This window comes from Dermacentor andersoni, chromosome 6 (genome assembly GCF_023375885.2).
Source record: "Dermacentor andersoni chromosome 6, qqDerAnde1_hic_scaffold, whole genome shotgun sequence".
Taxonomy (NCBI): Eukaryota; Metazoa; Arthropoda; class Arachnida; order Ixodida; family Ixodidae; genus Dermacentor; species Dermacentor andersoni.
Genome location: NC_092819.1, coordinates 107,921,572 through 107,993,660, shown reverse-complemented (window position 1 = coordinate 107,993,660; position 72,089 = coordinate 107,921,572). Strand labels below are relative to the sequence as shown.

General features: G+C 46.5%; 1 protein-coding gene across 1 annotated transcript; it reads right to left on the bottom strand.

Moving 5' to 3' along the window:
* Nucleotides 1-31,618: 31,618 nt before the first annotated feature.
* On the bottom strand, nt 31,619-59,879 carry LOC126522239 (thiol S-methyltransferase TMT1B-like). Its single transcript, XM_050170966.3, has 3 exons — nt 59,407-59,879; nt 33,837-33,986; nt 31,619-31,966 (listed from the first exon to the last, which is right to left on the bottom strand). The coding sequence occupies exons 1-3, from the start codon at nt 59,779-59,781 to the stop codon at nt 31,733-31,735; spliced, it is 759 nt and encodes a 252-aa protein (XP_050026923.2). The 5' UTR covers nt 59,782-59,879; the 3' UTR covers nt 31,619-31,732.
* Nucleotides 59,880-72,089: the final 12,210 nt, after the last annotated feature.

The following is a 72,089-nucleotide window of genomic DNA, read 5'->3' as shown; positions in this document are numbered from 1 at the left end:
CAACAGTCACAGAGACAAAGATTAACCAAGAGTTTATAGGTACTACATCGGTCCATAAGGAAGTTGCCGCTCGCTGGGTGCAGCCTTGAATCCATGGTTGAAGAAGAGAAGAGATTACGGGTACGCTACACAATTTATTAGTCATCTTGCAGAATCAATTTCAGTGGTCAGAGACACGGAAACGCACTGTTAAAATCGGAGGTACTAAGAAAGTTAGCAGATTTCTGTGGGCTTGTTTCTGTGCTGATCATTTGGATCGAACATCAGTTCGATCCAAATTGGCACCAGGCTGATGGCAGGAACGCAGCATGGCTGTAAAGTTTGCAAGAAAAACGTGTCAGATGTATGTACAAAAATGACTATCCACCATGTGCACGTTAAAAACCTGCACATTGAACCGCCATCTGCAGGTTGTGACAGCAACTTTGCTTCCTTGTGGCTTTATAAAAACTTTTTGGGCTACAGTCACCAGAAGGGAAGTTGTAGTAATTTCAACTATATGCAAAGATGAAAGAAATTCCCGTAGTATCTACATCAGCATAGCTCTGTCAAATGAGATTGTAAAATGTCTCAGTCTAGCCCTAAAAGCAAAGCAGTGATTGCGACAGCAAATTACCAGACATCAATAATTAAGCAGCTTTGCGTGTCATCGCCAGTGTACATTAGAGTAAGCCTTCGGTTCTTGGTTAAATAAACAAACTTGGTGTCGTGCGTAAAGCCAAGCATGAACACATCTCACTGATGGTAAACTCGCTGTAGGAACGCTAGCGTGATGGAGCGAGACAGCAGTGACAAGCGACCGCTTCTTGTTGCTCCCTTCTCTCAATGCGTTTGCAGTGCCAAGTTTACGCGACGTTCGACATTACAGCTGCGCGGGAACTGCACTCACGAAGCCACAAGTCACCGCTGCGTACGTCCGTGTAAGCGAAATTTCGTCAGGAGTCTCCCACCAATTGCTATCGCAATAATAAACAAGATTGGGTGAATGTCGACTATATAGCTTCCCTAAAAATACACTGACAATATGGGAATGCACCAGTCTCGTAATCTTGTTCAGCGCGTCTTGCACGCATGTCAGCACATATGCAAGCCCAAATGATAGCAAATGCCAGAGGCAAGAAAGGTGAAGCAGCATGGTTGGTCAAATCAAGCTGTGTGAGAGGTGCTGCCATTGAAACACATACCTACCATAATTTCGTTATTCGGTTCTTCTACGGTTTGACGATTGCTATTGGAATCATGGTTACGCAAAGAAAACTCAAACAGTAGACGAAATTTAAGCGACACGGTAAATCACCTGGCAGAAATTTAACTACCAGCGAACGCTTTGCATAACTAACAAATAACATTATTGGGTTTTACGTGCCAAAACCACGATCTCGTTATGAGGCGCCACCTGGGGTTCTTAAGGTGCGCCTGAATCTAAGTACCCACGGGTGTTTTCGCATTTCACCGCCATTGTTACGCATAGGATACTCAAACAGCAGACGAAGATTAAGCGACACACTTACCTAGCGAAGTCGCATGACAGAAATCTAATAGTCAACAGAGACAAACGCTCCCCGTAGTTAAGATATAGATAGCGTGCGAACGAGGGCTAGTCGAATAAGTAGAGTAAACGTTTCGATTTTTACAGCAAACTGAGACCTGAGCTTGGTCTTATTACCATCATAATAGCACGCATCCGGCCTCGTGCAAATAGGCAGCAGCCTAAGAAATCGCTGCAAAGTTTCGTTATTAAAAAAAAATGTGCATGGCATTGTTTGGGACGAATATACCGGCCGTAAGGAGAGGAGTGGTAAATTTCAGCAGTGCTGAAGGGCAATCGTCACGTGCAGCAAGTGCTCCGAAGTTGTACAGATGCCTAGATCTGTATTCCACTTAAACGACACGGTAAATCACCTGACAGAAATTTAATTACCAACAAACGTTCTGTATATCTAAAGAATGAAATTATGGGGTTTTACGTTCCAAAGCCTCTTTCCGATTATGAGGCACGCCGTAGTGCTGGACTCCTGAAATTTTATCCACCTGGTGATCTTTAACATGCACCTAAATCTAAATACATGGGAGTTCTCGCATTTCGACCACATCGAATTGTGGCCGCCGTGGCCGGGATTCAATCGAGCGACTTCGTGCTCAGCAGCCTAACACCATAACCACTGAGCAACCAAACCACAGGCCACGGACATACGTCTCCTCCTCGAAGAGTACCTTGACATCTTTGATTTTAGCAACAACCCTTGAGGATAAACTTCTGTTGTTCACCACTGTATCAACACTGGAGACACGAACTCTATTCGGTGGCGTCCCTATCGTGTATAGCATGCTGAACGTCGAGTCATCCAATAAGAAGTGGATAAAATGCTCCACAAAGGGGTCATCGAACCAACAGCCAGCCCTTGGGCTTCGCCTGTCGTACTTGTGAAAAAAAAAAGATGGCACCTGGCGTTCTTGCGTCGATTATCGCCATTTAAACAAGATCAACCGAAAAGACATGTACCCATTACCCCGCATGAATAACGCCTTAGACTGCTTGCACGAAGCTAAATACTACTTGAAATCGACCGCGAGAAGACGGCCTTTATCACACCTGAAGGATAATATCGGTTCATAGTCATGCGCTTTTGCCTATGATATGCTCCTGCGAGATTTGAACGTATGATGGACTCTCTACTGCGAGGTTACAAATGGACCACCTGTCTTTGTTATCTTGACGATGATATTGTTTTTTCTCCCACGTTCGGCAGGCACCTTTCCGGACTCGCTGCAATTCTTGCGGTCTTCCGAAAAGCCGGCCTCCAACTGAACTCCACGAAATGTCCATTCGGCCGCCTTCAGATTACCGTGTTGGGACACCTCGTTGACGCATCCGTGGTATAAAGAGATCCGGAAAATGTTCGCGCCCTTCGCAGTTTCCCTGTGCCACGTTCTGCTTCTGACGTGCGCTGCTTCGTCGGCCTATGTTCTTGCTTTCGCCGTTTCTTCAAAAACTTCGCCGACGTTGCTCGGCCTTTGACAGATCTTAAAAAGAACACGCCGTTCCTAAGGGGGCCTGCGCAAGTTCACGCGCTCGCTGCCCTCATCGGGATGCTCACCACCCCTCCCGTACTTTCCCAGTTTGATCCATCTGCACCGACCTAAATCCACACTGGCGCAAGTGGCCACGGCATCGGCGCTGTTCTCGTCCAACAGAAGAATAGTACAGAGTGCGTGATAGCTTGCGCGAGCCATCTGCTGTCACCTGCTGAAAGAAATTACTCCATCACCGAGTGGGAGTGGCGGCGGTCAGACCTGCGACGCAGCACAGGGTGCTAAGAATCTCTGGCTCCGGACAGGCCGCCATTGGAATATGAACCTGGCAACGTTTAACGCTAGAACATTATCTGGTGAGGCGAGGCTAGCAGTGCTATTGGAGGAATTAGAGGGCAGTAAATGGGATATAATAGGGCTCAGTGTTGTTAAGAGGCCAAAATAAGCATGATCATCATCAGCCTGGTTATGCCCACTGCAGGACAAAGGCCTCTCCCATACTTCTCCAACTACCCCGGTCAAATCGCATATACAGCGCTAAAAAGCGGGCACGTCCTGTGCTACCGGGGCTTAGCGGAGAGACGAGAACAAGGAGTCGGATTCCTGATTAATAAGAATATAGCTGGTAACATACAGAAACTCTATAGCATTAACGAGAGGGTGGCAGGTCTTGTTGTGAAACATAAGAGGTTGTACAGATCTACGCCCCTACATCCAGTCGTGATGACCAGGAAGTCGAAAGCTTCTATGAAGACGTGGAATTGTTGATGGGTAGAGTGAAAACCAATTACACTATACTGATGGGCGACTTCAATACCAAGGTAGGCAAGAAGCAGGCTGGAGACAAGGCAGTGGGGGAAGATGGCGTAGGCACTAGGAATAGCAGGGGATAGTTATTACGAAGCTTGCGGAACAGAATAATATGGGGATAATGAGTACATTCTCCCGCAAGCGGGATAGCCGAAAGTGGACGTGGAGGAGCCCGAACGGCGAGACTAGAAATGAAATAGACTTCATACTCTGCGCTAACCCTGACATCATACAAGATGTGGACATGCTCGGTAAGGTGCGCTGCAGTGACCACAGGATGGTAAGAACTCGAATTAGCCTAGACTTGAGGAGGGAACGGAAGAAACTGGTACATAAGAAGCCGATCAATGAGTTAGCGGTAAGAGGGAAAATAGAGGAATTCCAGATCAAGCTACAGAACAGGTATTCGGCTTTAACTCAGGAAGAGGACCTTAGTGTTGAAGCAATGAACGACAATCTTGTGGGCATCATTAAGGAGTGTGCAATAGAAGTCGGCGGTAACTCTGTTAGACAGGATACGAGTAAGCTATCGCAGGAGACGAAAGATCTGATCAAGAAACGCCAATGTATGAAAGCCTCTAACCCTACAGCTACAATAGAACTGGCAGAACTTTCGAAGTTAATCAACAAGCGTAAGACAGCTGACATAAGGAAGTATAATATGGATAGAATTGAACAAGCTCTCAGGAACGGAGGAAGCTTAAAAGCAGAGAAGAAGAAACTAGGAATTGGCAAGAATCAGATGTATGCGTTAAGAGACAAAGCCGGCAATATTATTACTAATATGGATGAGATAGTTCAAGTGGCTGAGGAGTTCTATAGAGATTTATACAGTACGAGTGGAACCCACGATGATAATGGAAGAGAGAATAGTCTAGAGAAATTCGAAATCCCACAGGTAACGCCGGAAGAAGTAAAGAACGCCTTGGGAGCTATGCAAAGGGGGAAGGCAGCTGGCGAGGATCAGGTAACAGCAGATTTGTTGAAGGATGGTGGTCAGATTGTTCTAGAGAAACTGGCCACCCTGTATACGCAATGCCTCATAACCTCGAGCGTACCGGAATCTTGGAAGAACGCTAACATAATCCTAATCCATAAGAAAGGGGACGCCAGAGACTTGAAAAATTATAGACCAATCAGCTTACTGTCCGTTGCCTACAAAGTATTTACTAAGGTAATCGCAAATTGAATCGGGAATACCTTAGACTTCTGTCAAACAAAGGACCAGGCAGGATTCCGTAAAGGCTACTCAACAATAGACCATATTCACACTATCAATCAGGTGATAGAGAAATGAGCGGAATATAACGAACCCTTATATATAGCCTTCATTGATTACGAAAAAGCATTTGATTCAGTCGAAACCTCAGCAGTCATGAAGGCACTACGGAATCAGGGTGTAGATGAGCCATATGTAAAGATACTGGAAGATATCTATAGCGGTTCCACAGCCACCGTAATCCTCCACAAAGAAAGCAACAAAATCCCAATAAAGAAAGGCGTCAGACAGGGAGATACGATATCTCCAATGCTATTCACAGCGTGTTTACAGGAGGTATTCAGAGACCTGGAGTGGGAAGAATTGGGGATAAAAGTTGATGGAGAATACCTTAGCAACTTGCGATTCGCTGATGATATTGCCTTGCTTAGTAACTCAGGGAACCAATTGCAATGCATGCTCACTGACCTGAAGAGGCAAAGCAGAAGGGTGTGTCTAAAAATTAATCTGCGGAAAACTAAAGTAATGTTTAACAGTCTCGGAAGAGAACAGCAATTTACAATAGGTAGCGAGGCACAGGAAGTGGTAAGGGAATACATCTATTTGGGGCAGGTAGTGACGGCGGATCCGGATCATGAGAAAAATAATCAGAAGAATAAGAATGGGCTTGGGTGCGTTTGGCAGGCATTCTCAGATCATGAACAGCAGGTTGCCATTATCCCTCAAGAGAAAAGTGTATAATAGCTGTGTCTTACCAGTACTCACCTACGGAGAAGAAACCTGGAGGCTTACGACAAGGGTTCTACTAAATTGAGGACGACGCAACGAGCTATGGAAAGGAGAATGATGGATGTAACGTTAAGGGATAAGAAAACAACGGATTGGGTGAGGGAACAAACGCGAGTAAATGACGTCTTAGTTGAAATCAAGAAAAAGAAATGGGAATGGGCAGGACATGTAATGAGGAGGGAGGCTAACCGATGGACATTAAGGGTTACGGACTGGATTCCAAGGGAAGGGAAGCGTAGCACTGGGCGGCAGAAAGTTAGTTGGGCGGGTAAGATTAAGAAGTTTGCAGGGACGACATGGCCACAATTAGTACATGACCGGGGTTATTGGAGAAGTATGGGAGAGGCCTTTGCCCTGCAGTGGGCGTAACCAGGCTGATCATGATGATGATAATAGCTCACACCTACTCTGGTTTCCGGCTCATCAGGGTCACTCGGTCAGCCCCAATGGCTGCAATCCTAACGAGCAAGCTCACTCTGCTGTGCGAGATCTCACATGCCGCGCATCAGATCAGGAACTGCTCCAGGATGAATGTGGCTCCTACAATGACCCACTTACTACTTTTCGCGAGATCACACTATAGGGACAGCAGGAGTTTTTTTCCTCCCCCCTTCAGAAGCTTAACCGAGCTCAGGCTGTCACATTAAGAATGACACAAACTAAATCTTATCCCACACCTTTCGTGCTTAACAAAATTGACCAGGATTTTCCCGCGGAAAGTAAAAGTTGTGGACACCCTCCGTGTCTATTTGATCATATGTTCTGGCTGTGCCCCAACCAAAGGGCGTCGGATCTCAACAGTGAGGATGACTGGAGTCGGCGCATATCCATCGAAATCTTCCAAGATCAACTCCTGGCTATCTGGAGAGCTCACGACATCTTGAAAGCCTTTGGCCTACCGATGCCTACATGGGTGAAGCCACCGACTTTGCCTAGGGGCTTGTGCCCTCTGGCCCTAGTTTCTCTGGACCAAAATAAAGTTCTTCCCATGCCATGCCAGCTCGTAGTTACATTGGAAGCAATAATTTCAGCGGTAAGTGAGTGCGCGCAAATGGGGCACCCAACCGCAACTTCACGCTTTTACTGATGAGTTCAATACCGTCCATGCATCACGCTTCCGTGATGAAGCTCCTGAGTACTTAAACACCTTTTGCAAAGGTTCTGAAAATCTCTGATAAATCTAAAGGGATGGCCAGACGGGTACAGCAGGCAGGCGAAGAACTGCGAGCTAACTATGGATTCAGCCACGAAAGGTGCACAACGTGAACAGTCGGCGGACTTGAAGGTGGATGAAACTGTAACGGCGCGATCTCGTAATTGACGTCGTTAACGTGACGTAGGACTTCATAAGGCCCTGTTTAGTAAGAGAGAAGCTTCTGGGAGAGGCCGACCCGACGACATGGTGACCAAAGCAGCACACAAGGACCCGGGGCGAACTGAACATCGCATGCGGTACAGCTGAACTCTAAGCATTGCCGTCGTGTTTCAGGCTCGTAATACTGGCAAAATGATTTGTCCCCAGTGGCAATTGAAGACAAGAAGTCGTGACCCTCGTTCTGATACCGCATCGGATGAGTCAAGGTAGCGCTGAACCTCTCCGTCTTCTGGCAGTGGTTCCAAATCTTGGGCATCCATTGCGCACACAACAGGCGATAATCGAGATGTTCATGAATTATGGTATGAACTGAACCGTGACTGATGTTCACACGCTCTGCCTGTTCAGCGATGCATATTTTCTGTTCTTGTCTAATCAGCTCATCAACCTTTCCAATTGTGTTGGGGATGCTTGTACACCGGCTTTCGCCCAGTCTTAGATCGTCATTCAAAATTTCACGTTCGTCATTTAATTGTTTGTGCCAACGCTTCCCAGTGACCAATTACATGGAATGTTCAACGTAGGCGGAGGTGATGCGGCGAATAAATGTTTTTTTGGGAAACACCTTCAGCTGTGAAAAACCCCACGACACCAAGCTGTTCAACTTTTGGAGCGTCCTTTACGTAACGCAACCATGTTCAACCCTGTGTATGAGAGCATTAAAGAATACTTCTCCTCAGATTTGCGTTTCATTTTTCCAAATGAGAGACGCCTGTGTGCTACGCGCATGCCTCGCAGGTAATAAACCGAGCCATTATTGCGCGGTGTAGGTTGGCTCACTTTCATTTGACTCGCCCTCGTACATTAGAATTGCGAAGATACAATGGAATATACAAATGCGAAGATGCAGCTTGATAAAGGGCAAAAAAGTGTCGCTGGAAACGAAGTTCACCGCACGTATGCGCAAAACCTCGCAACAAATTATTTAAATATTCGTGTAAGTCTTCAATAAATCTACGTACCTAAGAAAAAGTCACTGTATATAATGCGTCTAACAAGGCAAAAAAGATGCTGGGCAATCACAGATTCACAGATCACAGAATGCTAAGGCCCGCCCCACCCCCTGCCCTCAACTCCCCCTGGCGTATCGCGCGCGACGGAAGGCGGCCCCCTTCGTCCCCACTTTTCTCCTTTACGCGCACAAGACTGATCCACCATCGTCGACTTACCCATATCACCCACCCCTCCTGCGCTTTCACTCGCACATGCAGCATGCGGCACGCGGTCACGATGTTATCGCCCATGGACTTTATACAGAACATGAGCGCGACGGCGACAGCAGGAATGTCTCTGGAGTATGCATATGATTGCTATCGCAATTATATTGTTACGGTGATGTTGGGAGTATAAGACAGTATTTACAATGTATATACAGGCAGAGTCAATACGGGTTAAGATGGCTGACTTGTAACAACACGCAGCAGCCAGCCGTGTCGTGATGTTCTTCTTCCTCTCTCTCTTTATCCTTGCGTAACAGGAACTCCGGGTGCCGAATCGCCGTCTCGGCGTATGGTAGGCGAAGAACCGCGAGCGAAGTATGGCTTAACCCGCGAAAGGTGCACGACGTCATCAGTCGGCGGACTTGAGGGTGGATGAAACTGTAACGGCGCAATCTCGTAATTGACGTCGTTAACTTGACGTAGGACTTCATAAGGCCCTGTGTAGCAAGAGAGAAGCTTTTGGAAGAGGCCGACCCGACGACATGGTGACCAAAGCAGCACACAAGGACCCGGGGCGAACTGAACATCGCGATAACACCGGTCCTAACGCTCTTTTTGCAGATGCTGCGAGGCACATAAACGAGATCGGGTGACTTGAGGCGCCATGTGAGCGCGATCGATGAATTCACGAGCGTACTCAGTGAAAACGCGTATCACAGAAGGTAGGAAGGTGTCAAAGGAAAAAGTGGGGTCGCGACCATAAAAAAGATGAGAGGGTGAATAGCCTGCGGTGTCATGTCGGGACGAGTTATACGCGAATGTCACGTAGGCCAGCGTGGCGCCCCAGTCACGGTGATCGTTGAAAACGTACATCGGCAGCATCTCTGTGTATGTTTGGTTGAGACGTTCTGTAAGACCGTTCATTTGTGGGTGGTAAGCGGTGGATAGTTTGTGCTCAGTGGCACAAGAGCGAAGGAGGTAGCCCACAACTTCAGAAAAGAACGAGCGGTCGCGGTCTGTAATTAACTGTCGAGGGGCACCGTGGTGGAGAATGACGTCGTGGAGGAGAAAATCGGTGACGTCTGTTGCGCAACCAGAAGGCAACGCCTTTGTTATCGCGTAGCGTCTCGCGTATTCAGTATCGACGGCGATCCACTTATTTCCTCTAGTCGTCTTCGGAAAAGGGACAAACAGGTCAAGAAAGTTTCAGGGGGAACTTCAATTGGACGGGGTCGTCCGAGAGGTGGCCGGGGAGGTTTCTTCCGGCGCTGCCACAATTCGCAAGTTGCGACATAACGACGCACACAGCGGTAGAGACCCGACCGGAAGAACTGGCGTCATTCGCGGTCGTATGTACGCAAAACTCCAAGGTGTTCTGCTGTCGGTGCATCCTAAATGACGAGGAAGAACAACGAGCAAATCAGGGCCGTCAGCGTTTATATTGCGGCGGTAGTGGATGCCATCATGCAGCACGAGCATGCGGCACGTGCCGTCGGTGCTGCCAGATTCCACTCCCGTGACGATGGGCCGTAAGGATGCATCGCGTTGTTGTTCAGCGCGCATGTCAGTCATGTGAGTCAAAGCCATCACGCAGGTCACCGGAGCATGCGCAACTGGATCGGCAGGATCCACGGGATGACCCGAGAGGCAGTGAGAGACCTTTTGCAGATGTCAAGACTTATAGTTGACAACAAACGAAAATTGGTGGAGGCGCAAGGACCAGCAACCAAGCCATCTTGTGGGGTCCCGGAAGGAAGACAGCCAGCACAGGGTGGGTTGGTCTGTAACGACCCCGAAAGCATGCGGCCGTACACATATGTCCGGAACTTGGCGACAGCCCAAACTAAAGCCAAGCATTCCCGCTCGGTGATGGAGTTTTTCTTTCAGCAGGTGACAGCAGACAGTTCGCGCAAGCTATCAGGCACTCTGTGCTATTGTTCTGTTGGACGAGAACAGCGCCGATGCCGTGGCCGCTTGCGCCAGTGTGGATTTCGGTCGGTGCAGAAGGATCAAAGTGGTCAGAATCCCGATGAGGGCAGCGAAAGCGTGAACTTGCTCAGGGCCCCATAATAACGGCGTGTTCTCTTTAAGATCTATCAAAGGCCGAGCAACGTCGGCGAAGTTTTTGAAGAAACGGCGAAAGCAAGAGCATAGGCCAACGAAGCAGCGCACGTCAGAAGCAAAAAGTGGCACAAGGAAACTGCGAACGGCTCGAACTGTTTCTGGATCACTTTATGCAACGGATGCGTCAACGAGGTGTCCCAACACGGTAATCTGAAGGCGGCCGAATGGACATTTCGTGGAGTTCAGTTGGAGGCCGGCTTTTCGGAAGACCGCGAGAATTGCAGCGAGTCCGGTAAGGTGCCTGCCGAAAGTGGGAGAAAAAAACAATATCATCGTCAAGATAACAGAGACAGGTGGTCCATTTGTAACCTCGCAGTAGAGAGTCCATCATACGTTCAAATGTCGCAGGAGCATATCATAGGCAAAAGCGCATGACTATGAACCGATATTACCTATCAGGTGTGATAAAGGCCGTCTTCTCGCGGTCGATTTCAAGAAGTGCTTAGCTTCGTCCAAGCAGCCTAAGGCGTTATCCATGCGGGGTAATGGGTACACATCTTTTCGGCTGATCTTGTTTAAATGGCAATAATTGACGCAAAAACGCCAGGTGCCATCTTTTTTTTTTCACAAGGACGACAGGCGAAGCCCAAGGGCTGGCTGTTGGTTCAATGACCCCTTTATGGAGCATTTTATCTACTTCTTATTGGATGACTTGACATTAAGCATGCGATACACGATAGGGACGCCGGGACGCCGCCGAATAGGATTCGTGTCTCCAGTGTTGATACGGCGGTGAACAACAGAAGTTTGTCCTCAAGGACTGTCGCCTAAATCAAAGATGTCAAGGTACTCTTCGAGGAGGAGACGTATGTCCGAGGCCTGTGGTTAGGCTGCTCAGTGGTTATGGTGTTAGACTGCTGAGCTCGAAGTCGCTGGATTGAATCCCGGCCACGGCGGCCACATTTCGATGTGGTCGAAATGCGAGAACACCCATGTATTTAGATTTAGGTGCAGGTTAAAGAACCCCAGGTGGTTGAATTTTCATGAGTCCTCCATTACGGCGTGCCTCATAATCGGAAAGTGGTTTTGGCACGTAAAACCCAACAATTTATTTCTTTAGTTAAACAGAACCTTTGTTGGTAATTAAATTTCTGTCAGGTGATTTACCGTGTCGCTTAATGGAATACAGATCTAGGCATCTGTACGCCTTCGGAGCACTTGCTGCACTTGACGATTGCCCTTCAGCACTGCTGAAATTTACCACTCCTCTCTTTACGGCCGGTATATTCGTCCCAAACAATGCCATGCACATTTTTTTTAATAACGAAACTTTTGGGCGATTTCTTAGGCTACTGCCAATTTGCACGTGCCCGGATGCGTGCTATTATGATGGTAATAAGATCAAGCCTAGGTCTCAGTTTGCTGTAACAATCGAAACGTGTACTCTACTTATTCGACTAGCCCTCGTTCGCACGCTATCTATATCTTAACTACGGGGAACGTTTGTCTCTGTCCACTATTAAATTTCTGTTATGCGATTTCGCTAGGTAAGTATGTCGCTTAATCTTCGTCTGCTGTTTGAGTATCCTTTGCGTAACAATGGCGGCAAAATGCGAAAACACCCGTGGGTACTTAGACTCAGGTGCACCTTAAGAACCCCAGGTGGTGCCTGAAAATCAGATCGTGGTTTTGGCACGTAAATGCCAATAATTTTATTTGTTAGTTATGCAGAACGTTTTTTGTTAATCAAATTTCTGTCAGGTGATTTACCGTGTCGGTTAAGTTTCGTCTACCGTTTGAGTTTTCTTTGCGTAACTATGATTGCAAGAGCAATCGTCAAACCGTTGAAGAACCGAATAACGGAACTAGCTTAGGAATGTGTTTCAATGGCAGCACCTCTCACACAGGTCGATTGACCAACCATGCTGCTTCACCTTTCTTGCCTCTCCCATTTGTTATCATTTGGGCTTGCGTATGTACTGACATGCGTGAGAGACGCGCTGAACAAGATTACGAGACTGATGCATCCCCATATTGTCAGTGTATATTTAGGGAAGCTATATAGTCGACACTCACTCGATCTTGTTTATTATTGCGATACCATTTGTAGGGAGACTCCTGACGAAATTTCACTTACGCGGACGTACGCAGCGGTGACTTGTGGCTTCGTGAGTGCAGTTACCGCGCAGCTGTAATGTCGAACGTTGCGTAAACTTGGCACTGGAAACACATTGTAGCTGGGAGCAGCAAGAAGCGGTCGCTTGTCGCTGCTGTCTCACTTCATCACGCCAGCGTTCCTACGGCAAGTTTACCGTCAGTGAGATGTGTTCATGCTTGGCTTTGCGCACGACACCAAGCTGGTTATTTAACGAGGAATTGAAGGTACACTGGCGATGACACGTACAGCTGCTTAATTATTGCTTTCTGCTAGTTTGCTGTCGCAATCGCTGCTTTGCTTTTAGGGCGAAACTGCGACATTCTACAAGCTCGCTTGACAGAGCTGTGCTGATGTAGATACTATGGGAATTTCTTTCATCTTTGCATATAGTTGAAATTACTACAACCTTCCTTTCTGATGACTGTAGCTCAAAAAGCTTTTATAATGCCAAAAGAAAGCAAAGTTCCTCTCACAACCAGCAGATGGCGGTTCGAAGTGCACGTTTTTAACATGCACATGGTGGATAGTCATTCTTGTACATACTTCTGACACGTTTTTCTTGCAAACTTTACAGCCATGCTGCGTTAGCGCCATCAGCCTGGTGACAATTTGGATCGAACATCATTCTTCGTTGATGATCAGCACAGAAACAAGCCCACGGAAATCTGCTAACTTTCTTAGTACCTCTGATTTTAATGGTGCGTTTCCGTGTCTCTGACCACTGGCATTGATTCTGCAAGGTTACTAATAAATTGTGTGGGGGTACCCGTGATATCTTCTCTTCTGCAACCATGGATTCAAGGCTGCACCCAGCGAGCGGCAACTTCCTTATGGACCGATGTACCTATAAACTCTTGGTTAATGTTTTGTCTCTGTGACTGTTGGAGCAAGTCAACTGAAAGCCCCACTAAATTTCTTAGTAAAAGTGAACTGCTATGTAACTGTCTGCGACCGCTGAAGCCATCCTGCAGCGAGCTTTAGTAAAATATTTAGTCACTAAGATACCTGTGATCTATTTAGAAGTATGTGTATCTCGTGCCATGGAAGAACAGCCACGGCATGCCTCTGGTAACTTTCATCGAGGCTGTGAACCTGTGAATCTTCTGGATGAACTTGAATTTGTGTGTGACCGCTGAAGCAAGCCAACGCAAGCCCTCTGTTAACTTTTGGTACGGGTAAACGCATACAATGCATTTTTGTGGCTATGACTGCTGAAGCAAGCATGTAAGCCTTTAGTAAATTGTGCAGTCACCAAGGTACTTGTGGTGGCTTCAGCAATATTTACTGCGACGCTGAAGTTGTCGCATTCAGCTTCTGTTTACTTGCTTAGAAGCCTTCGAGCCTGTGGACACTTACGGTGAATTTGTGTCTATGACCACTCAAGTACAGCACGTATCTTGTCACTTCTAGCACCTGTGAAATCCGATTGGTTTTGTTCTGAAGCAAGAGTTCTGTAACTGCTTTTGTACATATCAACCCTGCAGTAATTTTCCTGTATGCAGCTACCTAAATGATCTTTCAGTAAATTTATTTATGCCCAGTGCATCTATCAAGTTTTTACTACTTTTACTGTCTACAAGCACTGATGCAGGCCTGCAGAAAGTATGGTGTGGCATCCTTCATGGCTAAGACAACTGTGAACTTTCCAGCAAATATTGCAATTCTGTGCCTGAAACCGCTGAAGTGAGCCAACCCACAGTAGGCCTCCTACAAACTTCTAACCCGACACCCTTGCAACGGGCTTTTAAATTTATTTTACTGGCAGAGGTGCATCTCCAAATTATCTTAACTTGAATGGTCTCGTCACTACACGAAAGTGTGAATGTTTGCTCTGGTGAACTTTACCAGAATTTATTATGGATGCAGGGTGCACTTGGTCTATAAATTGATGATCATGCAGCAGCTTTTTTCGTCCATATATGACCACTGCACTAGTCTCCAGTAATTTCGATAACGTCTAATGTATTTGTGGCATCTTTAGCATAACTCGTGCGGTTGTGTGGAACTAATATGTGTAGCATAGAGAAAGGCTCTGGTAGCTTAAAGTGACTAACATATCTGACTTGTTCAGCAAGTTTTGCATTGATGTACCTGCAGCCCCAAATATGAACCCCCAGCAAGCCTCATGATAATTTCCGTATTGGCCCCACTGTGAATTCTTAAATTGAATTGCTATCCGCTTCGGTACGAAGCACGTGGTCGCGTGCGGCCGAGCAAGTGGCCATTGCCTTGGTCCTCCTGGACGACAAACATGCCAATATCTTAAGCGACTCCAGGGCAGCCATCCGTGGCTTCAGCGTTGACGCCGTGTGTAAGGAAGCCTGTCGCATCCTCGACGGCGAAAGCATCGTCACCGACACTCTCACGTGGCTCGCCGCTCACATGGGATCCATCATGGGAGGCCCCACAAACATCAACGAGCTGGCCCCCTCCAAGGCGCGAAGTCTCGCTTTCCGCCACCATGGAGAACTGCAACGCCGGCCCGCAGTGCATGGTGGAGAACATAGATCAACAGACCGCATACAATGAAATTACGCAGCACTTTTATCGCGGCAGGAGAGACTTTCCCCTTCCACACACGAAGTTATACAGAGCGCAGGCATTGACACTCACATTATTGCAAGCAGGCTCGTATCCCAGCCCGGCTTTATTCCACAAGCTTTATCCCGACACTTATGCCACCAGTTCTTGCAGGCACTGCAATGACTTCGCTAGCCTAGACCATATTCTCTGGAGTTTCCCCTCCTTACAAGGCAGAGAAGAAATCAATCAAGACAAGTGACTTTCCGCTATTAAGAGCCCCGATGCCGGCGCGCAACTATGTACAGTCCAGAGGGCCCAGGATGCTGTGTTCGGGTATGGCCTGACTGTCCCAACGTGGGCGCGGCCCGCAGTGGGCTGAGTCGCGTACCTCAGGGATTTCATTAAAGCTTTGCATCCATCCATCCATACCCAAAGTGCATCTATGAACAGTTTCATTAATGTTCACTTTTACTAACCATGGTGCGTCATAAATAATTCCTATTGGCTGAACTTGGATGAAATTTCTGAGCATTATTTCTGTGACATTGATGCGTTTTATTGAAAACTGTTGAGTGCATTTGAGTCTTTGAGTACGTAACAGCCTAACAAAAATGTCCTTAAGACGCACTCGGGAATATACAATAAGAGTAATTCATATTTAAACATCTCTTGGACATCCGAATATTCCATAATGAATATCGCAACGTTTCTATGAACGTCAATTCGCGTGCATGGAGCAATCCCATGGGCATCCAAGAATGATCCAATGGCTGGTTACATATGTCCTAGGGACGTTCAAATGTCCCATTCCGGATCTCTTTTGGACATATGTAGGACGTTGGTGGTCTCATGGGAAGTGGGCAAAAAGCAGGCTGGTGAACAAGCAATTGACAACTACGGCGGCGATTCTTAGTTTATAATCAATACGGACGTCTTGTGGATATCCTAAATCTACAACCAGACGTCCCACAAACGTCCTTTAGACGATTGGCAAAACAAAATATCGTAAAAGCGTCCTACAGCCTGACAATAATAGAGGAGAGATGCTGCTAGAATTCGAGGAAAGAAATAAGCTGCGAATAACGAACACCTTATTCAGAAAGCGTAGCAGCGTAGCGAGAGAAAGTGAACGTGGAAAAGCCCTAATAGTGAACTGAGAAATGAAGAAGATTTCATACTTTCTGCCCATCACAGCATAGTTCAGGATCTTGAAGTGTTAGTTAGGGTTAAGTACAGTGATCATAGTATAGTGGTGTCTATGATCCACCTCAATTTTAAGAAAGAGTAAACTTGGCTAAAAAGAAACAGGGCAGCCTAGGCGCAGTAAAGGGTAAAAACAGGCCGATTCAGGCTGGTACCTGAAACAAATATGAAGCCCTAGAATTGAGAGGTGAAGATGATATAGACATAATGAATGGAACCGTAACTGCTAATGACCCTACGTTTAGCTTGTAGCACCCACCGACGCCGCTACGCCTGGACGCTAATGGTTGGAGCTGTCTGTTGGTACAGCAAATTAGGACGAAAGTAAAGCTGGGCGACGCGTGCTAGCGGTACGCGCTAGTCCGTTCGAAGAGCGTGCTACGCTGGTCCTCCGTTTTTGGTGCTCCACTTCAACCCCTCTGTTCCGTCTCCTGGAAGTGCGTCCACTCCTCTATTACGCATGAAGGCCTTGAAAATAATGCCAACGGCAGGCAGCAAACAAGTGCGGTCGCCAAAGGTAATGGCCGTATATAGCTCATGCCTCTTTTGTGCAATGACGCCAGTAAAAATCTGAAATTTATTAAACTTTTTCAACGGGATACACAAGGGAGTGAAACAAAATGCTGAGGAGCTCATCAGCATACATATGCGATTTCATGAAAACAGAGCTTTTAAAGTTTTTCAAAAATCTTAAGGGCGCTCCTGTTCAGGTCCAATAAAATTATGACCTTTACTGATTAGCTAAGCAAACTTGCAGTTTCAAGGTTAACGAATTACTGTATGAATCTGTACAATGTTCCTGAGTAAAATCTCAAAAGCCTATGTGCAAATCATAATGAACTTTAACTTACTTTTGCGTATATTGTTTTGGTTGAATGCCTAAAATTTCTTTTAATGTTTAGTAGTAGGATACCTTAACCTTCATTTGGTCTTCGTTCTACTTTTACTGAATGGTTTCTGCGTTGCACTAACCAATGTGACTGTCAAGACAGCTGTGTCTCTTCCAGTGTTGTCGCAGAGTAGTCTGAAATCAAAGTGTTCTACATCTTTGTCCATTTTTGTTGTTCCGAGCATGTGACTTTTTTTTCATAGCGGTAGCCTTCACTTGGAGGTAGCATTTAAAATTCGGTGTAAAATATTACGCTTCCTTTGACATTTTGTGACAATGGTAGAGAGAACACAGGTGCTCTTTCTGACGGCAACAGGGAAGCCTCGGATGAAGCAATTCGTACCTGTCACTGAATGTGACATTGAAATAATGCAGGGTTAATTTGGCTGTCGCGAGAGAGTAATGACAACAAATTTGAAACGAGAAGCACGGTTAACATACGGTGTGTTTTGTATTTTGAATAGCAAGTTATGACATTTTCGCTGTTTTGGTGACATAAGCCAGGGCAGCTTAAGGCTGTTAATAACTAGTGTGCTATTAATTCGCTATTCTAATTTAAGCAGTCTTTAGTGCTACCTGCCTCAGCTGATAAATGTCTGAATTTTTGGAGCTGCAAGGTACGAGGCAACGTCAGCTAATAGGCTGCCACACTGTGTCAAAGGAGTGGCAGACCGTCTGACAGAACTGCTGCTTGAGCGTCATCTGTGACTCAAAGGTAGATGTGATGCATTTTACAAGCTTAATTACATTGGCTTCGTTAAGTTCTTTCTGGTATATACGAAACTGAGCTATACTTTGATTTATTGGTGTTGGTCGAAAATGCTTCATCGTTCTGTTCATAAATAAACGTCTGAACTCTAGCTACTCAATTGTTTTATTTAAGGGCTCTCTCCTTTAGGAAAGTGGTTTTGGTTTGTGCTAATTCTCAGTAAGGGAAATGACCACATTCAATGTGCATTTGACATCAAAACAATGATCATGAGGTTGTTTGTCGTTGTTTGTAAGGACGAGAGGCTACGATTTTTCTTTGGAGTACAGCACAAAATGTTTGTCTCATTTTCACACCAACAATGCACAGCTTTTAGCTCAGTAATTATGCAATGAAGTCTCAATGCGTTGTTTAGTAATAACGAAATTGAAAGTGAACAACAAGTTGCCGGTGTAGATGACGGCCTTTGCTTTCTTTTGGGGTAGCGAATTCGAATGTTTCCACTGTAAGCATTGTCGTCGTGTTTCAGGCTCGTAATAGTGGAACCGTGATTCGTCCCCGTTGACAATCGCAGAAAAGAAGACGTGAACCTCGTTCTGATACCGGATCAGATCAATCAATGGAGCCAGACGCCATTGGGCCAGACTCAAGCAGTGCCATCACAGGTCCCTTTAACTCGATTAGCGAGCTTCGTCTGCCCCCGGGGAAAGTGTCGCAGCAGTGAGCGGCTGAGGCAGAGAAAGAAGAAGTAGAGTGTGCGCGCGTGATCTCGCGGTACTCTGCGCCGGCTGGGCCTGGCCTGTAGCTGCCCTCTCGGACCTCGTTTCACCGTTTCAACCTGTAAATAAACATCATTCGTAACAATATTAAAACAAAGGCACAACGAGCCGTAGCAATGCTCCGCCGGCTCAGCCACCGACGCTCTGGACTACGCAGGGATATCTTACTGATGATCTATAAAATGTATGTTCGGCCCATATTAGAATTCGGCTGCGTAATATCTTCCGGTGGCACCGCCTACAAAATTAAACATCTCATATTTTTAGAAAGAGAAGCTCTACCGCCGTGCCTTGGGCTACCTAGATTTGTTGCCAACGCTATATTATATCAGGAAGCTCATATACCCACCCTAGATTGCAGCTTCCGCATACTTTCGGTTCAAACATTTTTAAAAATTTACGATTATCTAAAAAGACGTACGCAACATATATTTATCACTGAACCATCTGAGTTTTTTCAAGTACTGCGGTCGAGATTCCACAGTCCTCATATAATATTCGTACAAGCACAGTTACAAAAATTGGATGTGTTCCTACGCCATGTTTACCATTCAACTGATGCCTTAACCGACCTCAAAATTGAGTTCGAGGCCATATTTCCAAATCATGCTAAATTATTCCCAAGGTGAGGTTTAATTAATATCTTACACGGCCAGCTACACCAGCTAACCACTGACAATGTAATAGCTACTGATGCTTCTGTGTGCGATGAGAAGGCAGGGGTGGGGATCTTCTCTTAATCTCTTCAATGGTCTTACTCCCTTCGCCTTCCCAACTGCACACCTTTATTTCAAGCAGAATTATTAGCGATAGTACTGGCATTACAAAACTCCCCCAAAATGACCCATTAGCTGTTATTGTGACCGACTCGCTATCTGTATGCACAGCACTAACTTCATCTTCAAATTCAGCAATTCAAAGAACATTTCGTTCGATGGTACCTCCGTACTTACGAAAAGTATGTTTGCTTTGGGTACCGGGACATCATGGGTTGCACTTGAATGAAATGGCTGATTCACTCGCACGAGCATCCATGAACGGCCCTATCATATCTGTTTTGCCGACATCAGCTTATGCCACCGCGGCTAGGTACAGAAATTTCTCTATAACTCGAAACTCTGCAATATCCATGCTCACACCGTCTTCTGATTTCCACCATCTTGGTTTCCCATGGAATAATAATTGTCCATGGAATAATAATAATAATGTCCTTCAAGGCAATTGGAAGTTTATTTTACAAAATTGAGATGTCGGATACCTCTTCTAAATTTTCACTTACACAGGTCTGGTCTCGCAATGTCCCCTCGATGTTCTTTCTGCAGTGCACCTGAAACTATCGAATATTACTTTCTTTCGTGCCGCCGCTTTCTAAGACAAAGAAAACTATTAGAATACTCATTTAAAAAACTTGGCCTATCGCTACCCTCGCCAAACATTCTTCCTTTTGGGGCGACTTCACTGGGATCCATCCACAGGGATGCTTTTCAGGCAGTTTACAATTTTATTAGCGAGACAAAAAGAGTACCTTGCTGAATTTCTAAAATTATCCATAATCACTATTATTTCCTTTCTTTACGTTAACTTATTTTATCGAAATTCTTAACAATATTTTCATTACACTTCTAAATTACAGTTTTATCGTCCCATGCTCCGCTATTAAAATATAGTTTCGCTTTACTTCTAAGCATACGGATAACCACCTGCTTCTTGGCAGGGATACGTGCCACTGTTGTGGACACAAGACAAGACAAGAGCATCGGCGCATCTGTGCCCGAAAACAGTCTTTGGTGCCGGGCGATCAGGTAGATCCGTCGTTTCAGAGGCTGTAAATTCGTTAAACTCGGATAGTCATGTCTAGGTTGCTAGGTAGCCTAGTTTGACCCTGTCTATTTCCACGACTTCGCTACGTCCGCTGAGGTCTATGGTAATAGCTTTTTTCTGTGCGCTTGAGTACTTTGAAAGGGCCGTCACAGCGAGGCGTGGGAAAAGTTGGATACTTTCATGCCATACAAGAACGTGGTTCACTGTAGGCATGTCTTTGCTGAAAATATCATTACTTGAGCATGCAACTCTACTAGGCCAAGGACGCAAGCGTGTGGACAGGAGGCGGAGCGGCGGAACATAGCCGTCTGGATCTGGCGTGGGTGTAGTTGCTGTTCGAAAAATTCACCGGGCAACCGCAACGTTGTGCCATAGACCAGCTCCGCAGCTGTGCAGCCGGGGTCTTCCTACAAAGATCAGCGCACGCCTAGAAGGACGAAAGGCAGGCCTTCATACCAAGCATAGTGAGCCTGGCGGTCCACCAAGGTGGCTTTAAGTTGACAGTGAAGGCATTCAACCATTACGTTTGTCAATGAGCGACATGCGGTAGTATGGATATGGCGGACGCCAAGCAAGTACGTGAGTGCGCGGAAGAGATCACATTCGAACTGTTGACCACAGTCGGCCTTAAGAACGCTGACACATCCGAAGCGCGAGATTCAGCCTCTGAAGACGAGGAAGCCACTGTAAGTGCCGTAATTTCGTCCAGAGGAAAGGCTTCACGCCAGCGGGTGTAACGGTCTACACAATTGAGTATGCAGCGAGCACCTCGGAATGGTGGGAGCGGGCCAACGTTAAATGTGAATGTGATCGAAGCGGGCATTATGTGGACGAAAGAAGTGAATTAGTGATTTCGCGTGTCGTGTCATTTCGGCGCGTTTACAGTGAAGGCATTCGCGAGCCCAGCAGCGCAAGTTAGAGTTCACACTGGGCCGAACACACCGGGAAGAAATTAGACGCTAGTTGACACGAACTCCGGGATGACTTTAGCCGTGTAGATTGTGAACTACCTGATGGTGGAGACGAAATGGAACCTATGGGCTTGTTTGCCTCTTGACACTTCCCAAGTGATAGCGCCTCAAGCAAATGGAATGGGCACGTCGGAGAGCCATAATGACCCAGCAGAGGAACGTAGGTCCCGGAGCACGAGGTCTGAACACGGCGCCGTAGCAATTTCTTCAAAGTCCAGTGTGGCCGTGGATATTGCGTCGATACGAGAGAAGCCATCTGCGGCTACTTTGGCAGTGCCTTCAATATATCGTTTGGCCACGGTGAACTCGGACATGAAATTGAGGCACCGTATCTCGTGCGCAGCACGTGTTGTGGTTTTCGCGAAATGGCAACGTCAAAGGATTGTGATCCGTGTGTACTTGAAAGCTTGTTCCTTCTTGCAGGCGTCGGAAATGCCGAACGCCCAAGTACACCCCCAGCAGATCACCACCAAACGTGTTGTAGCGCGTTTCTGCAGGCTTCGGCTTGTGGGAGAAAAAGCTTGGAGGACGTTTGAGCCTCACCATTAAGAGTGGAACGCGATAGCGCTATCACGCTTCCCGGCAACTACTGATTATATAACCGTAAAGTTTACTGGAAAAGCTGGCGGCGAACGCTAGGCACGAAAGCGAGCCTTTTGGTAGAAATGCAGCCTCTTGCGTGGGCCGCGATGCGGTGGAGGCAAGCGCCATCTGGACGTGTTGCAATGAACCGGGGTCGCGGCGCCTTATGGCCTTTGAGATTCGCGAGCACCAATCTGGGAGGCCATCGCCGTTCTGTGAATGGTAGAAACGCTGGAAAAGGCGTTTGTAGTATTTTTCTTTATTTTCGCGTAACAGAATTAAGTCGCACTTCACAATTTTTCTACGTTTCTCAGCTTGAGAATTTCAATTAGTTCAGTAACTTCCTTGCGCCACAATGAGGGCCTGGGTATGCTTGGTTCGAACTCATTTTTTTTCCGTACCGATGACAGCCGCTGGACGCCGGAATCGGACGCGGGGCGCGGAAGTCGGATTTTCTGCCACACGGGTCCTTAACGCTGTCACTTTAAAACCTGGGTGGGCCTCAGGAGTTGCAATGAACCCTTCCAAAGGGCGCTGACAGCCGCACTAGATCAATCGGTGACAAGACCCATTGGGGCAGCATGTAGAGAATGCACAGCAGGGCGCCATCTGCCAATGGATTTTGGGCAACTTGGAAGGGCTCTTCGGCGCCGGACGTCCAGGACAGTGGAGCGGACGGAGCTCTAGTGGTCTAGAGAAGCTCGGTCAATGGTATAATTCGGGAAATGTGAGGAAGGTCACGGCGGTGGAAGTATAGCAGCACAAGGAACTCACGTAGCTTTCGCAATAACATTGTGGGAGGGAACTCACGCATGGCTTGAACTTTCTTTTGCAACGGTCTGATTCCTTCGGGAGTCACGCCGTGTCCGAGGAACTCAATGTGGAGGATATCAAAGACACACTTCACGGAGTTGATGAGAAGCCGAGAATATAGTAGGCGCAAATGGTTGCTATGCTGTTCGGGGGAAAACACTAGCCACCAGGAGGTCATCGATATATGCAAAGATGAAGGGGAGTCCACAGAGGACCTCGTTGATAAACCTGTGGACCATATGAGCAGTATTTCTCAGGCTGAACGGCATGCGGACACACTCAAAAGCCAGAGTGGTGTCCCAATTGCAGTCTTCGGGATGTCCGCTGGCTCGACAGGTATTTGATGGTAGGCCTTCACTAAATCTTTCTTCCTGAATATTACCGTTCCAGCTAGGTTGGCTGCGCAGTCATCGATGTGAGGGAGAGAGTAGCGATCAGGGACAGTGCGCGCAATCAGCGCGCAAAAGTCGCCATTTGCGCGCCAGTGCCCTGAGTTACGCTGTGGTACCATGTGGAGAGCTGAAGACCAACTGCTCGATGAAGAATGGACGATGCCCAGTTGCCGCATATGGTCGAACTTGCTCTTCGCGATGGCAATGCAGTCACCAGTGTGGCGTTTGGGTAGACAGAACACTGGTGGTGGTGGCGGTACAAACTTTATTTAGTGAAGGCCAAAAAATTAAAAGAAAAATTAAAATGCTGCCGTTCCGTGGGTGGCCTTCAAGCTGCCGGTCATGGCCTCCAGATCATGCCTAGCTGCGACTTCCGCTGCCCAGATCGTTAGCCGTAGCTGGACATCCGGCTACGAGCTGGCCAAAGGAGCCTCCCACAGCTTCAGACTAGATACATGCCAAGAGGCAGGGGGAGAGTGTTTGAGGCATGAATAGCGAATATGAGCATGGTCTGCTTGTGGGTGTCTGCAGAGCGTGCATTCGGGTGGGAAGGCACCGGGGTGAATAAGGGCAAGTTGGGCAGGAGCGAGGAAAGTGTGGCCTGTACATGGCGCTACGTGTTCTCTTGGAGCTTAGACAGGGATTTGTGAGGGGGAGGGAAGGATAGGCGAGAGTTACGACAATGAAGGGTGAGGTCATGGAATGTGAGGAGGGAGTCACGCATGTACATCCCGGAGTAGAGGGGGTCAGCTCAGTCTGTCATCTCGTGAGCGATGGAATTTGCCGCCTCATCGTCAGCGTGGCCCGCGTGAGCCGGAAGCCAGAGGAGTTATATACTATGAGAAGAGGGAGGGGAGTGCTCAAGGATGCTGAGCGTAGAGGAGGAGATGCTACCCTTCACAAGGTTGTTGACTGCAACTTTGGAGTCGCTGAATATGAAACGGGCCTGGGTAGTGGCAGTGGCGAGCGCTATAGCTACTTCCTCTGCAGCAGTGGAGGTGGGGGCAGCTATAGTGACAACGGAGAGAGGAGAAAGTGTATGGGAAATGGTGGCAAGCGCGTTGGAGGGGCGGGAATCGTATGGCGCCGCATCGCCATACACTGCGTTGGACTGCGTGTCGTACTGGCGCCAGAGCGTGGAAGCGCGGGCAGAGCGGCGGCCGGCGTGATGCTCAGGGTGCATGTTCTTGGGAAGAGGGTTGACAGTGACCGTGGAAGATATAGAGGAGGGTAAGGTGTGCGTTGTACAGGCAACGGACACAGGGACAGAACACTGGAGGACCTATGGTTACATAATACGCGACTTTGTGATGTACTGGCTGCTCAAGACTGGAAGGTTTCGTGATGGCTGGGAAGTCTGATAGAATTACGACGAACGCAGATTTTGGTATCTGTGGTACCGCTCTAGTGCTTGAAGTCATAGGCGTGAGGATGCCTTGTATAGACATTCTAGTCATCGTGTCCGCGAGGCGACAAGTGCAGAGGTCAACGCTAACGGCGATCGAAGGCAGAAAATCCGTACCCAGTATGGTCATGCGTGCGTCTGCAACCATGACTATCCATCGGAAGGAGTGTCGGAGAGCTAAGTCGATGGTGAGAGAGCGCTGTCAATATGTGTGGATAGAACAGCCGTTGGCTCCTTGAAGGGGCGCGGCTTGTTTGGCATGCTGTCAGTCTGGTCGCGCGGCAGCGACGATACTGACATCTGACCCTGTGTTCACGAGCAATCGTTATCCCGCAATCCTGTCAATGACGTAGAAAAGGTGACTTGTAGTACGGCAAGAGTCACCGGCCGCCACGTTCCTCTGCTAGCCGCAAGGGCAAGGGCGCTGACGTGCGGTGACACCAAATTTGCTTTGACACCAGCAATATTCGCCGCGCTGACAGCCAGAGTGGGAGCTGAACCGAGAAGGAAATTTGGAAAGGCAATTGTGGTTGCTCTCACGACAGTGAGGTAATGACCGCATTGCAATAATGGCTTCAGCAAGTTCGGGAATCACTTAACCGAAGCACGAAGAAGCCAGTGCCGTACGCGTAATCTCACCAACCCACTTTCTACAAGGGAGTCCCGGTTGTCAGTAGAAGGTTACAGCAAACTACTCCAGGATGAAAATATCGCCTTTCCGGTTGTCAGAAATGGTGGGCCTGCTTTCGAGACCCGACTCCAGGACTCGCAAGCAGCTCTTCATGGTAGGCTAGCCACAGTTCAGTTCTAATTCCACTTAGTGATTTTTGAAAGCACCAAAAATCAGTTTTGTGTGCGTGTGTGTCGTGTCAATAGTTCGTGCGATCATGATTTAGGCAAAATACGTCATATAAAACGTAAGTAACTAGAAAGCTATGTTCAAGAGAACATTGTGAATGCACATTTGTTGCCTTTTAAGCTTACAATTCCGTCCAAGTCTTAGCCTATTGCTTCTCTGCACTGTTTGCTTTATTTGAAAATCAGGTGTACTGCAATTAGTAGTGCTCTCAACAAAAGCTCATTGGTCCGTGTACGCGTTTAAGAAGCATTTTATTACCATTTCAACTAAGAAAGTTTTATTTTTTGTTGCATTCATAATTAAGATTTCTACGCTCTTCCTTAATTTCATTAAGAGCCTTTAATTAAGACTCTTGCGCTCTTCCTCCTTAGGCGCAATGCTCTCTAGGCATTGCTTCAGTTCATCGTCGTCTGCCCCGATCGCTTCCATCGCCCCAAGGATCTCCGGCTTTCTCTTCGATTCAGCAATTTGGAGGCCCAACTCTCTGTCCAAGTTAAACAATGCCGGCTTTTTTAGTGCCTTCAAGTTTATGGCTGCCCTTAGAGCTGCTAACTCTTCACTCTATAACAACCTCGACATACTCAAAACTTCTGTCAACAGTTAAAGGAAAATCACTGCTTTGTACTTCCACAAAAAATACGTAAAGCCAAGTGATACCTTGGTGAAGAAAAACTGTGCACTCAACATATGCAGTCATGAATCCTGACACCTTCCTTCCGCAGTTGTCACCAGGACAAGGACGAGACGATCTCTTAGATGTCATCCAAAGTTGGGGTGGGGTCTCCAGGGTAGTGTATACCATCGCTGCCAACCAGTTGTTGCGACGCCGGTTACTTGAACCTAGACCGGTGTTACTATTGGGTAGCGTGGCGTTGTCGGCAGGCTCTAGGCGTCCGGTAGACCATGGCGACCAGGCAGGGACGAGATGATTTCTAGTGCGAAACTTGCACTGTTTATTCAATGGTTGGTGAGAGATATAGAAGAGAATGAATGAATGAAAAATACATTGCTGGGCTGCTTCAATAAGGCCGCTAAAATCGTAGGCGTTACCTTGCTTACGTCAACGTCACGGGACATGCACTGAGTCTGGTCGGGGATGGGCGGCTGATCTTTTCTCCTAGGCGACGTTGCACGTGCTTGCCTCCTCTGGCGTCAACCTGCGGGTCCTGTTTGGTTCGCGGAAAGGGTCTCCCCTAAAGTCGGACAGTTCGCGGAAAGGGTGCTCCCCTATAGTTGCATAGTTTTTGAAAAGGGTTCGCGCCTAGAGTCGCACAGTTCGTGAAAAGGGTTCTCCCCTAAAGTCGCACACACAACACAACTGGGGCCTGTAATCACTGCGGGGCGCCAGCCAGACCGGCAACCACTAGAGACAACCATAGCAAATTACGGATCCATCCTCCGTTTCGATTAGGCATGGTCTTTGAGCATCTTTTTTGCCCGGGTGTTACAAGCCAGTCGTAACAATACATACTTAAGTTGCAAATATTGTGTTTATACAATGAAAAAGTCACATTATATATTAACCACAAGTTCCTTATGTAAATGCAGTTAACTAAAGCAGTTTTAAATTGGGCAGGATTACTTATGCTAATAGATGCTGGCAGACCGTTCCATTCGTGGCACCTTTTTGGTAACAATGATTGCGAGTGTGTTAGTGTGTTAGAGCGAGGTAAATGTACCTTATGTGTGTGATCTCTACGTGAAGAAATGAATGGTGCTGGATTAATCCATGCCGACCGAAGCGCTCCGTTGTGGTAGTAAATCTTAGGAACTTAGCATAAGCATGATTGTTTCCTGCGGGTTAAGAGGGAAGGGAGGTTCAGTGTAGCCTTAATTTGTGTTACACGTTATATACAATTGTAATTAACAGATTCTTCTATTCTAGCATCGTTGTGTCAGCTCGACAGAACAATCGCGACACGCCTTCTGCAAACCTTGCAAACCTTCTGGAAGTCCTTGTATTCCTCGACGAAAGGACCTGGTTGGTTTGTTCTTCCCTTTTGGCAGCACTGTAGGTTTCACAAAACTCTTGGTAGAACTATTGCCAAATCATTAACAAAGCTTCGTGGTTATCGCAGCAACCCGTACCGAGTCCTCAAGGAAGAAATAAACATTATTGAGGAAACGAAGAAATCGAGTTACAGCGCTGCACATGGGGCCGTGACTGAGAGAGACGATGCGCTGACTTTCAACCATGGCCACTGTTACTCGTTTTCCAGCGTTGTTACTCGTTTTCTTCAGACGTGCACGAAACGAATTATTGCGGTTCATTTCTAGTACATGGGGCACCGTTCTACCTTATTCTCTTATTTGCTCTACACTTGTGTGTATGAAACTTTTGGCCATTCCGTCGTGAAAAAGAAAACCAGCGCTGTTACTCGTTTTCTTCAGACGTATACGAAGGAAATTATTGCAGGTTATTTCCAGTACATAGGGTGCCGTTTCACCCTACCCTATTCTTCGCTCTAGATTTGTGTCTATGAACCATCTGGCCCCTGCGTCATGTTAAACAAAAACACCGCTATTACTTGCTTTTTTGAGACATGTACTAACCAGCCAGAGTTAGCACGTTATGGGAACATTATTGCACTTATGGCGGCCACTTCAGTCATTAAAAGTGGCGACCCTATCGAAATCGTCTAGCCAATCTTCTGAAAGCATCGCCGTTGATTGCCGTAGGAGTGCGATGGGCAGTGACAATCCACATTACAGAGTCCGTCTGCTTGCGGCGAGACGTATTGGAAACGGCGGCTGTGTCAATGGACTTCTGCCGTCCCTAAAGTACTGGCGTTGTTGGATTCTGGCTCAGGTCTGGCGGGCGTACGACGTTGGCTTACGCAGCACCTCCACCACTTTGTCGCCAGAGGCGATGGCAAAACAGTCAGCTCGGAGCGAACGGCTGTTTACACTTCCGCAGCAGCAACCACTGCCTTCTCCGTCCTCATCCTGTTGCGCTAAAATAAAGCATGGCAATATCCTTGTTTGCAATGCACTTTGCCAGTTCGTGTTTTCACTCCCTAATCACCGATCAGCGTTGCATTACTTCGTCTTTCGAAAGAACTACTGCATAATACGAGGGGTCCTAGTGAAATGCACAGCGCACAGAACTGAGCCGCGGTGTACGAAGGTGGAAGGTGGAGCGAAGGTGGAAACAAGAAAGGCACCTGCGGTATCGTGAATGTCCCTCGCCTACGATATTGGAGAATCAAGAAGACAGGAGCGTAATATCAGGAGAGTAATGCCCAACGCAAAAGAGCCTCTCCTGCTGAGAATGCTCCTCACTTCCATGTGCATACAAGTCATCGCAACATATCCTTTGCTTTTATCTCACCGTGATCAGCCTATTGTTTTATACTCACTCCGAGACAAAGACTTCTTCCAGTGATCGCCAATTACCCTCTTGCAGTAGATCACTGCAAGTGATGCCCGTAAACTTTCTAATTTCATCACACCACCTACTTCTCTGGCGTCGATGACTGCGCTTACCTCCTACTGGCACCCGTTTTGTTACTCTGGTAGACCACCGCTTATCTTCCCTGCAACTTAGGTACAAGTATCCAGTATTTAAGAAACTGCTAAATTAAAGTGAAATTGTTGTGGTAGGAGGCTCGCGACCAGCGTGCCTATAATGTAGTCAGTTACGTTTGAGTATACTATTTCTGCACATATATTTTTTTAATATCCTCTTTAATTTTGAGCAATAGGTGGTCATTTGTATCGCAAAACACATCAGCGGGATCCCACAAGGTTGGATACTGTCGTCCACGCAACCTTAACACAAAGTTAGAAATTACGCGAAGCTCATTTGCTATGTTCATTGTCTTCGTGCTTCAATTTGTCGTCTAATCCAAGCCGCGATCTGCTAGCACCCTGGTTAGCTGAGATGGCAGAACTACAGCCGAAAAAAGGCATTGACCCTGGATTCGATTCTTGGAGCAGGAAACATTGTTCCACTGCGAAGCTTTTTTTATGAGGAACACGTGTGGGTTGGCTTTATAGCTATTTGCTAGAATTGAGTGGATAACAATTTTCGCCTTCATAGTTGGCTTATGTAGTAAGCAACCGTGCTTAATTGCGAACGTATAATTATATTCGAGGTCTTTCAATAATATTACCTCGAAATAATCCTTGCAAGGAAACAGTACCAATGTCATTGAAGCTGATTGCGCATCGCGAGGAAATGAGAGGGAGAAATCTCTCTATGGAAGGAAGATGCTACAATGTCAGGAAGCGGATGGAGCGGAAGGCCCTGAAAAGTGGAGGCACAAATAGAAATGAAAAAGAAAATGAATGGGAAAAGTTACAGGTCCGCTAACCTTATCAGCAGCACAGTAGCTATTTTAGGCAATGAAGGAAAGTAATCTGGGTTAATTTTTACGGTTAATGAAGAAAAGAAAATCCTGAGGAAATAAAATAGATCACACTTTTGAGAGCGTACCTATGGAGTCCATACATCAAATGAGGAAGTTCGGTCCTTTGTAGCGCAGGAAAGCTCAGCAGCAAAGTAGCTGCCTGTACGAATGTACCGCAGTAAAATCCCTAATATATCAATAAAGCAAGGCTAATTGTTCAATATCGAGTAGCAACAGAATTTCAATCTGCCTGAATTGGTAATTAATGAAGAGTGCATCGTATCGAAGCAACCTTGACAAGATTGCGGGCTACCAATTGACAATTGTTTAATTATAACCTATTAAATAGCACCTAAGCGCGCCATGGGCAGTCGCAGGCGCCGCATAATCTCGGAGTGTACGCCGAGTTTCAAACATCAGGTGCAACGCTGTGGAGGCCAAACAGACTTTTTTGCAGTGGCTGCGTTCGCACATGGAAATAGTGCGATGTATTTTACAACAATCCTGCAAAAATTGTTTATATCGTCTGAGCATTGAATGAAAAAGTTCACAATTTCACCAGGAACGCGAAGCAGCGATTGCGATAGCAAATTAGCAGACAGCTATACCAAGTAAGGATAGCACTTTTAACGGCCATATTAACTAGTAAACTTTCGCTTGCTAACTACATTAACAAGCGTGATGTCAGCCGCCATAGCATACATGAACACATCATACTCGATGACTGCGGACACTCGCTGTTAAAGCGCTGGCTTGACCGTCGTGCTGTCTATCGCTTCAACGCAAACTGAGTGCCGAGAGCACACTAAAGCGCAAACCTACAAGCCGCCGATGCACTTAGACTCAGCCCCCAAAGCGGATTCCTCGCAAGATGCAGCCACGCGACGACGCGCAGCCTCCACATACGCAGTTGCAGCTCGAGTAAAACGGCACCGCACTTCCGTCCCCCCCCCCCCCCCCCCCCGGTGCCTCGCAACGTTGGGAGCCTCATACGCGAGGGGAGGCCTCCCCGCTCTCCGTCCTTTCGCGTGGGCGAGATTGCGCTGCGATGATCGGCTTTCCTCGCACGCTTTCACTTGCACATAAGGCGCAGGGCGCGCGGCGACGGTGCGATCGCCGTTGGATTTTATACGGAACATCACGGCGACGCCGACGGCAGAAATGCACCAGGAGTGTCCATATAACTGATGTCTCAATGAAACCTTTCAGCCCTCAAAAGCAAACAAACTGTGGTATACCGCTGCTAATTCCTTGTTTTAGATGAATTTGCTTCTTGTTTATATTTCTGTGTTTTTTATTTGCAGCCCGTCGCCTCAGCCTCAGGCGCATGCTCACGGGAGCAAACGCCGTCGGCGCGCAACGAAGCATTGATGGAACGGGCGGAGTGATACATTGTCGCAACCGAACATCTTGCATAGCTTCCACAGCGTTGCATCCACCGTGGTTGCACCTGATGTTGAAACGGAGTAGAGGTCACGCGTCAGTTCAGACGAGAAGTAATCACTGTGTTTTGCTAGCTACAGTGTCCAGAACAGCTATTTTTGCGCATATACATGCATATCAATCATAAAATTTTGCAGCGAAGGCTTCTCGATCTCTGCGCAATCCGACATTAGACTTCATACGGGGTTCAGAATTTCGTTGCAGTTGGCCTTTAATGCCGTGAAAATGTTGAATAATATTAAATGGTTGAAGCACAATAAGCGACGTCCTTTTTGTCCTAAAGAAGCTTTTATTTTGCTTTATGAATGAGTTTTCCGCAACATAGTTGTATACAACCAACTTTGCAGCCAGTAGCCGAGCAACCCAACTTTGGCCAGTGTTCATTATGAGATGGCGATACCGTATGCCTGACGGCTGAATAAAACGTTGGTGTCTGCATCAATGTAGTTGGCCATGACATACGAGAATCCAGCATCTTCTATTTGCTTAACAGAGTCTCTGTTCAGGTGACAGTTGCAGCCTATGACCTTCCACAGAGGAGCTACCGCATTTTGAAGAAGCCTCTGCCACGTGCCATCAGGAAAAGCCACGTGCTCCAGGAAGATAAGGGTCCCGCCCTGAATAAAAAAAAAGACATTTCATGTTAATCTGGCAGCCTTGATGTCATTAGGTAGCATGCGAGGGTTTTTTAGTCACGTGCCTGCACTTCGAAGATCATGTTTTACGTGGCATCATTGGGCAAAAAAGGACGTTCAACACCAGCTCACCATGGTTCTCAGTGGTACTAGGTAACACTCCCAGTGCTACATCTAGTAAGCGTAAATACCCAAGTTAATGGACGTATGTGTAGCTGTCGCCTTAGCAGAATTAGTTGTGGAAGGCACAAATAATCCAGAGGTGTTTGGTTCGGGTCCCACCGGTGACAAGTTATTGCATCGTCCACTTTCGTTTCCCTTTTCTTTTATATTTTCTACATTTCCGTTCCAACCGCAGCTAATTTACCTGATGCTTTCGTTCGCTTCATTGGCTGTTTCCTTTGTGCACTCATGATTAGCAAACATTGAGCCACATGGATTCACTTCTTCTCTTTCGTTTATACTAAAAAGAAGAATTAGAACGGTGTAGCGGGTTGTACCCCCCTGGTCCTCTTCAGCGCTCTTGCTCGAGTGTGTGTGTGTATATATATGTATATATATATATATATATATATATATATATATATATATATATATATATATATATATATATTGTAAACGAGAAACAGAGACAACTCTCGCTGACAGGGCCGGCTGTTTCGTTCTATCCTCGTCATTTATTTTGTGTTTATGCATTAAGAAACATTGGCTTTAAAATTCTAATGAGCTAGTCCATGCCTACCACCGTGGTCGCCACGTTTTCAATGCATATAGGATTCCAATGCGAACATTGTTTGTCACCCATTGCAATAAAAGAAGCCAAACGAATGCACACAAGTTTATCAGGCAAAACTAAATCTTAAAGAAACTACGCAATAGTGAACAGGATACCCATTCTGTTGAAATTTTTTCTCTTATGTTCTCTCTATTTCTCGTCAACCTGCTCAACTAGTGTCTGCTCCCGCTATTAAAAATGCCGGCGTTTTTCGTGAGTCATTGACAAAAGTCAAATAGAATAGAATAACATTCGTTACAGAAGTCAACATCTTTTACAAGTAACATAATGCGCCAAGAATATATGGAATTGAGCCAGGCTTTTATTAAAAGATGCAGTCGCATAGAAAATGCCTTAGCAACGCTATAGTAGAAAATGTATAAACCAGACACGACACCACGTTCTCAAAGCTACTATTCCACTACAATGATGACCAGAGCATACTCAGAGCGCCACAACCTGGCCGGCTAAAGGCACCAGAAATCCTGAGCGGCAGAGTACGAGAGTGACTTTATTTCAGGCTTCTCTTCAGAGCTTCCCTTATTTTTTATTTTTATTTTTTTGTCAGCGTTTACATCAGCGACGGAATGGCCACAGGACACAATCAAATGGCAGAATGGCTACTAAAGGCACGCAAGCAATTGGTTCGAACGCCCGAACAGAGCGAAATAGAGCAAATAATCACAACTTCATCGCGGTTGCCGATGGCTATCTCGGTATGTGATTTCGCAAGAAATAATAAATGTGTCTGTGCGCTTGTTGTGTCATTCGCATTTTTCAATGTGTCATTCCAGAAAATGTCAATCTGTTGCAGCCTATTACTTCATTTGTGCGACACAATTTATCTCTAATATATCGCAACGTGTGATTTATTCCATAATGGGGACTTCGCCCTCAAGTGTTCATCCAAAGTTCCCTGTTTTTCCAATACTGGCCTACTATCACTCTATGAGTGGTCTCACATCACGTAGCTTGAAGCATAATGTTTGTCTAAATTAGAAAGGTGCAATATGGGTTACGAGAATGTAGAGCTCAATATATTTTTAGAACAGCAACAGCCACATTGTAATCACTTACTTTCACCATAACCCGCTTGGCTTCTTCTAGCACTTTTCTCGCGTTCTTTACGGAGCAGAGCAGGTACGTGAACATAACGACGTCGAAATGGCTGCTTGCCAGCTCACTCATATCTTCACCATATCCTTGGATCCACTGTTCGAGCTCAACCTGTAAAATACGTTATACGTTACATCTAATATTTCAAACGACACATCGGGTTCTCAGAAAAATGGAGACGATGTTATTGGCAATCACTGAACAAGGTGTGCTTCCGGAGCCAAGCTATCAAAAAGGAGCCCAGGGATACAAGATGTCGGGACCTTTTGAGCGGGTGAAAAAAAGCACATTTTCGTATCTTTCTTTCGGCAAGTTTTGAAAAAAAAATGGAACTGAAGTAAAAATAGCTAATACACATTGTTCCAGCCATAAAAATTGGTTATCGTTCTATAGTCACTATAACTAGTTTGAGGCACCAAAACCACACGCCACGCAAGCGAAGACAACGGGACAACGCCCTCACAACTGCTTTACTTTCCACAAAATACGTATGTATATATACCCTAACGCCATTAATACACCCAACGTGAATTGAGCAGCAGTCGCAATAACGAGAACGCATGCTAATTCCTGCTCTTTAATCAAGGATCCCGGTGCAGTCTCTGACTATGGGACGCTTGTCTGTATATCATTCTTGTACCTAACTGTATGAGCGAATAATAAACTGCAACTGAAGTTAAGCGCCTGCGCAGCGAACACATTCAAGCATCAAGTGCAGTATAATTAAAAACGGTCAAGAACATTATCGGCCCTATAGAACGACATAAAGGTTTCACTAACGCACAACCTATCTTTCTTGCTGATATAGAAGGCTTCCATCATTTCCCTGGCTTTCGCATCTTCTAGAAGAGTTGACTGTTGGGCTAGGTGGTCGTCCATATTCGAAGTAGTAGCTAAGCGCGAATAAAACCACGGTTGAAACCACGCTTGTCCTTGTCTGTCTTCCTTGTGTCCGTGGTTTTATTCGCGCTTAGCTACTACTCCGCGTCTTTTGGCAAGAATCCGCGCTTCATAAAAGCATGGCCCATATGATCGCGAAGGACACTTTCAAAATGCTTAGGTGTATTCGGGCCCTCTTTATCTGGCTCAACGTTTCGTTCGTGTTCCCTGATCCATTCATTTACGCAGCGCCTGGTTTGTCCTATATAGGAACGACCTCAAGAGAGAGAAATTTCATAAACTACCCCTTCGGCACATCTCATGAATGGTCGCCCACATTTAGTCTCGCAGCCTCTAACTCTTCCTTTTTCCTTTTCCTATCTGAGAGCAATCTCTTGAGAGCAATCTCCTCTTGCGAGAGTCTGCTTTTGCGTGCGAGAGAGTCTCCTCTTGCGTGCTGTGTGGTGTTCGGCGCATTAAAATTGTTACAATGAATAAATACCAACTTGGCCAACAAGAAGCTACCTTCAAATATTGTTAAATACGCAGTGAACGCCTAAATAGCACACAATGAACAAATTGTTCTCTTCTACAAAAGGTTTGTAACTCAGGCAAAGGTCACTCAGTGTAGAGTCACTGTTGCTGTACACATTCGCAATAGAATCGATAGCGGCTAATTCCACATTCACATTTGATTGCACGTAGACGAGTTTTCGAACACGGTTAACCATGCCGTGGTGCCTCAGAGACTATGGCGTTGCGCTGTTAAGCCGAAGGCGCGAGATCTAATCCCAGCTGCGGCGGCAGCATTGCTATGAGGGCGAAATAGAAATACGACCACGCACCATGCGTTAGATGTACGTTAAAAACACCAGGCGGTCGAAAGTAATGGGGAGTTCCGCACGATGTCATGCCTCATAATCAGATCGTGGTTTTCACGCGTAAAACCCTACAGATAAGTTTATTTATCAGTACGTTTGCATGTGAGCCGGTTGTGAAGCTTCTTGTGGGCAGTTCGAAACAAAGACCAGTTTCGCTGACAACTGGCAGATGGTGAAGGCGTCTGCAGCAGGCATCTTCGTCGGGGAATGCGAGAACCTCCTCTCTGGACTGCGGCACGTGAACGCGTAAGTAAGCACAGCAGTGCTTGCAATGCCATTGCGAGATGTTCACGCGCAATTAGCACGGCCCAGACGGCGATGCCCAAGGCGCTGTCGTTGAAAAGGTCTATAGCTGCCAACTTTTTATTAGTGCAAAGGCCTTATCGCCAGATTGAACAAAAATAATGGATTTCTACATGCCAAAACGAAGACCTGATTATGAGGCGCGCCGTAATTTGGACCACGAGGGATTGTTTGACCTGTACCTAAATCTACGTACAAGGGTGTTTTCGCATTTCACCCCCGTCGAAATGCAGCAGCCGTAGCGGGGATTTTGTCCCGCGACCTCGTGCAAAGCAGTCCAACACCATAGTCTCTAAGCAACCACGGCGAATCTGCCAGACTGACAATTCCAGGTGCTTCTCGAAATCCCAAATGCCAGTCCTGGACCAAATTCCATATGGTGGCCTGTATTTCGCTCTACTGAAGTTACTGTATATGCTACCAAAGATAGGTACTGATATCTTTTGCAGTGACTCTACGCTATACGTTTTAATTCTACGCTACGTTTTCAAAACGAAGCTGAAACCATTTAATGAAGACATTTGAAAACATTGCAATCATTTTCTTGTCGTCTTCGTCACCTCGAAAATTGTTCGCTGCAGTGCAGATAATGGCAAGCATAACGTGGTGGACATTTTGTTGCTTTTTACAGTTTCTCCACACCGAAAAAGAAACAAACGAAAAGATTTTCCTCCATTCTTTTCCGGTATTGTTCGGTATTTTTACGGGCCCTTATGTATCTTGACCAGATAAGCAATGCTGTAACGAGGGATGTTTCTGGAGTCAAAGCTTCTACAAGCGCACGTGCCTTGACCCTGACCCTTTTACAAATATTGTAGTTGATACGTTTACTCCAGAGATATTACTTGTTCGACCACTATTTTCCGCTAAAGTTTTGATGTAATTTGCAAAAGACACACGAAATTGAGGCTGTTTGACTCATACGCAGTAGTATAATGTGCATCGATTATAAGCACTAGTCGAAGAGAGAAGAAGAACGCAACTGTCGTATTGGATTGATGCGGCGCCCATACAGGCGTTACGTCAAAATATGTCAAGAGTGCAACTTGTATATAACCGCTCTGAAAACAGGACCAATACGATACTAGACAAACGCGGCTGACAACCAATTTTATTGTGTATCAACGTCAATACATGCAGAAAGTCCAATCAATGTCAGGGGGGAGGGCGGATTACTGACTCTCCCGTAATCGAGAGTCGATATAAGCATGAAATGGTAACCAGCAAAGCAGACTGGTTCGAGATGATACTAGTCACAATATCAAAATAAGTGTAGTGCATTTTCGCAACGGGACACTCCACCACACCATACCGCACCACGCCATACTGAGCATTGGTCCATATGGACGCTTCCCAATTGAGAAAGAAACCGGGTGAAGTCAGCACGGCAGGCAGCGAAAGATGCCAGGGAGGCAGAGCGACTGCCCAGCTAGAAGGAGGATTGATTGAATTTTGGGGTTCTACGTGCCAAAACCGCGATTTCATTATGAGCCATGCCGTAGTCGGGGACTGGATTAATTTTGATCACAAAGAGATCTTTAACGTGTCCTGAATGCACGGGATACAGGCGTCTTCGTATTCCGCCTCCCTCGAAATGCGGCCGCCGCGACCGGGATTTGATCCCGCGGCCTCGTGCTTAGAAGCGTAACACCATAACCGCTAAGCTACCGCGGCGAGCAGAAGCCCCTGAAAGAGGCGCCAAGCATTGTGGCGCCGTCTCTGGAGGCGGCGCCAAACCCGCGCCGCGGAACTCGCGCACCCTGGTGTTCCGCGCTCAACGCCAAAAGATGCCAAAGAATAGTGCAGTGCCCTTTATCTGCCTTTTAACGTCGCTATTGGAAATTACAAATGAAACTTCAGCGTACTAGAAGTTAGAACTTGAGTGATAGTTCGAACGGTTATTAGGGAGAACTCGGAAGGAAAATATTTTTAACTTCCTTGGGCAGTAACTAGCGTATGCAATGTGGTCTTGTAAAAAGGGGCGCGGGCCAAAGAGAAGATTTATTTTAAGTTTTGTCTGGTTCCCGGTTGATCTCGCTTTGTTCACGCAACTTGTCTGTGCTTTTTTCGTGTGTATCATCAGCCTGGGCACCACGCATTGCGTCGTGGTTGCTTAGGTGAATCAGCTATGGACAAACCAGCGCCTGCTCAGCGTCCAACGAAAGCCCAGTGCTTTATCTTCAATGTACCGGTTTTGACGCCGGTTGACACCATCATCGACTCCATCGAAGAAGTCGTTGGTGCCGGAGGGTTGCAGTATCTGCAACATCAGGGCGCCACCAAGTTCTTGGCAGCTGTCCACTCCGCGGCTCAGGCAGCCAAGATGGCGGCAAAAGGCTCCCTGCTGCTCGCGAACAAGGTCGTACCGCTGGAACGCATGGGCACTCCAGTGGTTTATGTGACGGTCTATCGTCTTCCACCCTGTGTCAGTGACGACGCCCTGATTGCTGCACTTGCACCGTATGGGAAGTGCCGAGGCATTTCCGACGTCGTTTTCAAGGACAGGACGGACATCAGCAATGGCAGCCGACTGGTCAAGCTCGAGATGTTAAAACCTCCACCGAATTTCATCATGGTGACTGGCTTTCGGGTAATGCTGGAATACAAAGGAATGAAGAGAGTGTGCTCCAAGTGCGGAGCAGAAGGTCATTTTGGGGCCACCTGCATATCAGCTCGATGCGCCCGATGTGCCATTTTCGGCCATGCGACTGCAACGTGCAACGTGCCATGCAGACGTTGTAATGGCGAGCACGCCACTGTTGACTGTGTGTTGCCACGTTCGTATGCTGCTGCAGTGACACCAGTGACGCCCGCCCAGCCAGGACTGGGCGAGAATACATCTGAAGAGGCAGCACAGACGCAAGCCACAGATCAACCAGGAAAAGAAAGGGCCCCAGGGGCGCCGACGCCAGCGTCCCCCGATGCCAGCGACGCTGCGTCTTCTCCCTCTACTGACTAAGAGAGCAACGAGACGCCACCTGCCACAATTGCGTCGTCTGCCCCGGAAGACGATGAGGAGCCTACGTTAGACGCCCAGTCTGCGCTATCACAGCGGGAACGGCTCCTTCCATGTGCTACAACACCGAACGCTAGCGAGAACGCGGATGGACGCCATCGCGGCCTCCCCGAAGTCTCGGCCGGTCCGTCGAGGATCACGCCGGTTGCCAAGACAACGACCACGCTTGCGAGTGGTACTAGTACAGCGGTGAATGAGAGACGGACGCGCTCGCAAACAGCGTCTGAAGAAGCCAAGAGAATGCTCTCTTCAGAGAGCTCTACGTCATCAGAAGCAATGGCGACACCCTCCAAGAAATGCAAGAAAATGCCACGAGACACCACTACCATGGACGTTGTCTCCGATTCGGAGACGTACTAACAATGGCGCCTTACACTGCTTCTGCAGCCCGTAAGGGCTGCTTTTCCTCTACTCCCCGCTTCGAAGCTCAGGCAGCGTTGACGGAACGGTGTTTGGCGCAGACATCGCGTTCCCGTCCCTGTGCGAGCGTCTGCAACCTCGGTATTTTAGTAATCAGCTTGCTTCCGGCTGACTTGTGTGAAGAACATGAACAGTGCCCGTTTCGCGTTCGCCGCTGTGATACTCCTAAGTCATTGCTGACTTTGCCGTGTTGTGGCTGTTGCACTGATGTAGGACGCCGATTCAGTTCGCAACTACCTTGTGGTAAGCCATTTGTCTTAGTCTATTTCTGGACGCAACTAACTCACCATGTATTTGCACATAATGACACTTAACGCACAAGGATTTCGTAGCATAGATAAGCAGAGGGAAATAATTCATTTCGCTCGGGAGAAAAAAGTCGACCTCCTGTTTCTTCAGGAGTGTAACTTGAGAAACAAGCAGGAAGTTAAAAGATTTTGCGATGAATTTTCTGGTAAAGCTTATTTTTCATATAGCCCCGGGAGATCTCGTGGTGTAGGAGTGGTGGTTTTTCGTAGGGTGCTTCTACATGGAAGTCACCGCCTTCTTGACTTGGAAGGTCGTGTAATAGCTTTTGATTTTTTCTGGGGTGAGAGGAAACTTCGGGCGTTGAATGTCTATGGACCCGCCGTACGGTCAGACCGCAATGACTTCTTTGCGAGACTCTCCCCTTTTTTGTTAGACAACCACCCATTCTTTATTGTTGGCGATTTTAACTGTATGCTCGACCCCATGCGCGACTCGCGAGGGCCACGACAATACGCTTCCAATACGCACGCAACTGAATTATCTCGTATAGTGAACGAATAAAATTTATCGGATGCCTGGGTCCATATGCATGGCGGAAGTTTTGGCGCCACATGGCAGCAAAGGCAATCGCAATGTCGTCTAGATCGAATGTATTTCCCCCCTGAATTAACAACGCAAATTGTCCAGTGCAGCATCCTCGATCTCCCCGCGGACGCCGGGTACATTTCAGATCATCGCCCTTTCGCTGTCATATTGAACCTCGAAGGAAGGCCAGGTGAACGCACTGACATGTGGAGACTAGACGTTGCTTCTTTGCGTGACCAGGCAACTCTAACCGAACTGAAAGCGTCAGTAGCTACAACAGTTTGCGATTATGAATGCAATATCGAAGCGTGGGATACACTAAAGGAAAGGTGGAGGTCAGTATGCATAGCAGCTAGCAGGAAAAGGAAAAGAAAAGAGACCGAACAGCTTTGTGAGTGCCTGAGAAGGATAGGAATAGTACGAGACGGTAACTCCCAAACACAGTTAATGCGCGAATACCTAGATCATCAGCGTGACGCTACCATAGACTTATGAGCTGGTACTCTCGCACCTCTGCAAAGGCGTGGATGACCAACAGGCCTATTACCGACCCTGAATTACTGCGGCTGGCTCGTGCGTCCAGCAAGAGGCAGAATGGCAGCTCTTTCATTGAAAGGGTTATAATAGAAGATGGCACAGAGAGCAGTGCGAGGCGAGATATCGAAAGAATTTTTTGGAAGTGGTTCTCAGACGCATTTTCATCGGAAAAGATTTATAATGCAGAGCTATTGAGTGAAGAAATTTCAGACTGTTGCGCTAACCTACCTCAAGTAGAAGATACAGAAGGCCAGAATTTATCGTCCCCAACAAATCTGCAAGAGGTTTTTGATGTTATACGATCGATGAAACGCGGATCAACACCCGGTCCAGATGGCTTACCAGTCGAATTTTACCGATCTTGCTGGGAGGAAATAGGCACTGCCTTAGTGTCGCTCCTTAACAGCATTCTTGCACGGGAAGGTATTCCTAAATCGTTTAATCGGGGCCGCGTAATGCTCTTACCAAAGCCAGACTCCAACCTTGCAGAACCCTCATCCTGGAGGCCTATAACGCTGCTCAACACAGACTATAAAATATTGACAACTCTTCTTGTAAATCGCATGAAGATATTATTGCCGAAAATAGTCAGTGCACATCAAACCTGTTCCGTGCCGGGTCGGAGTATATTCTCGTCTCTCAACTTAACACGTGATATCATACAATACACAACAGCGCGTGAAGCTTCAGGAGTATTATTAAGCTTGGACCAAGCCAAAGCGTTCGACCGCTTAGAACACCAGTACTTATTTGAGGTGTTACGATGCTATAACTTCCCTGAAGAGTTTGTAGGCATCCTGCGGATGTTGTATTCGCGAACAACAGCTGAGCTACTGCTTAACAGCATTTTAACACCTAGATTTGATGTGACAAGGGGAGTGCGGCAGGGTTGTCCTTTGTCACTCATATTGTTTGTGCTTGCGATTGACCCGTTGTTAAGGCGGTTTAGCGAGAGCCCGCTCATAAGAGGTCTTCCTATGCCGGGATCCGGGTGCATAAAAGTACCGGCGTATGCGGATGACATCACTTTGTTTTTACGGGATGGGGACAGTCTTGTAGAGGTATTTCGTATTTATAATCAATATGCTTCAATGTCAGGGGGCAAAATAAATATGAGAAAATGTGAAGCATTAAATTTAGGTCGCGGCGAAATAAAGCTACCAGGGGACAATAAACAGACCGAGCATTTGCAAATACTAGGTATCAAATTTTGTACAAGTGGTGTTTCACCTCACACGTGGCGAGACATTGTCAGCTCCATTAAAGAACAATCAGAAGCAGTGACTGCGTCGCCACTGCCGCTGGCAGAAAGGGCTTTCTTCATTAAGAACGTATTGTGCAGTAAACTGTGGTTTGCTGCAAGGGTAGCTCTCCGGCCGTCACCAACAGTACGAGTAGTAAACTCACTTATTTTCTCATGGTTCTGGCTAAACAAGTCGCAATACGTAGCACAGCAATTTTTGCGTCTTCCGAAATCCAGCGGAGGATGGAGCTTGCCGTGCATAGTTACATTCGGTAGGCTGTTGTGCACTAAGAGTACATGTGATCTACTTGATGATGATGAGTACCCTGGTAGGCCACTGCTCCTTCATTGGCAGGGCCATTACCGTCGAACGCTTATGCCGCAGAGTACAGGCAACTTGCTTCCGACGGCGGTAACGCCAGCACCGCAGTATGCGGCGGCTGCGCGCTTGCAAAGCCAGCTTGCACAACTAAGAATTACAAAGTGGCGTGCGACACCAGTTTCCAGGCTTTGTGAAATGTTGTATGAGACAGCTGTACCTCCACGGACAGCTACTACACAAACATGGACAGCTGTGCTTTCACCTGATTTGCCCTCTCAAGTGAAGGATTTTCATTGGCTATATCAGTGGGGCATTCTACTTACAAGAGACAGGCTTAAACGCTGGCATATGGTAGCGAATGATAAATGCATATATTGCGCACAAACAGAGACCAACGCGCATGTAGTAAAGGACTGTGTTGTAGCACGCACCTTCTGGAAGCTAGTTGCAAGAATGTTCGGAATATCCATCGTGCGGCCACCACAGCGCCGAGATCGGTTTGCGAGTCTCGTCGACTACAGCGCTAGCTACGTTTTTTGGTGCTTCCGTAACATCGCAGAACAAACTCGGCAGTCAAATAGAGCAATGTACCCCAGAATGCGGAAACTACGGATGATAGTGTGGGGTCGTCTTGAAGAACAGTTGTTCAAACTCGGTGAATCCGAGTTTCTTCGCCGCTGGTCTACGCGGTACATAACCGTCTCCCGAGGCAAAGTCTTTCTACAACCAGAATAATGCTCAATTCTGTTGTCTGAGTTCAGACTGTATTTGTATGTGCCCCGGGTACCTCTCATAAGTTCGAGGCTGACAATAATGCTTTTGCGTGGATGTGGTAATGAGTTTTGTTGTTGTTGTTGCTGTGTGTGGCAAAGCCAGTGTCAAGTAGACACCATTTATTATTTCATTTGTTAATCTGTTTTGTTTGCATCAAGTATGATGTATTACATGTGATGTACTTTATATTGTACTTTTCGTCCATACCATAGTTGTAAGCGTGCCTACGGGTGAATAAGTTTCCTTGTCAGCAACTTGTCCGGATAACGGCTCTGACTTTTTGTTGAGGTCGCTTGAAGGTCACCGACAACGGAAGCTAAAAGCATAGCATAGTTCGAACATGTAGAAGCACATGTAGCATTACTGGTGACCAAGGACACATGGCGTGAGGTGCTCACTATGTGCATGACTTCATTATGAAGTAGCGAAGCCGATGGCGTGATGGCACAATTTTTGCCCCGACATTTGTGGCGAAGGCCTCGTACATTTCGCATTCACGTTGCTCATAGTGCCTACCTAAAAATGCGCACTCAGCAAGCATGCGTTAACAGTTACATAGGCCAATCAATCACTGACTCAATCAATACATCTATCTATCTACAATAAGTCAATAAATCAATTTATTTAATTTATTTCACAAACACAGGGAAAACCGCAATGTTCGGCTAAATGGCCCATTATTGAGTAGCATGCTTTCGAAGTATTTAAATAATACACTAGTTCATATGGCCGATGCAGCAACCCCCGCAGGAAAGTTAGATCATTGCCCTCCAGCACTAAGCAAATCGCTTGCGCATGCTTGTTATTGCACCGTGATTATGAATATTTTCTGTGGCCCTTCTTGCAAAGGCCGGAAAGCTTGTTGCGCGCACTAAAGACGATTCGTACTATGGCTTTTTCTGTGCGAGATCTTGTGAATGCAAGAAAGGGTGGCGGAGTTTGTACGTACACACTTTTTGTTTACTTTTATTCTATCAAAAGTTAAAGGTCATCTAGTTCTCGGTGACGCAGGACAGCACGATCAAATGATGCCTTTCATGCCTCGGTCTATGTTTTTCACTTTGTAAGCTGGAATTCACTAGGTGATTGCAAGATCTTCATCATAAACATGATACTGCAACGCCAGGCTTCACTTCCTTGGATTGTGCTAAATTGCATACAGGTGGCCCCTCAGTGAACGTGGTTCATTCATCGAGCACACGTGGTAACCGTTAAAATGGTATAGCATATCTAAAAACCTCAAGTCACATTCTTAGGGCATATCAGACATCACAGTGAGCTGCTTCATTTCACAGGGAAACTCATCCTTACTCTTATCAACAAGTTGTCTGTCATCCGGTTATCATTATTAGAAACTAAAAATATCTTTCTCATATTGAAGCACTCTTATAGTGCTTATATGCGTGTATAGTGCTCACAGTGCATTTGTACGCCGGCATTGAGGTGTCTCTTGTACCATGCAACTAAAAGAACGCTAAGGATCGGCGCTAAGCATGAGTCCGAAAAGACGTCTTCACGATGCATGTGAAAGGCCTTACAATAGCACATTAAGCTAAAGGGAAGTATGCATGGGGACATGTACTTCTCCGCTGCTATGTTCGGGTGAAATCACTGTATTTCTGATAGTTTCCTACCAGTGAGAAGAAGAGAAACCGAGGGGCTCAATTCATGTTAGTGATAACCATAATAAGAATAATAAGAAGCCACGGAAACCAAAGGAGAAATTTTTTGTAGTTCCTAATTGAGGTGTGGAAATGATAAGTTAAAAAGAAATGAATGTGGACGAAAAAAGCGCTTGCCGCCGGTTGGAGACAAGCCTCCGCATTGGACATGCGCTGAACTATGAATTGTGCAGTGACGACGGTGGTTCCGACGGTCATATTATTTGGCATTAATATATACGTGCATATTCTGACCCAGGCAATGCTAGGCAGCGCCGCTCATGACCATGGCACCGGATGTGGATGGTTTGCCAGCTCTTTCGGTGTGGGTGCAGCATTGTCATGGCGATTTTTAAGACACTGTTGATAATTCTTGCTAATTCCTAATGTTTGCTTTCTATTTGTATGTGCAACAGCAAATTCCACATTTATTTATGTGCGCTCCATAAATCCACAGCCCTCAAGGCGAGGAAAGCCAGCCACAATGTCGTGATTCATTCTCCAACCAGCCCGCTGGTTTGCCTAAACTAGAGCATGCATAGCTACCGCAAGAAGACGCGTCGATTAGCCACAATGTATATTTAAAAACAACGCGTATATGGAGCTCATCAACAGATTCATTGAGAGTTTTGCAGGGTGTTTTCGTTTTATGCAATACAGCTTTTATTTTTTTACAATAGGCTATGACCATGAGACACCTGTCGTCTTGGCATACGAGCTCTACGGCCAGGCGGAAATACTTTGCCGCTGCTTAAGTTACTCTTAAAAGACGAATCGACATTAACTTCTAAAAGCGATGCTTTTCTTGGCAAACTGCGCTGGGTTTCGTGACCGTGGATGCAGCGGCTTGGCTGTTCTCGCGACAACCAGGCCAACCAATCAGAGCAGAGCACGCGCGCTGCACGCGCCACTGGGTTCCTTGTACCACACGAGATGGCGCTCGCCTCAGCGCTACCGAGCTGGCGTGAGCGGTGTTGTCGGAAATGCCTGAAGAAGGCCTTCCGTGTCACTTTGTGTGGACATTCAATAAGCACAAACTCCTGTTTCGACACCTTACGCGGCGCTACGCATCAGGCAGCAATGCCCCAAGTCCCGATGGTAGCATGCCGCGGCAAATCCCGACCCAACGCACCACAGCACATGCTTGCCAGGCAAATCGTGTCGTACCAGAAGCTACCGTGACTGCCCAAGACGTTAAATTTCAAACTTCCTCTCACTTGTCATCACAGGGCGTTTCGGTCTGATGTGATAGCCGGGCCACGTTTATTGCGCTCCCGCGGCACTGAATTTCGAGATTGCCTGGATATAACGTTGAAATTCCACGATAAGTATCTCAAATGAAGTGCGATTTTCAAGATTCCTACAAAATGAGGGTGCATTATAAAATTACTGCCTTACAGTCCACCATATGAACAACTGTCCCTAAGGCTGTTAAAATGCCCCAACTGCCCCTAAATCTGTTAATTATCATTTTCGTTAATTAGTCTTTTGAAGCTCAAGTTCTCAGAGGCAAAGTATGTCCGCCGAGCCGAGAAACTATTCTGTAGATGAGCCACTTCCGCTGTGCCTATACGGTTTTTATAAAAAATCTGTATTGTCTAAAAAACACCCGGTGCAGTAAGGGCTATATGCCGATACTCATAGTAAATACACCTGCCATACGTAGCAGTTACGGCAGGCTTTATTGTGACTTGCATTCGTGGAACACATTCTCGACTGCGTTTGTTAAATGGAACCGCATTATCACTGTTCATATAAAAAAGGGTATTGGTAGATTAGGTTAGGAGAACAGACTTGTGATTATTGCGCTTTTCAAAGTCCCCCATCAGTACCAAACACCTGCGTCGTCCAAAAAAAAGAAGAAAGAAATTGTGTATTTATAGATACTATTGGTCAAAAAATGCGTAGAAACATTGTGTTCTATTGTACTCTCGAGCGCAGCAGGGCTTACTTTTTATGTTTATAACTTAAATAAACCACCTACACGGTAATACATAATCAGCGTATTACATTACCGGCGCCTGTATGACGCCCAATTTGTTGCCTGATTTCGTAAATTGCCCTGATCGTGTGACCAACGGAAGAGGATTGAAAATACTATACAGGTCCCACGCACAGTTTGGAATATATCCGAATCGAAGCTGTTGTGCAGGCGGTCACTGAAATGCTATAGATTTGGCCTTCTCGTTCCTTCGCATTTTGCGTGAAAGAAATGGGCGCTACACAATATCAACACCCTTGTATTGGCTCGTGTTCCTTCATTTACTTAGTTTATGCGTAGCACCCACTTTTGCGGCAGAAAGTATGTGCCATAGTATGTAAATGATCCGTATAATCAACACGCGGCTACCATCTCAAAGTTATATAGTTGGCGTGGGCATGATAGAAGTATGTGTGCGATTATGGACTAAAGTAATGCAGAACAAAGTTCTCGCCTAATGGTTGGAGCATCGAGATGCTGTGCGGGGGTGCCCAGGTTTGATCCCGGCATAGGGTACGACTAAGACAGCAGCAGCAGCGCCCACCCAGCAGCCATGGTCAGAAAAGTGCGCGATGGTTCGCAAAAAGACTTCGCTTTGAAAAGTCAGTATCTTGGTTAGCAACCTCTGACTTGGCTTCTGACGGGTCAGCTGAGCGGAATAACGCACAGAAGCGGAGCTAAATTCATTGGGACGTGTCGCGCCTTGCTTGTTGGACAATAGAAGTAATTAAGCTTTACATTCCAGGGAAGGCAAAGACTTGAGCTCGACGACTACGTAAATTGCTCTTTTATCGACTGTGTTTTGCCCATTTTCTAAAAGTGGCTTCAGAGATTTCGTAGCTGCCGAAAATCTGGTTCCGTATTTGCCAAACTACTCTTGTGATGGTGCGGCTATAAGAACTGATACAATGCAGTAGTGAAAGCAGCAGATAAATGACAAACAGTTCTTACGAAACACCATGTCTAAGGAACAATATTGCTACGGAACAGCCGCCACAGTGTGGCTGCACTGAGGAGAAGGAAGATGACGGGACCCCGCTTGATATAGCGTCGCCATCTTTGCCACCGTTGGTCTACGTGTAAATATATTGTAAATAGACTTGTACATCAGCTACACGTAACATTAATTTGGTGGAGGTGGACGTTCCCCGTACCCGTCATGGAGCTTCGCAGCGGTCGCAACGGCGACAGTGCAACTTCGGCTCCTGCTGGCGGCATTTCATCTACGCAACCGTCTCCGCCTGCAGCCCCGACCTACGTCGCCCTTCCCCCCCCCCCCCCCCCCCCCCCCCCCCCCGGGATCCTGGTGCTTTCAACGGAGTCGGCAGTCCTGATGTTGACGACTGGCTCCGCTTATACGAACGTGTCAGCACCAGTCACAGGTGGGATCCGACTATTATGCTTGCGAACGTTCTTTTCTACCTCAACGGAGCTTCCCTTGCATGGTTCCAGACTCACGAAGAGATCTCGAGCTGGGATCTGAGAAGCTTCGTGACCTTTTCGACAATCCCTTCGGTCGTCAGGTCAATGCCAAGAAAGCCCTTGCCACCCATGTGCAGACGTCGACCGAGTCCTACGTGTCCTACATTCTCGATGTCTTGGCCCTTTGTGCGAAGGCTGACCCGACCATGTCTGAGGATGATAAGGTTAATCACGTCCTCAAAGGCATCGCTGACGACGCCTTCAATTTACTGGTGTTTACGAACGTCACCAGCATCAGTACGATCTTCAAGGAGTGCCGCCGTCCTGAGCATGCTAAAAGCCGCCGGGTATCCCAGCACATCACGCGACTTCCCAACACAGCTGCTACGTCATCCTGTGACGACCTCTTCCACCAGCCGTCGCGATGTGACAACTTGACCCGCATCATTCGTCGTGAGGTCGAAGCGGCACAACCGGCGGCCCCTTCATTCCCGTTACCTGATCATTCTCCGGTGACAATCTCCTTGATCCAGGCCGTCGTCCGTCAAGAGTTGTCCAATGTCGGCCTGCAATCCATTCGTTCCTTAGGCTCGGAACCTCTTTCTCCACACACATCCCCACCGCGCCCTTCTTACTCCTCTTATGGACAGCGCAACCCCTCCGAATGGCGAACCGTGGACGACAAGCCGATCTGTTTTTACTGCCGACGCTTAGGACATGTCGCTCGCCACTGCCGCAGCCGCTGGACTTCTCCGGTGCGCTACTCTCCTGATTACCACCCTCGCCCCTCTAGCGCGTCCTTTTCCTTCGCCCCTTCTATGCCTGCTCCATCATCTGACCCTGCGACACCTTTGACACGACCCCGCTACTCCCGCTCGCCTTCTCCCTCCCGTCGTGAATCTCGTTCGCCCCCGTCACGCCGTGCTCCTTCTCCGACCTACTCGCCGCACCCCCGACCGGAATACTAGACAGTGCAGCTTCTGGAGGTGAAGCTGCAATGACGAAATTGGCACGAAATCCTCGCTTCACTTTACCTACGAACAAGAATCTTTTGGACGTTCTCGTCGACAATGTTCCTGTGCGCGCGTTGGTTGACACCGGGGCGCATGTGTCCATTATGAGTGCTGCTCTTCGCCGTCGGCTCAAGAAAGTTCTGACGCCCGCCCCGGACCGAGTTGTACAAGTCACCGACGGAGGGACTGTCGCTATTGCGGGCATGTGTTCTGCCCGACTCACCATTGCTGAGAGACACACCGTCATTCTCTTCACGGTCATCGAGCATTGCTCTCACGAACTCATTCTCGGTCTGGATTTCCTTGCCGATCATTCTGCCCTCATTGACTGTTCGGCCGGCTCACTTCGCCTTGACTTGCCTCTTCTTGCCGACCATGTAGACCCGCCTCCAAGCCGTTTGAGCTGCATGGATTTTATTCGCCTACCGCCTCAATCTGTGACACACGTCGACGTGTTGTCCTCACCAGCTGCACCTGACAGTAATTACGTGGTCGCACCAATTCCGGCAGTTATACTTACACATGGTGTTACCGTTCCACACACTGTTCTGACAATTACTGGTAACCGCACCTGCCTTCCCCTTGTCAATTTCGCGCTAACCGCGCAAGTTCTACCTCAGAGGATTTCATTGGCTATAATTAGCGCTTTGAATGATGGTGAGATCGAGCCATTCACAGTGGAACATCGTCACAGCTAAGCCCATACCGTGACGTCATCGAACGGTACTGACGTCGACACTGAGAAGATGGTTTCCTCTGACATTACACCTGTTCAAGCTGAAGCCCTTTGCCCCGTTCTTGAAGGCTATCGGACATTTTTGACTTTGACAATCGACCCTTAGGTCTAACGTCCGTCGTGCCCTTTCGCATAAACACTGGCGATGCGAACCCTATTCACCGACGTCCATATCGTGTTTCTGCGTCCAAGCGAGCTGCTATCCAACAGGAAGTCCAAAAGGTGCTTGCAAAGGACATTATCGAGCCTTCTTGTACTCCCTGGGCTTCTCCCGTCGTACTTGTCAAAAAGAAGGATGGCACGTGGCGCTTTTGTGTAGATTATCGCCACCTGAATAAAATCGCAAAAAACGACGTGTACCCTCTTACACGTATTGATGACACTCTAGACTGCCTGTACGGTGCCACCTATTTTTCTTCTATCGACTTGCGGTCCGGCTACTGGCAGATATCCGTCGACGACATGGACCGAGAGAAGACTGCATTTATTACCCCTGACGGCCTTTATCAGTTCAAGGTGATGCCTTTCGGTCTCTGTAACGCGCCCGCCACCTTCAAACGAATGATGGACTCTTTGCTTCAGGGGATCAAGTGGTCCACCTGCTTGTGCTATCTGGACGACGTCATCGTTTATTCGCCCACATTTGACACGCATCTAGACCGTCTTTCAGCGATTCTTGACGTGTTCCGCCGCGCCGGTCTCCAGTTGAACTCGTCAAAATGTCACTTCGCTCGCCACCATATCACCGTCTTTGGACACCTCGTGGACGCCAGAGGCGTGCGACCTGATTCGGACAAAATTCGCGCCGTTACGAACTTTCCTGTTCCGAAGTCTACCAAGGACGTTCCTAGTTTCCTAGGGCTGTGCTCTTATTTCCGGCGCTTCGTGAAGGATTTTGCGACCATCGCACGTCCCCTTACCGACCTCTCGAAGAAAGACGCCCCATTTTCTTGGGGACCTGACACTGCCGCATCTTTTTCGCATCTCACTACTCCCCTTACTACGCCTCCAATTCTAGCCCACTTCGACCCGTCGGCCTCAACGGAAGTTCGAACTGATGCCAGTGGTCACGGCATAGGAGCAGTGTTAGCACAACGCCAGCGTGGACATGATCGCGTTATAGCCTATGCCAGCCGACTTCTATCAAGGGCCGAGCACACAATTATTCAATCACAGAGCGCGAGTGCCTCACTCTTGTGTGGGCTGTTGCGAAGTTTCGTCCATACTTGTACGGACGCCCCTTCTGCGTCGTCACTGATCACCACGCGCTCTGCTGGCTATCCTCGCTTAAGGACCCCACGGGACGACTCGCTGGCTGGGCGTTACGCCTGCAAGAATATACCTTCTCCGTAATGTATTAGACGGGACGCTTGCACCAGGATGCCGATTGTTTGTCCCGCTACCCCGTCGACGAACCGGCTGATGCGGACGCCATCGCTTGCGTTTTCTCTGTGTCCCAGTCATTTGAAATCGGCAACGAGCAACGCCGCGATCCTTCATTACGAGCCCTCATCGACCATCTGGAGTCAACGCCTGGCGACCCCTCTCTCCGGATGTTTCTCCTTAAGGAGGGGACATTATACCGCCGCAATCTCGATCCACATGGCCTTGACCTTCTGCTCGTAACTCCGTCGCACCTGCGTTCGACGGTCCTCCAACAACTTCACGACGCTCCCTTGGCTGGACACTTGGGCGTCTCGCGCACATACGACCGTGTATGACGTCGATTCTTCTGGCCGGGTCTCGCCCGCTCCGTGCGGCGCTACGTTGCCGCTTGTGAGCCCTGTCAGCGCCGGAAGAAGCCCTCCATGCCTCCAGCTGGATGTCTCCAGCCGATCGACATCCCACCGGAACCCTTTTTCCGTGTTGGTCTAGACCTGCTTGGACCGTTTCCTCTCTCGGGCTCCGGAAATAAATGGGTCACCGTCGCTACTGAATATGCTACGCGGTACGCAATCACCCGAGCCCTCCCGACAAGTTGTGCTACTGACGTCACTGACTTTCTGCTCTATGACATCATTTTAGAGCACGGTGCTCCGCGCCAATTACTCACTGACCGTTGCCGCAGCTTTCTTTCGGCAGTCGTCGAGGACATCCTCCGCTCCTGCTCGACAAAGCACAAGTTCAGCACGTCCTACCACCCCCAGACCAACGGCCTCACGGAGCGCCTCAACCGGACCATCACCGACATGCTTTCAAAGTGCGTTGCGACCGACCACGACGACTGTGATCTTCATTTACCATATGTGACGTTCGCGTATAACTCATCGCGTCACGACACCGCCGGCTATTCACCATTCTACCTCCTATATGGCCGAGAACCCGCCTTGCCCTTAGACACTTCGTTGCTCTCAGCCACACGTTCAGCCGCTGAATACGCCCCCGACACGATCGCACACGCCGACCACGCGTGCCAGCTCGCCCGCACCCGTCTCGAGGCCTCGCAGGAGCATCAGAGACGCCTCTATGATTGCCACCATCGCGACGTACAATTTACTCCGGGTTCTCTGGTGCTTCTCTGGTCACCCATTCTACGTGTGGGCCTTTCCGAAAAGCTGCTGTCACGCTACACTGGCCCATACCGTGTGGTGCGACAAGTGACCGATGTCACGTATGAAGTCATCCCCGCCGACCTCTCAGCGTCATCGTCGGCTGCAAGTTACATCGTTCAAATGGCGAGACTAAAGCCATACCACGCACCTTTCACCGCGGATGTGTACATGAAGCACCGGGACGGTGCTTCTACTGCCGGGGGTGATGCTACGGAACAGCCGCCACAGTGTGGCTGCACTGAGGAGAAGGAAAATTACGGGACCTCGCTTTATATAGCGTCACCATCTTTGCCACCGTTGGTCTACGTGTAAATATATTGTAAATAGACTTGTACATCAGCTACATGTAACAATATTGTATCCACGTAATAAATCTATCAAAATAAATTAAAATGTGAACTAAAGAAAGGTTACTAGTATATTGGCAGTGACCTAATTTATCAAATGGAAGCCTAAATAGAAACCTCCAGATTGTTTTAAAGGCAATGTCTATTAATGAAACGTTGAAAACAACTCAAGCTTTTCATCGCAATCAATTTTACGACGAAGACAGGATCCCTCGGCACAGCAGAAAACTGCCAGCATTCGCAACTTTCTGCGGCGTGACATAACCAAATTATATAAATTATTAGTTCATAAGCTATTGCAACACCATCGCATACACTTGCTGACGAGCGCAGTTTACAAAATCACAGCAATAAAGTTAACATATCATGTAAGAAAGCCCACATGTAGGGAGCACGGAAAGAAAGATAGTTTATTCAGACTGAGTAAATTACTATCCATCGTTACAATTAGTTTCATGTGCCTTGCGTTGTCATTGGAATATGAACCTGGCAACGTTTAACGCTAGAACGTTATCTAGTGAGGCTAGTCTAGCAGTGCTATTGGAGGAATTAAAGGGCAGTGAATGGGATATAATAGGGCTCAATGAAGTTAGGAGGCCAAAAGAAGCATATAGAGTGCTAAAAAGCGGGCTCGTCCTGTGCTACCGGGGCTTAGCGGAGACACGAGAACTAGGAGTCGGATTCCTGATTAATAGGAATATAACTGGTAACATACAGGAATTCTATAGCATTAACGAGAGGGTGTCAGGTCTTGTGAAACTTAATAAGAGGTACAAAAGGAAGGTTGTACAGGTCTACGCCCCTACATCCAGTCATGATGACCAGGAAGTCGAAAGCTTCCATGAAGACGTGGAATCGGCGATGGGTAGAGGGAAAACAAAATACACTATACTGATGGGCGATTTCAATGCCAAGGTAGGCAAGAAGCAGGCTGGAGAAAAGGCGGTGGGGGAATATGGCAAAGGCACTAGGAATAGCAGGGGAGAGTTATTAGTAGTTTGCGGAACCGAATAATATGCGGATAATGAGTACCTTCTTCCGCAAGCGGGATAGCCGAAAGTGGGCGTGGAGGAGCCCGAACGGCGAGACTATAAATGAAATAGACATCATACTCTGCGCTAACCCTGGCATCATACCAAATGTGGACGGCCTCAGCAAGGTGAGCTGCAGTGACCATAGGATGGTAAGAACTCGAATTAGTCTAGACCTGAGGGGGGAACGGAAGAAACTGGTACATAAGAAGCCGAAGAATGAGTTAGCGGTAAGAGGTAAAATAGAGGAATTTCAGATCAAGCTACAGAACAGGTATTCGGCTTTGACTCAGCAAGAGGACCTTACTGTTGAAGCAATGAACGACAATCTTGTGGGCATCATTAAGGAGTGTGCAATAGAAGTAGGCGGTAACCCCATTAGACAGGATGCCAGTAAGCTATCGCAGGAGACGAAAGATCTGATCAAGGAACGCCAATGCATGAAAACCTCTAACACTACAGCTAGAATAGAACTGGCAGAAATTTCGAAGTTAATCAACAAGCGTAAGACAGCTGACATAAGGAAGTATAATATGAATAGAATTAGACATGCTCTCAGGAACGGAGGAAGTCTAAAAGCAGTGAAGAAGAAACCAGGAATTGGCACGAATCACATGTATGCGTTAAGAGACAAAGCCCGCAATATCATTACAAATATGGATGAGACAGTTCAAGTGGCTGAGAAGTTCTATAGAGATTTATACAGTACCTGTGGCACCCACGAAGGTTATGGAAGAGAGAATAGTCTAGAGGAATTCGAAATCCCACAGGAAACGCCGGAAGAAGTAAAGAAAGCCTTGGGAGCTATGCAAAGGGGGAAGGCAGCTGGGTAGGATCTGGGCAGATTTGTTGAAGGATGGTGGGCAGATTGTTCTAGAGAAACTGGCCACCCTGTATATGCAATGACTCATGACCTCGCGCGTACCGGAATCTTGGAAAAACGCTAACATAATCCTAATCCACAAGAAAGCGGACGCCAAAGACTTGAAAAATTATAGACCGATCCGCTTACTGTCAGTTGCCTGTAAACTATTTACTAAGGTATTCGCAAATAGAATCAGGAACACCTTAGACTTCTGTCAAGCAAAGGACCAAGCAGGATTCCCTAAAGGCTGCTCAACAATAGACCACATTCACACTATCAATATCTGATAGAGAAATGTGGGGAATATAACCAACCTTTATATATAGCTTTCATTGATTACGAGAAAGCGTTTGATCCTGTCGAAAGCTCGACCGTCATGGAGGCATTACGGAATCAGGGGGTAGACGAGCCGTATGTAAAAATACTGAAAGATATCTATAGCGGTTCCACAGCCACCGTAGTCCTCCATAAAGAATGCAACAAAATCCCAATAAAGAAAGGCGTCAGGCAGGGAAACACAATCTCTCCAATGCTATTCACAGTGTGTTTACAGGCGGTATTCAGAGACCTCAACTGGGAAGAATTGGCGATAAAAGTTAATGGAGAATACCTTAGTAACATGCGATTCACTTATGATATTATCGTGATTAGTAACTCAGCGGACCAATTGCAATGCATGCTCACTGATCTGGAGAGGCAAAGCAGAAGAGTGGGCCTAAAAACTAATCAGCAGAAAACTATAGTAATGTTTAACAGTCTCGGAAGAGAACAACAATTTACAATAGGTAGCCGGGCACTGGAAGTGGTAAGGGAATACATCTGCTTAGGGCAGGTAGTGACGGCGCATCCGGATCAGGAGACGGAAATAATCAGAAGAATAAGAATGGGCTGGGGTGCGTTTGGCAGGCATTCTCAGATCATGAACAGCAGGTTGCCATTATCCCTCAAGAGAAAAGTGTATAATAGCTGTGTCTTACCAGTACTCACCTACGGGGCCGAAACTTGGAGGCTTACGAAAAGGGTTCTACTTAAATTGAGGACGAGGCAGCGAGCTATGGAAACAAGAATGATGGGTGTGACGGTAAGGGATATGAAAAGAGCAGATTGCGTGAGGGAACAAACGCGAGTTAATGACATCTTAGTTGAAATGAAGAAAATGAAATGGGCATGGGCAGGACATGTAATGAGGATGGAAGATAACCGATAGTCATTAAGAGTTACGGACTGGATTCCAAGGGAAGGGAAGCGTAGCAGGGGGTGGCAGAAAGTTAGGTGGGCGGATGAGATTAAGAAGTTTGCAGGGACGACGTGGACACAATTAGTACATGACCGGGGTTGTTGGAGAAGTATGGGAGAGGCCTTTGCCCTGCAGTGGGCGTAACCAGGCTGATGATGATGATGCCCTGCGTTTACGCTTGCGAAAAATATTGAATTCCTAAGTACCACAGAAAAAAATTCGCAGTTTCGCCCGAAAGCCTAAGGAATGATCCCGGTAGCAATGTGTAGCGTGGCGCTCGAGCTCTTTAGGCGGGTGATGTAACTATACACGGGTGCGACGTGCCACGACGCCAGCATGCAAGGCGATTCCTGCTAGGCAAATGGTGCAGCGACCTCACCACTATCAGGCGTCTCCAAACGCTGGCGTGCTGAGCGCCGCCAGTGGCGTTTCCAGACGATGCACCTCGACGGTGCCCAAGATGACAACGGCGGGCAACCGTTGCCGCTAGTCGGTGCACAGTGAAATATCAATTAACGGTACACCACATGCATGTCTGCCATTCAGAGCAGAGCATACACAACATCATCATCATCATAGTCATCATCATCATCATCATCATCATCATCAGCCTAGTTACGCCCACTGCAGGGCAAAGGCCTCTCCCATACTTCTCCAACTACCCCGGTCATGTACTAATTGTGGCCATGTTGTCCCTGCAAACGTCTTAATGTCATCCGCCCACCTAACTTTCTGCCGCCCCCTGCTACGCTTCCCTTCCCTTGGAATCCAGTCCGCGACTCTTAGTGACCATCGGTTATCTTCCCTCCCCATTACATGTCCGGCCCATGCCCATTTCTTTTTCTTGATTTCAACTAAGATGTCGTTTACCCGCGTTTGTTGCCTCACCCAATCTGCTCTTTTCTTATCCCTTAACGTTACACCCATCATTCTTCTTTCCGTAGCTCGTTGCGTCGTCCTCAATTTCAGCAGAACCCTTTTCGTAAGCCGCCAGGTTTCTGCCCCATATGTGAGTACTGGTAACACACAGCTGTTGTACACTTTCCTTTTGAGGGATAGTGGCAACCTGCTGTTCACGATTTGAGAATGCCTGCCAAACGCACCCCAACCCATTCTTATTCTTCTGGTTATTTCAGTCTCATGATCCGGATCCGTGGTCACTACCTGCCCTAAGTAGATGTATTGCCTTACCACTTCCAGTGCTTCGCTACCTATCGTAAACTGCTGTTCTCTTCCGAGACTGTTAAACAATACTTTAGTTTTCTGCAGATTAATTTTCAGACCCATCCTTCTGCTTTGCCTCTCCAGGTCAGTGAGCATGCATTGCAATTGGTCTCCTGAGTTACTAAGCAAGGCAATATCATCAGCGAATCGCAAGTTGCTAAGGTATTCTCCATAAACTTTTATCCCCAATTCTTCCCACTCCAGGCCTCTGAATACCTCCTGTAAACATGCTGTGAATAGCATTGGAGATATCGTATCTCCCTGTCTGACGCCTTTCTTTATAGGGATTTTGTTGCTTTCTTTGTGGAGGACTACGGTGGCTGTGGAGCCGCTATAGATATCTTCCAGTATTTTTACATATGGCACATCTACACCCTGATTCCGTAATGCCTCCATGACTGCTGAGGTTTCGACTGAATCAAACGCTTTCTCGTAATCAATGAAAGCTATATATAAGTGGTTGGTTATATTCTGCACATTTCTCTATCACTTGATTGATAGTGTGAATATGGTCTATTGTTGAGTAGCCTTTACGGAATCCTGCCTGGTCCTTTGGTTGACAGAAGTCTAAGGTGTTCCTGATTCTATTTGCGATTACCTTAGTAAATACTTTGTAGGCAACGGACAGTAAGCTGATCGGTCTATAATTTTTCAAGTCTCTGGCGTCCCCTTTCTTATGGATTAGGATTATGTTAGCGTTCTTCCAAGATTCCGGTACGCTCGAGGTTATGAGGCATTGCGTATACAGGGTGGCCAGTTTCTCTAGAACAATCTGACCACCATCCTTCAACAAATCTGCTGTTACCTGATCCTCCCCAGCTGCCTTCCCCCTTTGCATAGCTCCTAAGGCTTTCTTTACTTCTTCTGGCGTTACCTGTGGGATTTCGAATTCCTCTAGGCTATTCTCTCTTCCACTATCGTCGTGGGTGCCACTGGTACTGTATAAATCTCTATAGAACTCCTCAGCCACTTGAACTATCTCCTCCATATTAGTAACGATATTGCCGGCTTTGTCTCTTAACGCACACATCTGATTCTTGCCTATTCCTAGTTTCTTCTTCACGGTTTTTAGGCTTCCTCCGTTGCTGAGAGCCTGTTCAATTCTATCCATATTATAGTTCCTGATGTCCGCTGTCTTACGCTTGTTGATTAACTTAGAAAGTTCTGCCAGTTCTATTCTAGCTGTAGGATTAGAGGATTTCATACATTGGCGCTTCTTGATCAGATCTTTCGTCTCCTGCGATAGCTTACTGGTTTCCTGTCTAACGGCGTTACCACCGACTTCTATTGCGCACTCCTTAATGATGCCCATGAGATTGTCGTTCATTGCTTCAACACTAAGGTCCTCTTCCTGAGTTAAAGCCGAATACCTGTTCTGTAGTTTGATCAGGAATTCCTCTAGTTTCCCTCTTACCGCTAACTCATTGATTGGCTTCTTGTATACCAGTTTCCTTCGTTCCCTCCTCAAGTCTAGGCTAATTCGAGTTCTTACCATCCTGTGGTCACTGCAGCGTACCGTGCCGAGCACGTCTACATCTTGAATGATGCCAGGGTTCGCGCAGAGTATGAAGTCGATTTCATTTCTAGTCTCACCATTCGGGCTCCTCCACGTCCACTTTCGACTAACCCGCTTGCGGAAAAAGGTATTCATTATCCGCATATTATTCTGTTCTGCAAACTCTACTAATAATTCTCCTCTGCTATTCCTAGAGCCTATGCCATATTCCCCCCCCCTGACTTGTCTCCAGCCTGCTTCTTGCCTACCCTGGCATTGAAGTCGCCCATCAGTATAGTGTATTTTGTTTTGACTTTACCCATCGCCGATTCTACGTCTTCATAAAAGCTTTCGACTTCCTGGTCATCATCACTAGATGTAGGAGCGTAGACCTGTACAACCTTCATTTTGTACCTCTTATTAAGTTTCACAACAAGACATGCCACCCTCTCGTTAATGCTATAGAATTCCTGTATGTTACCAGCTATTTCCTTATTAATCAGGAATCCGACTCTCAGGTGGTTATAGTGTTTGCGCACTATGTCCGCGCGAGCAGTGGTAGCGCTGCCCTCTTTTTCACCACCGAGGCGAGTTATTCCAGCGGTACTCCTCAAGCCAAGTCCGCGTCTCCAATGACCTAATGCGCAAGGCATAAGCGGCGCATGCGCCGTCAACCGGACAACGCAATAACGGGGGCGACGGTGCGCATGCACATCGAGCCGGCCTACAATCGTTGTCGAAATAACAAGCAGCCATACCTTGGGGTTCCTTCGGAGTTGCCTGAGAAACGCGGAACCAAACTCCACATTTGGATCGACGTTGGTGTATTTGATGGCGCGGGTGATGTGCTCGAAGTTGCCACCCAGTCCAGCTCCAATCTCGAGCACTCTGATTGCGCCCTCTTGTCGGAGCTGTGAGTCGCGTGACTTAAGGGACTGCAGAGGCTTCAGGGCGCAGCGCCGAGAGTTTGAGAATGCTTCGGACCAGATGGTAATCACTTCCCAGAAAAACGTGACAAAGAACAACTCACGTATTTTGCGTGACCAAAGTAAAAGCGGGAGGAAGATGAGCCCTAACGACAGCGTTGACACAATGCATAGCCACCCCAACACACGCCTGAAAAGAGAGGTCATGAGTATTCAACCGACTTTTAGGCGGCGAAAGTCAGCGTTGGGCTGGACAACGAAATTCAGACATTTATACGCGATGAGCGTGAAAAACAGAATGCCTGCGGCAGGTCTCACGTTGTGCAATACGGCTGTCAGTATGCCACAATGGTAACCGTGAGGGACGGATTAATGCATCTTGCTTCTGCGCCAACGTCAGCTGCTTAGATGCCGTAGCTGAATGAGTCTGCCGATTAAATGACGTGGCTTTGCATTAGTCATAGCCTGGAGATTCTTCCGTCAAATAAGCTGTCAGTTGCACTGACGTTGCCATCATTGCGGCCAGCAACCTTTCTTTGTCAACTGCAGGACGTAGCCCCTTGCAGCTGGTCGCCAGTTAACCGCCAATGTCATCCTATGCTCGCAAATATCCAAACCTCATCACTCTTTTACATTGTCTGACGTTTTTGAATGGGATTTCTGTCAATATGCCACGACAGTTTTTTTGTGCTAAATGTGGGTCAGTTATACTGGTGCTAATGTTCTCTCACACCCGTCAATCTTCTCATTCTAGATAACAAAAAAAGCAATAAATGCGGATCTCGTTCAGATACTAGGTTTTCCATTATGTGGAGCAGTGACAGTAGTTACAGTGCATTTTGTTCTTGAACTTGTAAGTAGTAAGTGAAATGATAATAACAATAACAAAGGTACTGAAGAAACTCTGATAAGTTACTAAGCGCTCAGCATACTTAAATTCCTAAAATACTACTGATCGGTATGGTTATATGAGGGCCAAACTAATTATATACGTTGATGAGCTGTAATGTAGGTCATTGAAGCATATCTGCAATCAGTTTTTGGTCACATGTACTTTTCCAGAAGGCGTGAAAACTGCTGAAGCAGTAGTCATCAACAAAATTGGCTCTAGCAATGTTTTGAAGAACTGTCCAGCTACTTTCGCGCTCCATTTCTTTTCGAAAATCATAGAGTTTACCATACAATCAAGATTAAACAACTTTCTCGATGAGTGGTAAATACTTACAAGGAAACTAGTTCGTTTGCGTAAAAAAATCTACAGGAATGGTGCTAATAATAATTAAAAACAATAATATTGACAACAAACAGTACAACCTACCAATATTTCTGGAGCTTAAAACGCCGTATGTAAACGATGTATGTAAAATGATTCCTTCAAGCAGGTTGTTTTGCTTCATAAACTTCCATAATGTTGCATCCCATGTATGGGACTGCATCAATTACATGGTTATCTATACGACAGGGCGCAGTGCAGTTGTTTAAACAACTACAGTTCCCGTTTGCAGCCCCAAAAATATACAGTACGGCAGGGCGGTACCCTGGGACCGCGAATTTTCATGAAGTGACGTCGTACGTGAACATCTAGTGCCTTAGATAATAATATATTTTCAAGTTATAGTGACGGTGAAGAACACAGTAGCGAGAAGTGTAAATCACGAAGCTAAATTTATTTTTTTGCCGTACCTGCACCCCCAAATCAAGTGACATTGGAAGCCCCCTGATAGTCACGAGTGCAGTCGACGATCGTCGAAATATGATCTAGAGGTCAAGCGTATAGGCTTTTATACACGGCTTGTCCAAGATTCCAGCGTAACCGCTGCACACTAAGAAAAAAATGGTATCCCTTACTCTTTTCGAATAGTCTGGACTCGCCACGTATGCGATACACTTTGGGGAAGACACCCCAACTCCTTTTGGCAGAGAATTCCGAGTCTATCTATGCTGTATACAAGGTGGTTCCTTAACTCCTCACACAATAGTCATTTACCCTATGTTTTAGTAGTCACCTGGACCCTCTCGAAAGGGTTGCAAGACTACTGCTTAGGGAGTCCCTTAACTATTTTAGATGAGTCAGACAACTCATGATAAATGGTCACGTGACCACTGCTGATGGAAAATTATTACCCAGAGCGCACACTAATTACAAGGACGAAGAAGAGAGACCAAACACATGCGCTGACTCACGACTAAATATTAATTGCCTTTAAACAGCCTTACAATAGGAAAACTCACATGCGTAAACCCGAGCACCATACGTTTCCTCAACCAAATGCGAAACAAGAAAGGCGAGCGCAAGTCTATCACATTTGGCCACCCATTGCGCAGTTTGCAGTTGCAAGCCCATATTTGATCGCACACGCGTAATCTGCACAAACAACAATGAAAAGGCCCGCCTCATTTCAGAGGCCTACCTAATCAACAAATGTGGTGACAGGTGCGTAAGCTAGGCGTCACTCGCACTACACAACAAGGAAAAAATGTTTTTTTAGAAGCATCTAATCGTTAATATTATCCGACTTCTTGCTTTAGCACTCGCCTTTCTTGCTTCCCTTTCGGCTGAGGAAATGTATGGTGCGCGCGTGTACGTATGTTTGAGTTCTATTTATAAGGCTGTGCAAATGCAATAAACCTTTAGTCGTGAGTCAGCGCTCGTGTTTGGTATCTCTTCGTCCTTCTTATTAGTGCGGGCTGTAAGTAATAATAGTACCGACTCGCCCAGCTAGCTGTACTGCCGCGCTGATGGATTCGGGTAACTATTCTTGATGAATCTGATGACTCCAGCAGTTTGTGACAAGTTACCCTTAGTGTGTCGTGCAGGAGTCTTGCAAATACAGTAAAGTAACTAATCTATGTAATTCATTCAACTCTTAGCTGGCAATGTCGAGCCGTTTTTCAATATGAGTCAGAAACTTTTCCTGATAGTGTAAACAGACTTCTCAAAATGACTGTTGTTAGAAGGCAACATAGAATAATGAAGAGTTCATAGCAAACTTGCCAAAAAGGACATGGCAGGTTAGCAGCAAAAAGCGAATAGTTTATCACTCCCTGTTATTGCCTTCTGGAAGTGTCAAATGTATCAGTCAGCAGAGAATCACTATGAACGAAAGAGAGTTCTCTCCACTATTAAACTGGAATCAATAGACAACCGAGCAAGACAGTCTTAAATAAACATCCAATATGCACCTTGCAGCTGTAGTTCTCTCCACTATTAAACTGGAATCAATAGCCAACCAAGCAGGACAGTTTTAAATAAACATCCAATATGCACCTTGCAGCTGCATATGCATGAAATTGCAGTGCCACTCAGAACCATATTGCCACCCCTAAATAGTATGTAATTCATGCAAAAGTTCCATTCACCACTGCTCAAGTCTCCTATAATATGTTAAAAGGTTGAAAAGGTAAACGTATCTCACTGTTCTCACAGACGTATCTTTATTTACAACCTGCGACTTAACCTCCTCAGTAAATAAAGTACACATAACATGTAAAAAAGGGCTACACTCACGTAAAAAGGAGACCCTAATAAAGAAATGCAATAACCACAATACTACAACTTAGATAACATAATCCATGCATAATAACATGCTTGCTGAAAGCAACTGGTTGGGAATTGATAACCAAATTTAACTGTGAAAACAGCAGTCTTGCCTAATGGTACACTTGTTAGCACATTCCCCACACAACTCGTGCATGTTTCAAAGCTTGAGATGAAAACTGATCTGAAACACACAATAAGTAGCTCCGCATCGATTTTATTCTTTCATACAATGTGCAACGGTGCCTAAAAGCTTCATAACATACAATATTACAAACAGTAATGCAGGAATATTTATACTAATCATTCTATTTATGCTGACAAACATATTTTTTTTTTCAAGACTAAGTATAAAAGCTGACACTGACAATTCGACAGATCGAATTAAGCATTAATTCAGAACTTGCCATAAAGCAAACACGCTTACAAAATACGTAGCACAGGTAGCTGTAGTTTGTCACGGCAAAGCTAGTGCGTGAATGATGAGCACAAAGAAATATGCAGTGCAGGTGATAACTAAACTATAACCAGCTTCACACACGTAGCTGTAACAATACACATGGTGCGTAAAGAGCTAAAAGATATAAAGAGGAAGTCAAAACCTGAGGAAGGCTTCTTTTTCTCATCACAAGTCATCCTGCAGGAGCTGATTATATTCCGTTTGTAATCTACCCTCAGTAAACACAAGAATAACAAAAATAAGTTAAATTAGGTGCCGCCTTTACACATCACTCACATAAAGTTCTTCTGATTTTCCTTGCTCTGATTTTATTCTTAGTGAGCATGACTTACTTGGGTAAAGCTTTCCTATTGCTTGGAACATATACAGAAAGAAGTGTTTCTATTAACAATGGAGGTGACGGATGGTTGAGTGACGCATAATTATAAGTTGGTTATTTTGTCTTTCTCTGTGCGTATCTACCACAGCAGTCTTTTGTACAGTCAAACACATCTACACAATGCATTGTGAGCAACAAAGTGTGAATACCTGTTCTTGATTTCTACCTTTCACTGCTGTCCCCTAAAGATCACATTGGCACAAAGGCTTGTCTTCCCAATGTACGCGTTCCGACATAACAGGAGCCGATGATAGGCCACATTAATAAAACATTTTCTGTGCTCAACATTCCACTGTCACTCCAATATAGAGTGTTGTTTTGCTTTGTTTTGTAGCTAGCGCCGGTGCTACGACGTTCACTTGGTGCCCAAAGCAACTCTGACACCATAGCGGGATGTTACATTTTTTTCAAATTCTAAGCAAGCCTTTGAAAATACCGGACAATTGCAAACTTATATTTTTGCCTTGTATCTTTATCGTCATGACATTTAACTTTACCCACTTTGTAACTGTTTTGCTGGTGCAGACCGGCCTATTGCACCAATTCTAGGTTAAGACAACATTAGAGCAAGGTGAAAAACAAGAACAGATATTCATAATTTGGGTGCCCACTGTGCATTGCGTGGATATGTTTCTATGTAAGACAAAACTACTTGGTTGACAAACATAACATAAAAGATAAAAGAATTAAGCTCGAAGCCTACCATAGTAGCAACTGGAAAATTTGTGTGTAAATGAACTTCCGTCACTCACAGTGATTAAGAAATAGTATTTAGAATACGCATTGAGACAACTACGTCACTCATACTCACAAAGGAAACAAAATAAAAACGAGAAAGATCCCAAGAACTTTGCGCTTGATACATAACAATAAGACTCCTCAAATAGCTCATTTATGTATTTACTGAGGATAAATTACATCTGGCCAATAATATCGTCACGGCTCACTGCAGACAAGAGCGGAGAGCGGTATTTAATTGAGAGAAATAGGGCAAGCGCTCACTCCAGGCTTCTTCTTCTGTAGCGCCTCGCTTTCACACACGAGGTCGTCGTCTTCATCGTCAACGTGGTTGAGCACAGATCGCATCGTGGCATTTGCCCCCTCCAGAAGGAGCATCGTCCCGATGCTCGGCGGGTAGCATGCGGTGTCCAGTAAACGAGAGTGTGCCCAGGTCACTCTGAAAAAGAAGGTTTCATGCGCACCACGTGCACAGTCTCAGGCAGGTCCTGACGGCGCCTCGAGCAGGATGGGCTGTCAGGAACGACTTCATAGTTGACGTCGCTAAGGCGTCGTAGAACCTTGTACGGTCCGAAGTATCGGCGCATAAGTTTATCCGCAACTGACGGAGACAAGACTGCATGATAGTGGTGGTATGCAGACGTCGTCGTCGGCGACACATAACGATATACGTAGGTGCTCTTCGTCGTGGCTCGTCTCTGTACTAGTTGACAAGGTTATCTCGCCCTCCCGTATGTTAACCACGGCGCCGTGCTCCCGCAAGAAGTCCATTTCAAGGATGAGTGATCTGCAGCACTCTTTTAAAATCATAAAAGTGGCGAGAAAAGCTGTATTTCCTATCTGGAGTCATGCAGTACATTTTTCTGTAGGTGTCATTATTTGGCCTCCGGCATTTCAAATATAAGGGCCCGTCCTTTGCATTTTGACTTTCTTAAGCCGGTCTGCCAACTGCTCACTCATTATCGAAAAGTCTGCGCCAGTATCGACTAAAGCTGTCACTCGTGCCCATCAATCGTTAAGGGTAGGTCGGCAGTCACGAATTCGTCGGCGTTTCGTTTCTCCGGGTTGCTCTGCTCGTTTCTCTGTAATGTTGGGGGCTTTCGGCGGTACGACGACTTGCAACCTTTCCCCCGGAGGTCGCCGATTTCAGTTTCTACGCCGTGGGCTTGGAGAGCGGCCTCTCTCCACTTCGGCGAAACTGCGACGGTTCGACGAATAACGCAACGGAGACCGCGAGTGCGACCGGAGATTGGCTGAGCAGCCTTGTTCTCGAGTGACACTGTCCTCGAAGCGTCGATGTCTCTCTGGAAACTGTCCCGGAGTGACAGGTGACATTTCCTGGATGTCACCTTGGCGATGAGGGCAAAAACGATAAATGTGCCCTGGTTCGTCACATTGAAAACACAATGGTCGGCGATCAGCAGTGCGCCATACGTCGGTCCTGCGAAGCGGGGGTCGCCTGCAATGCTCCCTCTGTATCCAGGCAGCAATAGGTGGCTGCTGGTGGTACTGCTGTACTGGTCCGGTAGAAATGGGGCGGCGAACAGCGTCGGCGTAGCTATATGAGCGCGGCTCGAAGCGTGGCTCTGGACACGGTTCAGGGAGTGGCTCAGGAGATGCTAATGCTTGCCGAATTTCTTGGCGGACAACTTCAGTGACCGAAGCAACAGTGAACTCCTTCGGTGTCGCAGTTTGCTTCGCAATGTCGTCGCGCACAATGTGTCCTATTAGTTCACGCAGCGAGGTCTCGTCTGTCACTGTGAGTACTGCGGCTACTGCAGGCGTTCGTATTAGTCGGCCGTTCGTATTGCCGACAACGCTGCTGGAGCGCCCGCTCGATTGCTGTGGCTTCCTTAATGAACTCTTCCACTGAAGTAGGCGGGTTACACAGGAGACCAGCGAATAGCTGTTCTTTGGCGCCGCGCATGAGATGGCTCCACTTCTTCAAATCAGGCATGTTGCAATCCGCGCGGGGAAACAAACGAGACATGTCCTCGGCAAACATCGAAACACTTTCGTTGGGCTTCTGGATGCGCAACTCGAGAAGGCGTTCCGCATTACCTCGGCGATCGGTGCTTCCGAAGGTGTCAAGTAGCCGACGGCGAAATTCGTCCCACGTTGTCAAATGTGCCTCGCGATTTTGGAACCACGTCCTTGCGCTACCTTCAAGAGCGAAGTACACATTCGAAAGCTTCTAGTCCGGACGCCACTGATTGACCTTAGCTACGCGTTCGTACTGCTACAGCCAGTCTTCGGCGTCTTCATACGTGTCCCCGTGGAAGCTTGTGGGGACTAGATTGTTTTGAACAGTCACCTGTATCTAACTTGCAAGCGCCATTTCCTGAGTCGGTGAGGTCGCTGACAAAGTTCCTTGAAAGAGGCCGAATTCTGGGCATAGACCTTGCAGGCGGCGGCTTGCGCGGTGCACAGGTGCCTCGACGCGTGGGTGATGTCTTGAAGGGCTGGATGCAGGGCTACTCGCAGGAGTCGTCCCTATCGTTAGGTGATGATGCGATACCCAGCACGTCCACCAGTGTCACGGCTCACTGGAGATAAGAGCGGAGAGCGGTAATTATTCGAGAGAGTTAGGGCAAGCGCTCAGTCCAGACTTCTTCTTCTGTAGCGCCTCACTTGCACACACGAGATCGTCGTCTATATCGTCAACATTCAGTAACATGAGAAAAAGCTTATGCATTTTTAATTGTCCTATACTGACAAAATTCGGCATACATACTCTTCAAGATAGGTAGAATGTTGATATCTACTTGAAATTTCAATATCTGTAAAGTTGATTCAAATTTCCGAAATTTCGTTTGCATAGTTCTAGTAAATGCACATGCTGTTTGGATCGATACCGCCACTTTGCGGTCTACAACGAGCTTAATAAGATGCAGTCCGAAACTGTTGTGCAAACCTTATGAACAAGAACGCACCCGCAAGAATACTTCGCCACTCTGTAGGACATAACTAAAAAATATAGCAGCTACAGGAAAATCAATGACATATTTCAGATCTACCTAAAACATTCTATGAATAGAAGTATTTTCACATCTCTGGTAGAAATAATAAAAAGAAGGTTGTAACAAATAGCATTTTTCCATAATAGGTGGCTGGCAATATATGTGTGCAAAGCGGAAAACACCGTACTAAAATTAAATTGTGGGGTTTTACGTGCCAAAACCACTTTCTGATTATGAGGCACGCCGTAGTGGGGGACTCCGGAAATTTCGACCACCTGGGGTTCTTCAACGTGCACCTAAATCTAAGTACACGGGTGTTTTCGCACTTCGCCCCCATTGAAATGCGGCCGCCGTGGCCGGGATTCGATCCCGCGACCTCGTGCTCATCAGCCTAACACCATAGCCACTGAGCAACCACGGCGGGTCAAACACCGTATTAATGCACTGAATTTTTAGCCTGCACAAGGCTTGCATGCAAATGGATACTGTCAGCTGTAGTGTGACAATAAACATTTGTTGTCACATCAGTCAAACGAGTCGTATAAAGCATATCACAAATTTGGAAATGAATGCACAAAGAGCCTTGCTGATTATCTCATTAGAGTCACGAACACGATCTTTTGATGTTTATAATTCCTTGTTTAATTCACTTCTCTCGGTTAAATAGACTCTGACCTACAATATTCGAAGTGGCACGCTAATCCAGGCCTATGAGTCAATATTTAAATCTGAAATAAGGACATTCATCCCAGCAACACATTTCGGTGCTAAGTCATCAGCAGAAGCATGTATCTGTGGACATACAGTCTGTAAGATTATTTTTGCAAGATATGTATGATTACTCTTGCACGCATGAATTCTCAAAATTAGGAAATACATTTGCCATTCAAAGCACTGCTGTAAACCTTTGTGTTTGAGAAATGCTGTGCTCATAAGGTGTAAAACAACCAATGTGTGAATGTAACCTACGGTTCATTTGGCAATCGTCAATGTGGCAAACCTATCTGCGACACTGACGAATTACAAGGGTATCATAGGTTTCATGTCTCAAACCTTGTGTGTCAGTGCCACTGGTATCACTGCATTGAAAGAAAGTCACATTACCAGACTTATGATCGGCACCCAGGTTTCTCCAGTTTAATATTCTTTTCTTTTGTGTGCTCCTATATCCTTGGCTTTTCAAAAATAATGGGTGCTTGAAATAAATAGTCTATTTTGTTGTTAAATTTATTCTGCACCGGAGCCCGTGTTCACTTATATTTCTTGAACATTTTCCGGTGCTGCAGATTAATAAAGGTATAAAAACTGCCGTAAGTCGTAACTTTAGCCTTATGCATGACAGGAAATAAGAACGTCTCAATTACATAAGTACAAAAGAACTACGAAAAAGAGGGCGTAAAGACAGATATACGTTATAAAAGCAGGAGTTGATTCTAGGAATTCTGAGAAACTATTAGAAACTAGGTACCAAACACACATATGAGTAATAATTTTGCTAAGAATCCCAAAACATAAATAGAATGCCAAGGTCAGGTATGAGCGAACACTGTCCCCAGAATTCGCTCATAGTTCCATAAGTGGTCACAGCTGTTGATGCTGTTTGGATAGATGGAAGCTGAGATACAGCTGCGAAATAGGTGAAACATTTAGAGGGGTCTAAAAAGGTTGCACAGCAGGTTGCCTTGATCCCCGGACACAGTTGACATTGATGGGTTGGACCTGGTTGTGCATCGTTTCGAAGAGGCCTGGCCCGAGTGTAGGCACGGCTTAGGTAATATTTCGAGGAAATCTGAAAAACACAAGTCTATATCTATGAGCACCAAAATATTCTACACCATAAGATAAATCTGATGCTTACAATCTACACATAGCAGATAATGAAAACAGACACAAGCCTCAAACTCAAGGTAAATAAGTGTGCTAGCAGGGCAAATGTTAATTTCATGAAAGACTTCTGGCAAAAAAAATTTACTGGCATAAGCACTACGTGAATTTAGTATAAGACACCAAACTATGCGCTATAAAAGGCACTGCCAAACAGACGGTTCCTTCATTATGAGAGCAGAACAGATTTTTCCGTGGGATGAAGAGAAGCTTAGTTAGACAAAAAATCGGACTGTTTTTTAGCCATAGTTAAATTTATTATGGGTCGTGCAAAATGAACAAAATGGCCTACTAATTTTATTTCATATAACTGGCTTGCAGCAAGAGCAGTAAACTTATGTAATCTAAGTGCTCAGGGCATGTACTCTGTGCGAAAATTGTCAGAGAGGTACATTATACAGCAGTATATAGAGATGAGGATGAACTTGCGAAAAAGTCAGTTTTGGCATATCTTTATTCCCGTATTTACCATTGAAGCGGTACTAGTAAAAATACGTCAAATACCAGGTCTGAGAGCATATTTTATTGTTTTTGAAATGGTAGAGCTTTGTCAAAGTAGTTTTTTGTAAGTAAATACCAAGTATATCAATAATAAATCACCAATCTAATTCAATTAGGGAATTGCTATGGTAGGTAATGAAAGAAAGTGAAGTCTGAAAATGAAGCTGGCCAACCCAGTAGTGAAAAATAATGTGGTTCTCCACATCTTATTCTTCTTTTTCTAGATTTTTCTTGCTCCAGCATTGGAATACATAACTTTCACACTCTTGAGATTTCAGCCTGCTAATTTTTATTATAAAACTGATAATATTTCAGCAAGAGCAATAATGCTTCCTTTAAACGGTAAATACCACTAAAGAAGAAATTTCGCTGCAGCCAACGTTTTGACAAGAGGACGTGTCTCCTTCTCCTTGTCGAAACATTGGCTCCAGCCATGCTCCTTGTTCTACAGCAGCTCTTCATGATTTCAAGTCTCTGTCTTCCTGTGTACGTCTGTCCTTTCAACGTTGTGACAACGAAATTGTAATAACAGAGAATAAGTAAATGTAGCTGACAAGAAACTTGGGCTTGTTGGCAGATAACGACATAATAAACGCCCGACATTGAGACAGAGACAAATGCAGGTTGTGTGTGTTGTCTCCTCCAGCCATGTCTCGTCTTCGCGCGATTAATCTGTCTCTATGTAAACGCATTACCCTGTGCACAATAATACTAAAATGCATAACGGGAAGAATGTGCACACAAAAATTACAACAAATAGTATCATATGCTCATGAGATATGCAAAATTACCTGCTACGAATTGTCTCACCCATAACGTGCTCGAGAAGAAGGCTACTTCCTGTGGCTGTTCCCACTTCTTGAATACCTGAAATAAAATAGATTCCAAAATGGCAAAAATATGCAGGACAACAGCAGTAGGCGAGGAGATGACAAAACATTGTTTCGCCCAAGACAGTAAACTAATATCTGATACATAGCAGACGAAAATTGTTTTATTAAATTAGTAGTAAAATACACCACACTTCGTTTCATTCAGCGCTGTCAGAGTTTCTTGGTATCAGGAAAAAAAAGGATTTTTCTACTTGTAAGCAGTAAAATTGTAAATAGCCTAGTACTTTTACAACAAAATATCCTACAGCGACAAAGCCAACTACTGCTGTACATATTTAAATTGTTATACGCACATAAGAGTTTCATGTGCATGCGTCAAACTCTTGCGTTCGCTTCGAGTTGTTGACAAATGCGACTTCGGCCTGGCTGCAGCTAGAAGCCTGGTTAACTCAGATAGTAGAGCGGCTGCCCCGGAAAGGCGCTGGTCCCGAGTTCGAGTCCCGGACTACGACGCATTTTTCTTCAACTGCGAGGCTGTACTTTCGTGTTATCCGTATGGGTTTCCTTTGTTGCAATTGCTACGAACGGGTGGATGTTTCATTTTCCCTTTAATACTTCTCTCCACTTTGCGGGTTTCCGCAGAACTAGTACGTCAAACTTTTGCCTTTGCTTCGAGTTGTTGACAAATTCCACTTCGCCCTGCCATCTGCTAGCCGCCTTGTTAGCTCAGATGGTAGAGCGGCTGCCCCGGAAAGGCGGCGGTCGCGGGTTCGAGTCCTGGACCAGGACGAATTTTTCTTCAACTGCGAGGCTTTTCTTTCGTGGAATCCGTATGGGTTTCATTTGTAGCAATTGCTATGAACGGGTGGATGTCTGATTTTCCCTCTATTACATGGTTCTTCAAGTTCTGATGTGGTAGACAGATCACCACAACGCATTTCCTTGACTCTTTCCTCACCATTAGCAATGTGCGCATTTTCAATGGGACCATTTCACTTCTGAAGGTACTAGCCGCAGCCTATAGGATACGAAAATTGTAGCTGATATGCTGTTTCGACGGGCACATTTAGCTTCACTTTGAGCGAGTGCACGATTAGCGCGGTTGTAAGGAATTACTTTGTTTTGTCGCGTTAGAAAAAGATGCAAAAACAAGGAAAACGACTAAGCAGCAGTGAACATTGTCTTTTCCTTTTCTGAAGTAAGCGTGTAAGCAATATATAAT

What these genes read in the sequence shown, in the direction of transcription:
- LOC126522239 (XM_050170966.3), bottom strand. Translation starts at nt 59,781, where the DNA reads ATGACCTCTCTTTTCAGGCGTGTGTTGGGGTGGCTATGCATTGTGTCA. An exon ending in AACTCCGAAGGAACCCCAAG is followed by an intron (nt 33,987 to 59,406) that starts GTATGGCTGCTT and finishes CGTATTTTACAG; the next exon opens with GTTGAGCTCGAACAGTGGAT. An exon ending in CCAAGCGGGTTATGGTGAAA is followed by an intron (nt 31,967 to 33,836) that starts GTAAGTGATTAC and finishes TTTTTTATTCAG; the next exon opens with GGCGGGACCCTTATCTTCCT.